The sequence below is a fragment of the Gymnodraco acuticeps genome, unplaced genomic scaffold (genome assembly GCF_902827175.1).
Source record: "Gymnodraco acuticeps unplaced genomic scaffold, fGymAcu1.1, whole genome shotgun sequence".
Classification (NCBI taxonomy): Eukaryota; Metazoa; Chordata; class Actinopteri; order Perciformes; family Bathydraconidae; genus Gymnodraco; species Gymnodraco acuticeps.
In genome coordinates, this window is record NW_022989854.1 from 307,319 (window position 1) to 379,407 (window position 72,089).

At 41.4% G+C, this 72,089-nt stretch overlaps 2 protein-coding genes across 5 annotated transcripts; one reads left to right on the top strand and one right to left on the bottom strand.

Annotated features, from left to right (window-relative positions):
* Window positions 1–5,546: 5,546 nt before the first annotated feature.
* LOC117561815 (cullin-5-like) lies at window positions 5,547–42,276 on the bottom strand. 4 transcript variants are annotated; one of them, XM_034239423.1, is made up of 19 exons: window positions 42,131–42,276; window positions 38,608–38,717; window positions 37,561–37,660; window positions 32,960–33,136; window positions 31,932–32,073; window positions 31,641–31,786; window positions 31,229–31,309; window positions 30,648–30,741; window positions 29,899–30,029; window positions 28,598–28,705; window positions 27,238–27,302; window positions 26,786–26,918; window positions 26,525–26,656; window positions 25,893–26,016; window positions 25,126–25,301; window positions 8,727–8,888; window positions 8,188–8,306; window positions 7,504–7,627; window positions 5,547–7,345 (listed from the first exon to the last, which is right to left on the bottom strand). In XM_034239423.1, exons 1-19 carry the CDS (start codon window positions 42,152–42,154, stop codon window positions 7,151–7,153), a joined length of 2,343 nt encoding a protein of 780 aa, XP_034095314.1. In that variant the 5' UTR covers window positions 42,155–42,276; the 3' UTR covers window positions 5,547–7,150. The 4 variants fall into 4 exon arrangements, 3 of the variants coding, with proteins under 3 accessions (XP_034095314.1, XP_034095306.1, XP_034095324.1); XM_034239415.1 differs by having other exon boundaries at window positions 38,608–38,854; window positions 42,131–42,170; XR_004571455.1 differs by lacking the exon at window positions 8,188–8,306 and having other exon boundaries at window positions 38,608–38,854; window positions 42,131–42,172.
* A 1,043-nt stretch (window positions 42,277–43,319) lies between these two features.
* Window positions 43,320–49,520, top strand: LOC117561836 (solute carrier family 35 member F2-like). Its single transcript, XM_034239443.1, has 8 exons — window positions 43,320–43,693; window positions 44,731–44,906; window positions 46,207–46,334; window positions 47,032–47,191; window positions 47,374–47,530; window positions 47,721–47,773; window positions 48,048–48,202; window positions 49,005–49,520. Exons 1-8 carry the CDS (start codon window positions 43,584–43,586, stop codon window positions 49,293–49,295), a joined length of 1,230 nt encoding a protein of 409 aa, XP_034095334.1. The 5' UTR covers window positions 43,320–43,583; the 3' UTR covers window positions 49,296–49,520.
* Window positions 49,521–72,089: the final 22,569 nt, after the last annotated feature.

Here is a 72,089-nt window from a genome sequence, read left to right on the forward strand (position 1 = left end):
ATGTCAGATAGTAACTAAAACAAAAAAATCGCAGGCTCCGTCAAATAAATTCATGTGTCTGTTATGATTTGTGATTCGTCCACATTTAGACCAATCACAGCATCACACTCTGCCGCCTATTCTGGATTTGTTTATTGTGCATTCTGTAGACTCCCATTTATGTTTGAATTACACAATGGACATCAGAAATTGGCTCAAAAGGTCTAAGGATTTATTAAAACGAAATAGTGATGAAAGAACTGCAGCCGATGCAGCTGCTTGCGACCCTGCACCTGCCGTTGCAGCAGCACGCCTCGGCAAACCCCGGGGCTGAGTTAGCGAGCCCAAGCCTTGACTCATCAAGGCGGCCGCCACCAACGCTGTCCTCCGAGGCACAGCTCCTTGTGCCACTGCCCCTACCATCACCACCTGCGTTGCCACACCCTGTACCACACCCGCCAGCATCCTCCTCCTGCTCCGTGCCGGTGCCTCCACTACAGATGCTACCTTGCAGCACACCGCTCAAAGACCAACAGCCCCAGATGATCTTGGGGTTAATAAACCCAACCAGGTGAAACTGGATCGTTATCCAGGGAGATTGTTTTCAGGAAAGAAGCGCACTTTTGCCGCTGCATGGTACACAACAGACCATGGCTTGAATATTCGTAAAAAGCAGACGCAGCCTTTTGTTTCCCCTGTAGACAGTTTAAAGTCAATACGTCTTCATCTGATAGAGCTTTTATTGTCAAAGGTTTTTGCGACTGGAAACACGCATTACAGACTGATAAAGGACTGCTAAGACATGCCGCATCAAAAGAACACATTTCATGGCTGTGAGAGTTTGCGGAGAGAGAGACAGATACGCGAGGAAACAAATAAGGAAATTACTACTTTGGTGCAGATCAGCTGGCACGGAACCGTTATTACGTTTATTTCTATGTTGCCCTTTATTTGTGTATGTATTTGCGATAAGTGTGCGTCTTTGTGCAATGCTGTTGGCCTTGCTGTTTGATATATATATTGTGCCACAGGCCCGCAGCACGTGACGATGTTGTGTGCCCTCCCATGAAAATCATATGCCCTCCCTTTAGATTTTTTATGGCGCCGGGACTGCATGTAGGTATGGCCCTACAATATATTATTCAAATATAGCATGATAGGTCCACTTTAAAATAAGTGGTTCAACATAGTTAACATTGCAGGAAAGTTGATTGTCAAGTCCCAAAACAAACCATGCAATATATTAAACGTTAAGTACTTTGTCAGGCTTAATATTGATCAGATACCCCCAAAGCTTTTTGCTTACATGTATTTAAAAGAAGACCTTAACTTAAAGTATTATTTATGTTTAAATAAAGCCTAATTAGTTTGTCTGTTTTGCACATCCTCCTATTAATATCTTTGTACATCCGGCACTAAACTGTTTTATTCTAGATATCATTTACAGTATCTTCTTGATATTTTCTATTCTATATTTATATCATTGACCTTCTACTTTCATCCTATTTTGTATGTAGTCTGTATCTACCTGCATTGCAATGAATCTAAACGTGTAATAACGTGCTTTAACCAGTAGGTGGTTTGGGTTAAAAAGCTGTCAAGTTTACAGTGTTAACAAAATAAAATATACTGCTGTTTCCGGTTTAGTTTACGACGGATATATTTAGTTATTGTTTTGATATTTATAACACAAAAGTGATGGAAAAAACCCACAGCAACACATAAAAGATGGTCTTAACATGACCCAGCGGTCTAGTAGTTAATAAAAAACAATAATATCAAAACAAAATATTACTACCAACTTTATTGTGAAATTAAAACAGAACGGTAAAAGAATAGTTTCCGGTCTATTCTGAGGCCCGATCTCTGTAGATAAATAAAGAACTACGACAGATGTGTAATATTTAATGCAGCCGAACCATTTATTACAATGCATTCATGTGATGACTTTCAAAGAGTAAAGCCAGCACTGCTGAATAAAGTATGATTTTATCTTTTACGAAACGTTTTTTTTTTCATATGGAATGCAGTTGGAGGTCAACCAATCACAGAGTTTGAGGACTAATCAAGGGGTTTGTGAAGCAAAGCACATGGTGTAGTCCCAAAGGATAGCTGAGGATTCTGGGTAGTGTGTCTTCTGCCATCCTAAACTCCGAAAAAATATTTGTTTCTCCGAATCGAAGGGGAAGAATACAAAAGCATTGTTCACAATTTAAACCAATCAATGTTGTGTAATTAACAAGGATAATCTGGTATTTTTGAGTTGATGAGTAGTGCGTGCAGATATCACTGTAAAATCAATCGACAGTAAAGAGAATACTTACTTCCGGGTGTAAAATCCTCCGTTATCCAATGGGAATGGACGCTCACATTGCCTTTAAATGCCGCCGACATGGACCGATGCGGTGCTTCCCTGAGCGTCAAATACCGCCGCCGATGGGAATACATTGCAATCAGTTGAAAGCTCTTTGCGTCCGTTTATGAAGCTGAAGGAGACTCGGCGCGTCACAACTGGACGCCAAAGGACCCTGACCAAGCGTCGCTCCTGGACGTTCAAGGAGTGAGACTGTGTTGCATATGAATGAGATGTATCCATAGATCTCTTCATTTTGCTCTCAAAGTGCACCAGATTGATGCTTTTAACTTCAATATTAAAAAAATAATAATCTTCCCGGGGGAGCATGCCCCTGGACGTTAGGTCCACCCCCCACTTAAATCATGTTCAAATGGATAGGATACTAAATACAGTTGCACACATCTTGTGTCCATACCTTTCTGTATTGGTGGTCATGCCACAACCGTGGGGAGGGCGGGCGCCAGCTAAAATCTTGCCTAGGGCAGCAAATTGGTCAGGGCCGGCCCTGAGATGGGTCATGTTATTACCTTTATATACACAGTCTATGGATGTAACCGGATGTCTTCTCCCTCTGTGCCGCTGCTTGGCACCGTGCCAGCGCACCAATTGTGCGCACCTGCTATTTAAGTGGAGGTGACAAATCTGGTCCCTCCCCTCTCCGCTTCTCCAAGGGAAAACCTAGAGAAATGGTTAATAAAGTTAATAGAAGATCAAGCTGCTTGCAGTTTGGGTTAAAGTAAGAAGGGACCTGCTATTATCATGTAACGTTTGTGACATAAAACGTGAGGTAGTTATTTACTTACGCAGTAACGTTGTAACTTAAAGTCATGTCCTTAAATTAAAATAAGATTTCACAACAGACTGGAAGTCCACTCAAAGCCCTGCCACAGAGGAATCCATTAACAACGCAAGTCAATACAGTTTATAACAAACTACTGCTGTTACAGCCTCAAGCTAAAAAGGCCAACCCTCAATATCACCTATATTATGTGCATGTTTTTGCAGAACCACATTTAGTGCAAATATTTTTTTGGGGCCACCCCCCAAACATAAGCGCACGCTGATGCGCTCACACACGCACGGACATACACAACCACTCAGAAGCGCCACATGTAGGCTATCAACAACAGCCTGCCCTGACCTCAGACCACCACAGCCTGACAACAACACGGCAAACTAAGAAGAGGATTAAACCTGTTTCCTTGATGTTTGTCTCTGGGGGATGGGCCGGTAGGCCTACATAGACCGGTCACTATAATATAGCTTTTGATCTTGGCGTCAGGCGGTCTCAATAGCGCAATAGAGACCCCCTATCGGTTGGGGCCCTTGGGGGAACTGTTGGACCACCGCCGGGCACAGCCAAATCCAGCCTCTCCTCCTGGCTAGCTGGAGAAGAAGGTTGCACAGCCACGGCCACGGATACAGCTTCACTTGTGGAGCTACACTGAACAAAAATAAATGCAACACTTTTGTTTTTGCTCCCATTTTTCATGAGATGAACTCAAAGATCTAAAACATTTTCTATAAACACAAAATAACCATTTCTCTCAAATATTGTTCACAAATCTGAAAAAATCTGTGATAGTGAGCACTTCTCCTTTGCCGAGATAATCCATCCCACCTCACAGGTGTGGCATATCAAGATGCTGATTAGACAGCATGATTATTGCACAGGTGTGCCTTAGGCTGGCCACAATAAAAGGCCACTCTAAAATGCACCGTCGATAGTTACGCCACTGCCTTTGAGGCAGTGTGAGCCAGCAGCTTCTGTGCTCTGCAATGTCAAATGAGTGTTTTTGTCAATGGAGTCTGGTTGTTTTGCTCCACTGAAAGACATTGTATGGATACTTTCTCGTCTGAAAACATTTTATAACTTAATGAAGTGACATATTAACAGCTTTTAGCCTGGCTCAAAAGATGGCAGGTTTTTCAATATTGGGGTTTAGCCTTCATGTGAAACGAAGGTACAGAACTGCAAACCCCACCCTGATGTTCCTTCACTTTCAGGAAGTACCATCACCCAGCCAGGTACTTTGGGGGGGTCAAATGCAATGAGTTCCACTAAACCTTTGTTGTTATTGCGGTACAAAAAACCTATAAAACCCCTCTTCAAAACTATCCCTTCCACCTGGTCTGAGGTGAAACAAGATGTGTGATGATGATGAATTAGAATTCTGGCTTATTTTTTACTGCTATAGAATGTATAGGGCCTGTTTAATGTGTCTATAATATTATTCCTCATGTGCTCTCTACTGTGAGTTGGGTGTGTACATAAATATGTTTCCATATATTGACTGATGGGAAACCAAACTGAGTCGTGTTTTCTTTCATTGTTCTGTTCTTTTTTGTTTTAGGAATCATTAACTCAGGAAACACATACCTTACTTTTTTACATCTTTGGATATGGGCATTGACATTGGTAAACTAAACTGCTACTCGGTATAGGCTATGCCCTAATCATTTCAATAAACAAATCTACCAGAAGAAATAGGCTAAAGGTCTACCTAAAGAAGGCCACAGAGTTGAATACTTTTGTCTCGTCACAGATTGAGTCAGGCTGAAATGGAGTCAGAGCTTGGTTGTGTGCGCAGAGAAGATCCAGAGTGTCAGTCTGCATCAGGCTAGACTAGGCTGCTGAGCTGCAGCAGGTTCAGTGTTTACAGCAGCACGCTCTCATGAAAGATCACGGGATCAACGTTGTTATAATTCATCTGAAGATAAATACCAGAACCATAAATGTAATACTTTCCAATAGTTGTTGAGATACCTCTGCTCTCTTTAAAGATTCCAGACTTCTTTGACAAAAACAGTTTTTTTTGCAGTTGCTGATAAACTGATTGGCTCGTTGGTGTTATTGTGTTTGGTGAGCTGTAACTGCAGCAAGTGGCAAACTGGTATTTGAAGGTTGAGACTTTCCTGTGGCTGTTTTAAATACGTTGGGTCATAAACGTGTGAGTAATACACTGACGGATAATTACCTCCCACAACCCGGCCTCTTCCAAACATCACAACTAACCCTTTGAAGCGCTTATGGGGTCGATCACATCAATGAATGATTGCAATTCCAAAAAGTCCTTATTTCCTGGGACTCATCTCACTGTGCTCCATGATGATAACACTTTCAAACAGAACTTATGACCAACTTCCTGGTTCTAGTTACAGGAAGTGAGAAGCTATTTCAGCATTTGAATAACCTGAGTCAAATCATTCATGGTGGGAAATTATTTAAATTAGGCTGAAATATTTGTGTCTTTTTTGAAGTGAAGTTTGCACACAGGAGTTCATACTGTATCAGCCCGTACACCTTTCCAAAAACAAAACATGGAAAAGAAAACTTTTCAAATACAAGAAAGTAACATTCTTTATAAATATAGAATAAATATAAAACAAATTGAATCCCACACATTCACTGTTGTCTTTCTTCTTCTTCACTGCTCTCGTGTTCAGAAATACAGTCAGAGCACATCACTCACTAATCATGTCACATGACATTGTAGCATTACTTTGGAGAACAATGTGTGCTTTAAATCATTTTAAAATGCAGTGTTTATGTAATGCAAAGTATTTCATCCCAAGTGATATTGTTGCTTTGACTCAGCAGCTGATTCTCCCCCTGAACAGACCCTGTATTCACCTGATGGAGGAGTCACCCTTTAAATCCATATATTCATGTCTGAGCAGCGACAACGCAGGGACATTTCTGTCAAGTGTGAAGATACACACTTTGTCCATTTTGGGGTGACAGTGTTGGCTTTAGCCCAAAAAAGAGTTTTTGAAAGTGCACAACCCTGTGAACAAAACAAAGACATGTATTATGTAACATGTTCCCTTTTGAAATGCCTAAAAATGAACAATGTTAAATATTGCGTATACTTACATTATCCCAAATGTTTACATTGTTTATTCGTCAAAACTAGTGACATTTGTGATTTTAATCAAGGTTGCATTTGCTCGCCTGCAGGGGCGACGTTTCCCCTCTAAGCATGCGGGACCTATGAATATTGTTCTCGTCGTGTTTTTGTACATTTGACCTCCTTAACCTCAGCTCATTTCCAATGTTTTCTCTTATACTTGTGTTTTTCTTTGTAATTTATTATTCTATACAGCCCTAAAGAAAAACCAGCATTTCATTAGTGTCTGCTTTTCATTTCCCCACCATCTCAGACACAACCACAAGCTGTGACAGATCCTTCAATTAACAAATCACAGAGCAGCATGCTGTTGAAAGTGCACACACACACACACACACACACACACACACACACACACACACACACACACACACACACACACACACACACACACACACACACAGTTTGGCAAAATACTCCTTGGTAGTTTTAACTAATCTCTGTCTCCGTGTCCTCTCCTCCTCAATGCTCTCAGCGTTCACTCCCAGTTTTTTTGCATTGTTATTCCAAAAAACAAGACAAATGTAGAATAGGAGGGGTGCAGAAGGGCTGCCACTGAGAGGTGCAGCTGTGGCATTAGGTGAAAGCAAAGATTGATCAGCTCGTCCTCCTCTGCAGTCCATGGCCGACAAAGTAAGGCAGGAAGTATTTCTGTCTGTCTGTCTGTTTGATGGCAGCTGCTGGCTGACTGCGGCCCTCTCACTAACACTAGAGGGCAGCAGGACAGACTCTCACCTCCATAACACACTGGCGTCTCACAAACACAGAAATCTCCCCACCTTTGTTGAAAATGCTCTTCCTCGTCCTTCAACACACATCCTCTTTTCCTTCTCCTCTAATAGCGTTTCAAAGCGCCGCTCACAGGCCAGGGGTAAATAAGAACAGAGCGCATGGTTCCTGGCTCCTAGGCCATGTAGAGGAAGGTGTTGATGTCCGTCTCGTCCCTCTTTATGTACTTGTGTTCGATGAGCCACTCAATCTGCTCCTTGATCATCTTCTTCTGAGGCAGGAACATGTTCTTCAGGATCTCCACCAGCTCCGTCTGCAGCTGGGCGTTACTGATTCTCTTCCTCATCTTCATGATTTGGATGATGGCCTCCTGGATGAGAAACAAAATAAACAAAGCCTTTACAATGCTTCCGGACTGTAACTGAACACAAAATCATGTCCAGCTTGGTATTTGAAATAAACTCCCTGTTAACCTTTTTGAGGATAGCTTGAATGTTTCCATGTGTATTATAACATGTATTTTCGTACCTGAGTCCTGAGTATTCTGAGCTGAACGATTCCCTCGTTCTCCTCTTCTCTCATTCGCTCAGTGGTCAGCTGCAGCCGGCCAATCAGATTGATCTTTCCACGCTTCTGGACTTTGGAGTTTTTGCTGAGAAAATAAGACAGACACAGATATCAGACATTGCATCGTCTGCTGACGTGCTGGTTAAAGAGTTTAAGTGTAGAGCACATTGCTGTTTTATCTATGGGAATAAGAACTTACATATTTTGTGATAATTATCATTTCACAATTATTTACATAATTCAAAGAGCAGCCTTTGGAAACAATGAAACCCTTTGTCTGTCTCTGGACTGAATGGAAACATGGATCAATGGGGACGTGCAGGTTCTCAGGTTTTACCAATGAAAGACTTTACTCAGGGTTCAAGAAACGTGTTGTTTTTGAAAACTGCAAAGATAACTTCATCAGTCGTCAAATGTTGAATTAAACGCAAACTATTTCTCCTCTTTGACAGAAATGTGAATGTCTGTAAGTTGTGGACAAAAGAAAACATTAGAGGAGGTCATACGACTGATCTGCATTCTTTTTACATTTATTTATACCAACATCTATAACTAATCAATCGATAAAGAAAATAATTGACTGTTAGTTGCATCCCATTTGAAAAGAAAAATATTGTCCTTATTTCTAAAGATACCATATCATACATGATCGAGAACTCCTGGTTGACGTAGAAGATGGTGCTGTCTGTGAAGTCTTTGGGGGTGCTGACAGAGGGGTCATAGGTCAGCACCTGTCTCTTCAGCTTAGGAAACGCCACCAGAGACTGCACACAGAGCAGAAAGGAGCTCAGCTTTAAACACCATCAGTGCCAAAAGTTTGATCAGATACACAATGACTAATATGACTTAGTAAATAGACTGTATACTGTGCTTTCTAGTCTCTGCGACCCCTGAACATGCTTTTACATATGGTAAGCATTCACACACTTATATATGGCTGTCAGAAAACACAGAACAATATTCAATTAACAGTAAGCCTTGTAAATGGTAAGTAGACTGCAAGGCTGTCCTGTTAAACTTGAGTTTGATCTCAGTTGCAGCAGATGGCGTGGTGGCTCTGTGGTGCAGGACCGACGAGTGGCAAAGACTACATTAAGCATGCTAAATAGTAGTAAATATCTTATAATGTCTTCTTCTAATATAATTGGTTTGAAATGGAGCATTTCAATGATCCCTAGTCTCACCCAGAGTGTGCGCCGTAGTTCTGCATCGGGCAGCTCTGTGGCCAGTTTCAGGTTGTCGAAGCTGATCCTCTCTCGGGGCCTCTGGTTCCAGGCGAACAGCACGGCCAGCTGGAAGGTGGTCACCTCCAGGTCGTACTGCCCCACCTCGTTCTTAAAGGTGATCTGAGCACAAGGGAGCAGACACAAAAGAAAAGGTGAGAAGAGAAGTATGTGGCTACACAGTAGATCCACTCCACTTTACATCCACTACCGTTATGCTACTGCTACCAGCTAGTTCATTAAGATAAGCAGTCTGCGCAGAGGTGGAAGAAGAATTCAGATGCTTCCCTTGAGTAAAAGTACCAAAACATGTCAAAATACTTCATTACAAGTAAAAGTAAAACAGTATCATTATTAGTTAAATATACTTAAAGTATAAAATGTAATAATTGTGCAGAGAAATGGCCTTTATGCATGTTCAGTGGCGTCGCCTGGCCCCTCGATAATATAATACATTAACCGTGCTTTACGTGAACCTCATCATGACACAAGAGAGGACGGCAGGACTGTAATTTCCCGTGTTCAGTGAATGCAACAGAGGCAAGACACCAGACCAACCAGAGAGTTGCATGGAAATAAACGTGTGCTTGTGTCATTCAAGCTCGGCTCTGTCTGTGTGTGTGGCGATAGTACGAGGGGCCGTACAGGCCGTAATTCATACTGGTCCTCTCACACACACGTACATTCTCCTTTTACATACGTACATTTTCCTTTTACATACGTACATTTTCACTCTCACACACGTATATATTTATACTCACACATTCATACATTCTGCTCTCATATTAGCATATTTCAATGCACACATTCATACATTGTCACTCACACATTTATAAGTTTTTCACTCACACATTTGGAGGCCCGCCTACATGAGACGTTGAAATCTCGCGGGACAACGACGCCCGCAGCCTTGAGAGCGAGGCGCGGCGAGGCGGCGCAGTTCCTCTCCACGGGCTGCGGAAGCGAAATGCTTGATGGGAAACGACTTGCTGGTATCTCGAGCTGAGCGCTCATTGGTGGTTTTTACCACGTGCTGGTGATGAAACTCTCCAATTGGCTCGGCAAAAGTTTATTGTTGATTTGTGTCAGTTTTACGTCGCCACTTCCATTAACATTTCTCATCATTGTTCCACAATATTTATCATCATTAAATTAATATCCATATATTTTATACTATACTTGCACTGCTTACCGTTTTCATACTTTATATATCTTAGCATATTCATACACACTGTTCATACTGCTCTCAGGCTGCTGTGTATCTAGTGTATTCATACCCCTCACTGTTTATTCATCATTCAATTCATTCTATATTTTATTCTGTAGATTGTGTACATTACTTTTCACTTTACTGCATACTGAATAAATATTGATTGTGAATGTATGCACAAATGTATGGCATATGGCTGTCTAACAGAAGTTAAATTCATTTCTCACTTATTCTGACAATGTACTTAACCCCAAATAAAAGAACCCAATAAAAAGAGTTGTAAAAATAATAGTGAAGTCACGTTGTAATAACAATAACTCATCTCTCTCTCGTTTTATTGTTGAGCTTTGCTAAAAGCCACTGTGTCAAGTGTCCATCTTGGGTTGCCGTCCGGAGTTGTCCAATATGGCGGACCATCTCGCACATGCGCAGTACCGATCGGGCAGGGGGACGGATCGGGTAGTGACAATGGATGTATAATAAGAACGGTAGTGACAGAGACAAGCGAGACCTGCGCAGACCTGCGCAGTTGCGATCAACGTCTTACTCGTGCGTTGCATGATGGTTAGTCATTTTGTCCGACTTGCTCTGGAGGCTCGCCTACATGAGATGTTGAAATCTCGCGGGACAAAGACGCCCGCAGCCTTGAGAGCGAGGCGCGGCGATGCGGCGCAGTTCCTCTCCACGGGCTGCGGAAGCGAAATGCTTGATGGGAAACGACTTGCTGGTATCTCAAGCTGAGCGCTCATTGGTGGGTTTTACCACGTGCTGGTGATGAAACTCTCCATTGGCTCGGCAAAAGTTTGTTGTTCTTTTGTGTCAGTTTTACGTCACCACATCCATTCCCATTTTTCATCATTGTTCCACAATATTTATCATCATTAAATTAATATCCATATATTCTATACTATACTTGCACTGCTTACCGTTTTCATACTTTATATATCTTAGCATATTCATACACACTGTTCATACTGCTCACAGGCTGCTGTGTATATCTAGTGTATTCATACCCCTCACTGTTTATTCATCATTCAATTAATTCTATATTTTATTCTGTATATTGTGTACATTACTTTTCACTTTACTGCTTGTTGCACCTGGTTAGAAGCTAAACTGTGTATATGTGCAATAACAATAAAGTTGAATCTAATCATTACATTACATTACATTGCATTTAGCTGACGCTTTTATCCAAAGCGACTTACAATAAGTGCATTCGACCAGGAAGACACAACCTTGAAGAAAACAGAATCATATAAGTACATCAGGTTTCATAGAGCCACACATTTCAAGTGCTACTCAACTGGCTTTAGGTAAGCCAGTCCTTTATTAGTATAAAAGTGCTTTGTTAATAGTTCTAACGCTCGAAGTGGAGTCGAAAGAGATGAGTTTTCAGTTTGCGCCGGAAGATGTGCAAGCTATCTGCCGTCCTGATGTCAATGGGGAGCTCATTCCACCATCTTGGAGCCAGGACAGCAAACCCACGTGTTTTCGCCGATGGGAACTTGGGTCCCCCTCGCAGCGAGGGCGCAACGAGTCGTTTGGCTGATGCAGAGCGTAGTGCACGCGCTGGGGTGTACGGTTTAACCATGTCCTGGATGTAGGAAGGGCCAGATCCATTCGCAGCATGGTAAGCAAGTACCAGTGTCTTGAAGTGGATTCTAGCAGTTACCGGAAGCCAGTGAAGGGAGCGGAGGAGCGGAGTGGTGTGGGAGAATTTAGGAAGGTTGAAAACCAGACGAGCCGCTGCATTTTGGATGAGCTGCAGAGGTCGGATGGCACATGCAGGTAGACCAGCCAGGAGGGAGTTGCAGTAGTCTAGGCGTGAGATGACGAGAGCCTGGACCAGAACCTGAGTCGCTTTCTGAGTCAGCTGGGGACGTATCTTCCTGATGTTGTAAAGCGTGTATCTGCAGCAACGGGTTGTAGCAGCGATGTTTGCAGTGAAGGACAGGTTGTTATCTAGGGTCACACCCAGATTCCTTGCAGTCTGAGTCGGGGAAACAACTGAGGTGCCGATGTTGATTGTCAGGTCAAGAGTTGGACAATCTTTTCCCGGGAGGAAGAGCAGCTCAGTCTTGTCAAGGTTGAGCTTGAGGTGGTGAGCAGACATCCACTGAGAGATGTCAGCTAGACAAGCAGAGATACGTGCGACGACCTGGGTCTCTGAGCGGGGAAAGGACAGAATTAATTGGGTGTCGTCAGCGTAGCAGTGGTAAGAAAAACCATGCGGGCTAATGACTGATCCGAGCGAGTTTGTGTACAGGGAGAAGAGGAGGGGACCAAGAACAGAGCCCTGAGGGACCCCCGTAGTTAATTGACAAGGGTCGGACTCAGACCCTCTCCAAGTCACCCTGTAGGTACGGTCTTTCAGGTATGAGGTGAGGAGGGAAAGTGCAGAGCCTGAAACTCCAAGTTTTTGGAGAGTGCGAAGGAGGATCTGATGATTCTGATAATCTTGAGCAGGAACAAATGTATTTACTTAGTACATATCTGACATTAACGATTAAACACATGTGTGCATTCTTTATAAATGCAAACCGAGTCAAGCCGACTCCGGAGGTGGCGGTATGCACCTTAAAGTTGTTTGCAATCCGCCAAAAAACCGAGAGAAGAAGAAGAAGAAGACGAAGCCGACTCCGAGATGTCCGACTTCAGGCGAGCTTTTTGAGACCTCCCCCGGCTGCGATCGGCTATTCTCGTCTACTTTCGAGGCGAGCCGCAACGCGTCTCAAACAAGCCTAGCAGCTCTGTCCCCGTTATTTCCACACACACCCCCGCCACATATTTACTGACACAAACATTTGTATCATCTGTTGTAGACCCCAATAAATAAAATCAAATAAGAACTCATTCTCAAAAAAGATAAACGCCATTCTTAAAATGTATAAACGAACAATAGTTGGATTAATATTGATTAGAGTGCACAATAGAAATAAAATAATTGAGAGAAGAAAAAGAGATATGTTATCTATCAAAACCCAGTTAGATTAACATTCATTGGATTGCACACTTTGTTTATTTGTTTGGATATGTAGCACATTAACATTTTAATAGCACTTAATGACTGACTGAATGGAAATGACAATAAATGAAAATGTAAAACGAAAAAAGCGATCATGAAAATGTTTCCAATAAATGAATAAAATGATTTGTGACCACTTTGTTGTTCAGATATATCACATATTTGTAACTAAATGATACATGAATTGAAACAAAACACGGTATAAACTGAGGAGTGACTCCCGTGAGGTTCATGTATTTTCTTCACTCCGCTGGGAAACTGCTCTCATGTCAAGAAGCATCAGATCAGTGCATGCGCTGCATCGTCCAATCAGTGAGCGATACAAAGTAAGGGGGCGGGGCGAGTGTCTGAGGATTTCATCGAAGGATGGTCTGGTGGTTCCTCCATTATCGCTCCTCCATTATCGCTCCTCGCTCCTCCGGCAGAAATAAGAGCCATGGGACGCTACTCAAGATGGCGCAGACAAATCAACTTCCGGTGAGACCGAGACCGAGGAGCGAGGAAATGAAAATAGTCGACGCTCGATCCTCGATGTGCATTTAGAGAAATGAGGGCCCAATCCCAAACCACTTCCTCGACCCTACCCCTCCATGACGGAGTGAACTCCGTCTGTAGCCACACTCGCAGCTCAACGAGGCTCCCTCCTGTCAGATGGAGGGAGTAAATACAGCAGCAAGCTTTGGGACGGCCTCCCCTCTCTCCGGCAGAAACAGGAAATGCCGTAACTGTGTGTAACAACGGTTTCAAATCAGCATGTCTTAGACAAAAAGTTTAAATGAATAACTCAAATAAAACTCCAAAAATCTTTCATTGTGTTTCAAAGCTCTTTTAGTTTTAAACCTGATGTTTATAAGCTTCTTAGTTTTTGCAAAGTCTGTAAATATACACAACTTTATAATAAAATGCACACATTTACCTTTTTCTAGAATAAACACAGGTTTGATCATAAGTTAAAACAATATGAGGTCATCATGAGGTTGTTAACATCGCAGTTTATCAGTGGATGTTTGCTGGAACTACTTTTTAGCAGCGTGTTTCCTGACGGACACACACAGCGTGACTCCGGTCAGGTAGAGACCGGTCTCAAGTCAGCATCGCTGCAGACTCGCTGTTTGAGGGCTTGATAGCCCACTCCCCCTCCACACCGCTCCACACTCGTTGCTTTGGAACAGCCCTTAATGTGGCGGACCCTCCGTAAACGGAGGGGGAGTGTGTAGGGGTAGGGTGTAGGGGGCGGTTTGGGAATGGGCCTAGGGCTGAAGTCGAATAGTCCATTTAGCTTAGGAACCTTCCTAACGGAGTGAAATGACCCGGAAGTCCCTCAGTGGCAGCCATGTTAAGTGCCGTTCCAATTCTCCAAATGATAGGAAAGGAGGTTTCAAACTTCCTTTATAACCTCCTTTAGCTTAGGAACCACTGGACCTCCCTCACCGAAAGGAGAGGAGAAAATGCTGCCCAACAATGCATTGCAGCCGCAGCATTTGCCGTCACTCAACAGTCGGCCGTTCACGGAAACAACCGATTATGACCGAGAAATTATATCATGAAAGTTACGGTGCTTATTAAGCATTTTAAAACGTATGTGGTAAGTTGCCAAAGTGCTTTGTTTTGAACGTTCATCAGTATTATAATCAAAAAGAGAAATATGAACGTTAGTTTTTACTGAAATGATCAAATAAAGTCAACATTTCAGTCTTTACTGAGCTGTGTGGGGTTTGTTCAACTTTTAAAAGATGTTTGAATGGTGATATACACAGTGATAGATGTTAAGGACTAACGTTTATAATAAATACATCTGTATTGATTTTAAGATCTTTTCATACAATCATACGTATTGGGATCATTTGTATTAATGTGGACCGGAGCGAGAGGGTGACGAGCATAAGTTTCACTTTCCTTTTTTATTTCAATTCCAACTTTGGTCCTGAAGAATATGTTTCTCTGTTGTCCACGTTCATAAAGCATAAAGCAACAGCATCAGAGCACGGTGCAGAGTCTCTAGATGAGTTTACAGTAGTCCCTCGTTCTTATTAAACATCCATGTTGTAGTCCGCTGTATAGAAAACTGTAGTTTCTATAGTTTCCCCACAGCAGCAGACGCACATTCATGACGTCCGCTGGCGCATCATAAACACGTCGGATAGTGAAAGTGCAGTCGATTCTCTAAAGCACCGCAGTCTCTTCTCCTAAGTCCTTTTGAATTCTCCTATCCACTATCCCTTAACCCCGTGACGTTTCACTCAGAGGTCAAGGAATAGACGATAGGGTTAGAACTTAGGAGCTGATTTTTAAACTATCCGACCGCAACCTACATGTCCTTCAACATGGCGCGCTGAAATTCATTTCCGGGTCACTACCGGAGGACCGAGGAGTCGAGGAGGGGGATTTGATGAAATGAGAAAGGGCCCGTGTATCTACGGACCATTTGTTTTTCTTTATTAAACAAGTAATCGGAAGAGTGTCTGCGAGGCGTTTTTGCTTTTTGTTTGTTACCTTACTAAATGGTCTAATGATAATTGTAGCGAGGGGGGCCGCGAAACTCGCGGAAGTGATTTCAAAACAAAAGCACTCGTTTGCTTGGAACGGTGATAATATTATAAACAAGGGGAAACAAGTGGAATTTAGCGATCACAACGAAAACGGCCAGAAAATGAATGTTATTAAGGGCTGTAAATATAATAAATCTATGTCTAAAATGGACAACATTGTTAGGAGATTTAAACTATACAGCGATTCTGCACTGCGGTCACTCAGCCGTCTCTCCACTTTGTCTTTTCAAATCAGCTGCTCTTCATTTTTGTTTTACAAATATTTGTTCCCGCAAGTTCTTAATAAAACTGACACTGTTGGACTCGGTATTATTTTGACTGCTACCAACAATACAATGAATTACTTTTACTGTGTACTTTTTTAGTAATCCTCTGTCAAAGTCCCATCCTGAGTACACTGCATGTTTTTCTGCCATCTTTGATGAGTGATAAAAAGACAATTTTACCATTAGTTCCTAATGATATTGATACTGCTGGACTCAGTAGTGTTGTTGTTGAAATCCTCTGTCAAAGTCCCCTCCTGAGAATAAAATCAAGCCACTTCTGTTAAGTTTGATGAGAGAAAAAATGTTTGTTTTGCCATTAGTTCTACGTGAGATTGATCCTGTTGGACTCAGTACTGGTGAAACTACTCCCACAAATACTATGAAGTACTTTTACTGTGTACTTTTTGAGTAATCCTCTGTCAATGTCCACTCCTGAGAACAAGAATGCATGTTTCTCTACTATTTTGAATAAGCGTTAAAACACCTTTCTTCATGAGACTTATATTGTTGGACAAAGTATTTTAAGAGGATGGTAGACTTGATATCAGCAATACTTCCAGTCAGTACTCCGGCAGCAGCATTTTACACCATGGAAAGTCTTTAGAGTCTGGTCTAGAGAGCTGGTCTATCCTTCAGCACACTGACACACTCTGTCACTCTTGTTGGCCTCTTATGAAGCTGCTGTCTTTTAAAATATGATTATTTCTCTGCTTCTGGTTCATTCCTCTCAGATTCTTCCATCAGTCCCAGTCATTGCATGTCAGTCAATAGAGCTTATAAAAATGTGTCCAATTCAACTAAATGTTTTTTTGTGAGTAAAGGCCAGAGCTAAATTATAGATTGTTTGATTGTGTAATTACAAGGTGAGAGAAAATAATTCCACATCCTCCTATGAAACGTATTATACTTACTTTTCCATTATACTTATACTTACTTGTATTAGACAGGGTTCTTACGGTCATTAAAAACCTGGAAAAGTCATGGAAATTCAAAATGCTAATTCCAGGAAAACAATATTTTTCCCAAAGTTTTGGAAATGTGACTAAAATTGCATCAAATATAATTTATATTTGATCTAATCGCCAAAATAGTAATACTATAATGATAATAAATATCGTATAGTAATGAAACGTAAAATGGCATTTAACTGACGAGGTATTTTGCTGGTGAGAGATTTTAGTTGCTTTAGCATGAAGCTAGTAAACCTACTATTGGATTTGTTTTAGATAGGCACAACATGTTTCATATGCAGACCTTATTTTCCTGTTCCATGTTAAAATAAACCATTTTCAGTGGTACCGCTGAGAAAGAGTAATGTTTTTGGTCATGGAAAATTAGGTAAAGGTCATGGAGAAGTCATGGAGAAGCATTGGTGAAAAAGTGTATGAACCCTGTTTAGAACATTTGCATGTTGAACTACATGCTGGATATCTTCCCCAGCCTCAAGGAACTACAATAAAAATAAATGGATTCATAATTTTAAACAATTGATAAAAATGTATAAATTAATAATGTTTGGTGCAAACATTTCAAATTGAAATACAAAAAGGAAAAAAAAGTTTATTTTTGAAATTATTTCTCACAAAAACCTTTCTAAATAGTAAATTATTAAAAAGCGTTTAAACTTTAGTCAATAGACGTTTTTCTGCCCACATCCATGGCAATTAACCAATGTTTGCCCGCTATTTAAATTGACTTTGGTTGAAGTTAATACAAATAATAAAAAAAAGTTTTACTCCATCTGATTCAGCCAGCTCTACCATTTGGTTGACATGTTATGCACAAAACAACCTCTAGCTGTCACTGTGGTGCAAATAGAAAGCCCTTCTGCTAGCTTCAACTGAGGAAGTTGGCATGCTAAAAATCACTGCTGCAGAAATCACTCTTTTTGGTCAACTTTTGTAAGGTAACAATGTCATTTTTGACATATTTTAGTGTCAGAGCACTGAATGAACATAATTAGATAACTAGATGCACAAAAAAAGTTTTAACCCTCTGAGACCCACATTTCGGTTTTTGTATATTTTTGTGTTTTTCCTAATAAATTGTAATTTTTTTGCAGTAAAATCAAGTTTTACACATCCCAGAAATCAGCACAACCTCAGCTAATGATATGTGTCACTCATTCGAGACTTATATACACTATAATAGGGGATATTTGCCCATAAATAAAAAATAAATAAAAAACGGAGCTTGAATGTTTTACTTATTTCATTAAAAAGAACTGCTAACCATAATATTGAAAGAAACATTCAACACAGAAAATTGCACACATTTATTATCATTGTATCATAACTGATTAGAAGATTCTAACTTATTCTGTTCATTAGTTATGCCCATTCTTTTGGGCAGTGTCCATGGGCGTTTTTTTGTGAGGAATTGTCATTGTTTGTCCTGCCAATTTTGTGATATATCATGTCCACAAACACACATGGCATGCTGAGCAGATTCGTCTGCATTTTCATCAACATTGTCCCCTTGAAAAATCTGCTCCAAAGCCTCAGCCGTAGTAAACGTCCTTGTCATACCTCAGTTTACTTTCAAAACACTAAAAGAACGTATTCCAACTTTTATTTTGTTTTCGCGCGTGGAATTATACCGGCTCTCGTTTCAGTAAACATAACATCAGAACAGACAGGCAACCCTCTGAATCCGATTGGCTGTGACTGCATCCACTCAGAGTGTCCGATTCAGAAACGTGACTCTTTCACTCTTTACGTCACAAACAAAGATGGTGGATGAGAATAGATCTATAAAAGAGAAAACGATAAGCAATGCGCCAGAATCAAGGTGAGACTATCTGCATCTTTTAAAACTCTACTCTCATTCGCTTCACCAAAATAAGTAAACACCTCTCAATGAAACTGAACAATCTGGTGCCACTAAATGTTTTTAAAGCTCGGTTGGATGCTACTCAATAGGAAGCTATAGGTACCTGTTTATGTGGATAATTATGTAAATGATGCTGTATGATGTCCTTTTGTTGTTCTATTTATGTTTTTATGTTTCATGTGGAACTACTTGAGCAGGTCTCCCTTGAAAAAGAGATCAATGATCTCAATGGGATTTATCCGTCTAAATAAAGGTTTGAAATGAAATGAATGAAAAACTTAATGGAGTTGTTTATTGCCGTTTCTGTAGTTTAAGAGGAATAACACAGCATGTCTCTGGCTGAAACAGCTGAGAAGTTATGACGCTTTGAACACAATGTGATCTTTGGGATCGTATACGGCCCCGTGGGTCTCAGAGGGTTAAAGGGTGTAATTATTTTTTGGAAAATATGCTCAACCAATCGGTCGATTTGGCCTTTTATGGTAAGCTAGCAATACGACCTTTTCAGAGTTTCAGAGATGTTTTCCAATAAAATATGCTAAATAAATGGCTAGATTCGTGGTAATATTACTAAATCTAGTACTGCCTTATGAGTCTCAGAGTGAAAGAGTGATAATAATTCATAAAGCAGCTTTAATGCATGGCATTCAGCCCGAAGTTGCACACAGATGAGCAAGTTAGGCCAACACAGGATATAGATATTTGCTGTTAGGCCAGTGGTTTCTTGTTAGGCCAATTCAGCATATACAGTAAGATGAGCAAGTATTTTTTTTATTATGAAAAAATCTTAACATTACTTTTTTCCTTTTTTTACAATTATAATTTATTATCTTTTATGAATATATCTATATATTACGACGGAGTATTAGGGCCACACTTAGAGAAAAAAAACAGAGAGATTTCGAGAATAAAGTCGTAATATTACGAGAATAAAGTCATAGTTACGAGAATAAAGTCGTAATATTACGAGAATAAAGTCATAGTTACGAGAATAAAGTCGTAATATTACGAGAATAAAGTCGTAATGTTACGAGAATAAAGTCATAATTACGAGATTAAAGTCGTAGATTCATAAGTGACTTGAGAAGGAGACAACAGCAGCGTCCTGCAATAACATGAGGAATGTGGAGCATCTTGTGAAGCAGTACTTTAGTTTAGGTTTCTTTTGGCACATCAGCATCAGATTATCATAAGTATTAGAACTTTGAAAAGGTTGTGCAAGACACTATGTCTATTATATCGAAGAAAGAACCAAACGGACTTGGAGGAGATTGTCTCCTTTCTGCAGGAGGAAATGGCTGGTTCTGGCCGACTACAAGGCTATCGTTGGTTACATCTACGAGCTGTTCAAAGGGGATTTGTTGTTTCACAAGAAACGATGAGACTTGTAATCAAGGCTTTGGATCCAGAAGGAGTCGAACGATAGCCTTGTAGTGGAATCGGAATGAGCTCCTCATTGAAATCAGGACAGCAGAAAGCTTACACATCTTCCGGCGCAGACTGAAAACTCATCTCTTTCGACTCCACTTCGAGCGATAGAATTATTAACAAAGAATTGCTAACAGAGCCCTTATATACTAATAAAGGACTGGCTTATCTAAAGCCAGTTGAGTAGCACTTGAAATGTTTTTGCTCTATGAAACCTGATGTACTTATATGATTCTGTTTTCTTCAAGTTTGTATCTTGTTGGTCGAACGCACTTATTGTAAGTCGCTTTGGATAAAAGCGTCAGCTAAATGCAATGTAATGTAGTCGACCAGAACCAGCCATTTCCTCCTGCAGAAAGTAGACAATCTCCTCCAAGTCCGCTTCTCAAGTCACTTATGAAACTACGACTTTAATCTCGTAATTATTACTTTATTCTCGTAATTATGACTTTATTCTCGTAATTATGACTTTATTCTCGTAATTATGACTTTATTCTCGTAATGTTACGACTTTATTCTCGTAACTATGACTTTATTCTCGTATTATTACAACTTTATTCTCGAAATCTCTCTGTTTTTTTTTTTCTTCTAAGGTGTGGCCCTAATACTCCGTTGTAATATATTGCTCATTTTCCATAAAATAATTTTTTTATTTTAAACTAATACCGAGTCCAACAGTGTCCGTTTTATTAAAAACTTGTGGTAAAATATATTTGTAAAAAAAAAATGAAGAGCAGCTGAGTGACCGCAGTGCAGAATCGCTGTATAGTTTAAATCTCCTAACAATGTTGTCCATTTTAGACATAGATTTATTATATTTACAGCCCTTAATAACATTCATTTTCTGGCCGTTTTCGTTGTGATCGCTAAATTCCACTTGTTTCCCCTTGTTTATAATATTATCACCGTTCCAAGCAAACGAGTGCTTTTGTTTTGAAATCACTTCCGCGAGTTTCGCGGCCCCCCTCGCTACAATTATCATTAGACCATTTAGTAAGGTAACAAACAAAAAGCAAAAACGCCTCTCAGACGCTCTTCCGTTTACTTGTTTAATAAAGAAAAACAAATGGTCCGTAGATACACGGATTCATCTCCCTCAATCATGTTGATTTGAATCAGAAGTTCTGAACATGAGTCCGCCCCGCTCGACCTTCTGAGCCAATCACAGCGCGATAATGACCTGCCTTCCGTTTCAACCATACTCCTTCCGTTTCCACTATACTTTCTCTCACACATACGCATTCTTCTCTTGCATACATATATTGTCTTCAGACATGCATATATGTGACCTGCTCTATCGAAATCAGTCGCATTGACCCGAAGACACATTTTGAGTTGTATACACTGTTGGAAAGAGGATATTCCTCGCTTTCTAATGATATCAGGATTGTTTTTGTACTCCAAATATTAAGCGAAATATGTCACATTATATAATGACTGTCACCGAGTCATCATTTTGAGAAAAAGGCCTTCAAAGTTTTCTCTTCTCTGGAATCCATCGATCCGATTGATTATTAGCAAATGATCAAAATACTATGGAGGGAAGATATTTTCGTTTGGATTACTGGTCTGAGGGAAGCTCGCGAGTGTGTGTGTATACATGTGTGTGTGTTTGTGTAATTTTGCGTTTGTGTGTATTGTGTTTGTTTCCCGGGGAAAACCCTCACGAGAAACACCGGCTGTTGTTATGCCTGCTGTGACGTCAAGTTACTCCGTTCTCCGCTTGTAATTATGCCGAAGCTTCAACGTTGTATTTATCTTCTGAATTTGCCGAAACAAGTTTAATATTCTGAAAGCCAAGACTTTGTTTAATTGAAATCAGATGAAAACAAACTGTAACGGACCCTGCCGTGTTATCAATGATTACTATACGCTTACATTGATAATTTCAGCCGGAGGGAGGGGGGGGCGGTGCTGCAGAAGAGCAGATTGCGAGTGAGAGGTGCCTGTCTTCTTCAAACATGTATTTATCGTGTGATTTTGGAAATAAAAGTTTCATATTCTGAAAGCCAAGACTTTGTTTGTTTAAAATCAATCAAAACAGCCGAACCCCGAAAAAATAGTTTTTTACGCAAATCCACGTTTATTTTGAAATGAGCCGTTGCGACTTCCGACTGATTTTGATAGAGCGGGTCACATATTATTTATAATATTAAATGTAAACATTGAATGAATGTGCATGAGAGCAAAATGTATAAATATGAGCATTAAAATATATGAATATGAGAGCAAAATGTAAAAATGTGTGAGTGAAAAACTTATAAATATGTGAGTGACAATGTATGAATGTGTGCATTGAAATATGCTAATATGAGAGCAGAATGTATGAATGTGTGAGTATAAATATATACGTGTGTCAGAGTGAAAATGTACGTATGTAAAAGGAGAATGTACGTGTGTAAGAGTGAATATATATGTATGTAAAAGGAGAATATATGTGCGTGAGAGGACCAGTATGAATTACGGCCTGTACGGCCCCTCATACAATAGCGCATTTAGTGTGATAGAGAGAGAGGGAGAGGGAGAGGGGAGAGAGAGGGACCGGTGCCAGCAGGGACCGTGTTGTTAGCATCTGGTTAGCTAGGTAGCTGCACTAACTGACATACTGTAAGGAGCTGTTCAGGGGCGGGCCAGGGGGGGGCAGTGCCCCCCTAACACTGACTTTGGACACCCCTGTGGCCCCCCTGTAAATTAAAATAAAAAAAAGAATAATTTTTGATTCAATGATTTCTTGGCTGACGGAATAGGCGTAACTAACGCTATTTGTCATTCTAGTCGGACCCATTAGACCCTACACGTCGATCGTGAGCTACCGGTAGCTCGCAAGCCCTCAATAAATAGCTCGCCAAGCAAATCCAAAATGTAAAAAATACACACACAAAAAAAGGAAATGTAATTAAAAGAATCTACCCTATGCATAAACGAAACCTCAATCATAGCGAACTCTATCTACTTGCTACAACTCTATATCTATCTAACACCCCTCCTCCCCCACAATGAATATCGACCAATCACGTTCTTGCAACAGTTTAAAAGGGGAGTGATTAGTCAAATATGCATAAATAGAAAGAAAGAATGCTAACTATAGGTAACATAAGATAAGAATAAACAAGTTTAAATGATTTGTTATTGGTTGTGATCATATTCTAAAGATGTATAGATCTAAAGAGGTGTAGTGTAGATTCTGCCAGAGGGAAAATCACGGTCAAACTCTTTATGAAGTGGTGAGCTGCCGTGATTTGTCGATATTCATTGTGGGGTGGGGGGAGGAGGGGTGTTAGATAGATGTTTGGATAATTGAAAAGTATACAGCTCCCTTTCATCTGAGTGTGGAGAGCTGTATCCATAAATTAATGTTGTGCTCAAAGTGCACCAGATTGATGCATTTAACTTCCCATTTAAAAAAAATCTTCCCGAGAGGAGGTGAGGACCCCCCTAGAGGAGGTGAGGTCCACCCCCAAATAAAGCAGGTTAAAATTATTAAATTGAATACATGTTCTTTTAGTAAACACTGAAAACGGGTCCCACAGACCCAAACAGCACTCAAAGGTTAAAGGTAAGCGTATAATAATGTTAAAATGTGCTAAATATATACACTGCAAAAAACTAAAAAAGAGGAGTAAAAGTAGCTCACGACTTGTTGTTATTTTTTGAAAGTAGCTCTCATCCTAAAAAAGGTTGGAGACCCCTGCATTAGAGCGTAAACACTGTAACTATAAGTATCTGAAATAAATATGTGTAATGAAACAAATACCAATAACTGTATTGCATTGTTTTCTTATGCGCAATTACTTCATACTGTCTTTGTCTTTTTTGTCCTGCATTTATTGTGCCCCCCTCAGAAAATAACTGGCCCCAGCCTGGCCCCCCCAGTCAAATTGATCTAGAACCGCCACTGGAGCTGTTTGTTCCACAACAAGCTGGAGGAGAGTCATCTCCTGTCAGACTGAGGGGCTTAGATGTTTAGATAGTTCACTTTAGTCTAAGTTATCTCAGTGGGTCTCAAACGGTTTGGTCACAAATTATTCAAAAGATTATTTCCGCGGCACACCTTCATATGATCATTATAGTTATAAAACAAATAAGAGAATAAAGGAAAAACAGGTATGAAATACTATATGGCAGTAAAACAAGAATACAGTTTAAAAGGGGAGGGATTTGTAAAATATCCATAAAGAAAAAGAACATCTGCTTACAGTTGTGTTTCATATCTGTTGAAAGATGTATCCATATCTCTTAATGTTGCTCTCAAAGTGCACCAGATTGATGCTTATAACTTCAATATTTTAAAAAAAATCTTACGGGGGGAACATCCCCCCCGGACCCCCCTAGAGGAGGTGAGGTCCGCCCCCCACTCATAAAAAATAGCACTTCACCCCTGCCTATATGCCGTGAGCTGATTATCAAGCCTTCATTGTAACGGCCCGTCCACATAGCGGCTTTGGAAAAAGCTAGCCGGCGGGCGTGTCTGAAGCTCGACCAACAACCAATCACATGAATCTCCCGCCCCTGACACACAAGCAGCGGTTTGATTGGCTAGAGCTTGTACTGGCATATGATTTGATTGGCTGACGCTTCCACCGAAAGCTTCAGAAGCTTCAAAAGTTGAACATTGCTCAACTTTTGCAGCCTGAAACGCCAGGAAAGCTCCGCTCTGCTTCCCACAATGCAGTTGGGCGAAAAGTGACGTCACCCCATTCAAAGTGAATGGGCAGAAGCTTCCAACGCCGCTGTGTGGACGGGCCGTAACAGTCGCGGGTGTACTGTGTGTTTGCGTGTGGGGAGTGTTGCATTAGAACATTCCACTGTAGCGCCGCGGCCGCCGCCACTGTGGGCTAAGCCACGAATGTTTCCAGGTCCAGGCGACGCCCCTGTACGTGTATATAATTATATATGTGACATTTCTAGATAATATTGTCGCATCAAGTGGCATTTTACTGTTGTAGACACACACAGTCTGATAGACTTCAGAGGGTTCAGAGGGTGAGCTCTGTGACACTCTGTGTGTCTGCATGTATTCTGTGTGTCTGTAGAAATGCTCACTCACTATGCCATTGGACATGAGGTGGTGCCAGTGCAGCTTCCTGCCGCTGTGGTTCCTCTTGTAGAAGTCCTCCACCTCAGGGATCAGGTCCTCCAGCTCCGTGGGCAGAGAGACGAACACCTTCTCACTGCTGCGGGACCACGCTCCAGCGTTCAGGATCTTAATGTTCACACTGTCCGCTGCAGGGAAATATAACGGAAGAACTCTGATAAGTCTGTGTTACATGGACGCATCAACATTTAACTGTGAAGGTTAGATTCAAACTGAATGTTAGCTTGAAGTAAATGTTGTCTTTTTGCATTATTTTCTTGTTAGAAAGTACCAGAATGCGTAGTTTACATGTTAAAAGAGGATGCCCCCAGACCCCTTAAAAAAGACGGAGATCCTTGGCTTCCTCAATAATTGTCCCCACCCCCCCCAACACATATATAATGGTTCCTACAAAAACAGTCTCTAGCCTGACAGTGAGTCTGTAAATCCTGTCTATACAGGTGTTTCTAGCAAATAGTATGGAGATTAGTGTGTACAAAAACATGGGTGGCGCGCAATACAGTTTTATTTGTATCTGAAAAAAGTGTCCCCACCACTTTGGAAAACAAAGTGACGCCCATGCTTGCAGGTGCATGTCTCGTCAAGAGTTTCACCTTAATGAGGAGAAAATAAATGAAAGATTTTTGCCATAATGTGTTTGGAAAGCATTGAGCATACGACTGGATAAATGAGACTAGGACATTCATGCATTTTAGAATATGTGTGTGTGTGTGTGTTACCTGGTAGTGCGAGCTTGTTGTGTTTGTGCATCTCCTTGAAGACCTGGTTGAGGTCCTCTGAGACCTTGATGTCCTGAAACATCCTGGCCAACTTGTTCACATAGTCAGCAGGCATTCCTACCTCCTACAAACACACACAGGACACAATGAGGAGAGCAAAGGGGAAATGAATTCACCAAACCTGGTACAAAGGCACAAAACTCTTGGTCAGATTATTTCATTTGAATAATACAAAACAAATTGGATGAAGGAAACGGTTGTTTTCATTTGGTTGCGTTGTACCCCCATTGGTGCATGCGTCAGCATTGTCTGTCAGATGCTGTCAGAAATGGACTTTTTCTCCAGTTAAAGGCACATCTTTATGATGCATATTAGATCTTGATTGTTTTACCTGAATATGTTTTAATGGTTTTGATTGAAACCCCTCTGAGTAGTAAATTACATATTGTAAATAATGATCAGTATTCAGAAACATTTTACTTAAAGTCTTGTTCAAATTAGTAAAATGACCCAAGAACATCCATGGATAACAGATGGGACTCCTGCCTGTTGTCCTTGCTCCTTAGTACAGCTCCTAAACTGTGGACTCACAGTCTGCGTGTGACAAAGAAGGGTAATGAAAGGGAACTCACTCTCAGCCACTCCACCATGTTCTCCTCAATCTCGCTGTCTGCTGAAATGTCCAGAATCAGGCGCCGGGTCAGATGTGCTTTGTGGTAACGCATGAACACGTCTTTATTCTGAACGTACTTCAACACCAGCAGCTACAAGGAGGAAAGAGAACAACAGGGTTTGAATTTCCGAGGATTATAATCCAAGCACTTTGAAGGAAAGGTAAGTGTAAGAGTGTCATCAAGTGCCTTTACCCCGAGGCTGTAAGGACAGAGACTCACCACTTCTTTGAGCTTGAGCTCAATCTCCTCTGAGGTGAGTTTCTTGCTGAGCGTGGTTTTCCTTAGCAGCATGTCACAGTAGTTAGCCAGCAGCTCCGGACACTTGGACTCCGGCTGAGTCTTCATACCAACACTATAGATGGATGGACACACAATTACACAGAGCTGGAAGATGAAAAAGTACAGCATTCCATTTGTCACATGATGCTCTGTTCTGACCTTGAGTTTTCATCCCTTTTCTTAACTGCAGTGCTCCCACGCCACGGTTAGATTTTCTTACTCATCTTGGTCTCAATATGGACTAAAATAATCAAGATTATGATTTTTGGCATAAAGGAGTAGCCAAAAGAACTACGCCGTTGTGACTCAATCAAACAGAATACACTATCTTGCAGTGACACTTTGAACACTGGATCATTTCCTATCTTAGTGACACCGAGAGGTTTCCTCACCCCTTCTGTTTGGTTGGCAGTTCCAGTTTGAAGATGGTGGCGTCATTTACCACGGCCTTGTAAGCCTGCAGGGGGAAAAGGGAGGATCAGACAACAGTTTGTTTTAGTGACGAAAATGTGTTAACTTTGTAAAATAATGTGTTAGTTATACTTTAGATTTATCAAAAGTCAAAAGACACTGAAAATGTTTAATGTTTAGTAATGCTATTTAGGGTAGGTTACTAGTAGGTTACTAGTAGGTTACTTATAAATCCCCTTATAAGTCCTGATAAGATTTGTATTAACAAAACAGTAAACGCCTCAACAGCAGTGCCAACTGTTGTTGGACTGCCCCCCCCCCTCCCTTGGGGGAATTCCTCCACAGAAAACACACTGGACGCTGCACTAGGTCAGAAACCAGAGGAGACTGTGAAGTCCACCGCAGACGGACCACTTTTGGACAGAATGTCCTCTCCGTTAAAGGCAGCTCTTTGTGGAACAGCCTCCCAACTGAGATACGGGATTTTCCCACTCTCAATAGCTTTTAAAGGTCAACTCAAAGAATGGTTGAGAAACAAACATCCGTGCAATCACCGCTAAATGCACTTTAACACAGGGGTATCTCTTCTTGCACTTTATGTAGCTCTTTTATCTTCTCTGGCACTTTATACGTCGTAGCTGCACATTGTACTGCCATGTGGTAAATGCTTGTATGCTGCTCATGCTATTTCTGAATATCATGTATTTTGTTTTTTGCTATGTTTATAAATGTCATGTTCTTATATGTTGTATGTCAGGGACTACAGATGGAAATGAGCTCAAAGCTAAAATCTGACATATCTACACTTGAAGCATTATTTGTCTTAAGGGTTCATTAATGTGCATTGTCCCTATTCAAATAAACGATGAAATGAAATGAAATAAATCCACTTGTAACTGTTATCCATTTCTGCTTTAAAAGAACACAGACACAAACAAGTTTGGTATCCTGGTGTATTCAAACCAATACAGTGTATGAAAAGGTTAGGAATAAGAAAATAAAATGCTTTAAAAAGTAAAACAAGGGAGGCTCTACATTAAAACATTAAGGAAGGGACTTAAGGTAGATCAGTCTGTATCTCTGCTCTGCTTTTATTCCAGCTGTGAATGAGGTTAAGCAAGGCTGCGTTGTTTCTGAGGTCCTAACGTTAGGGGTGTATTCCTGTTCTGTGCAGATCATTGGTGTAGGACTCAGACAGCTGTAGGCTTTGACTATCCAACAATGACCTTTGCTCACTTAAAATGCAAATACAGTGTGAGCAGGAATGAACTGTATGACTTTAGCACTGAACATTATATGTCATGTGTTTCTTGTTGTCTCTGGAGGTCACATTGCACAGACCTTGTCTCTTGCAGTGAGGAAGCGAGGGTCGTCCTGGAAGGCTTCCTTCACCAGCTTACTGAAGCGGTTAAACAAAGTCAGCAACTGCTCAACGTACTTCTCCGAGTCCTGGACGAACAAACATACAAACATTTGGAAATAATGCACATGTTGTGAAGATACCCTCTTTCATTAATGTTAATGTTGTTCACTACACACTGTGAGAACTCAATAGCGTTGAAGTTAATTTCCTTAAGGAAACAAATCAACTACAATATGGGTTTTAGATCTGGGATATCTTAAATGAATACGTTATTTTGTTAATGTCTTTCTCCACACTTGTCTGACACCACTAAATACTTAACAATTGGGTTGTATTGACTTTCCTTTTAACAATTGTTACGTAATAATAATAATAATAATAATGGTGTGATGGGAAATGTTGGCTGGACTAAGCAAACCCTGTGAAGTGTCACTAAGGGCTTTCTGTGTTCTCATTATTTTCACAACATTTACTAACCAAATAATGAATCTATTATTGGAGCCACTAACCAGCCGATTAATCCATAATGAAATCATCTTTGGTAAATGAGGTCCACCTGAACTAACTACGACTTTTAAGTCCTACGTTAATAGTATAGCAGTCACATGGGACATTTGTCTACGTTTTCTTCTTTAAATACATTGTCCTGAACATACTTCACATTTTCTTGCTGGACCTTACATGTAACGGGGCTTTCTAATAGAGTGGTATGAGACTTCGCGAGGCGAGGCGAGCCTCACCCCCCCCCCCCCCAGTCGACGCTAGCGAAACGGAGGGCCTCATCATATAACTTTGTGTGGGGCCTCATGTTGGCCAGGGACAGCCCTGTGTGTGTGTGTATGTGTGTGTGTGTGTGTGTGTGTGTATGTGTATGTGTGTATGTGTGTATGTGTGCGTGCATGTTTGTGTGTGTGTGTGTGTGTGTGTATGTGTGTGTGTGTGTGTGTGTGTGTGTGTGTGCGTGTGTGTGTGTGTGCATGTGGGTGTATGTGTGCGTGTGTGTATGTGTGCGTGTATGTGTGTGCGTGTGTGTATGTGTGCGTGTTTGTGTATGTGTGTGTGTGCGTGTGTATGTGTGCGTGTGTGCGTATGTGTGTGTGCGTGTTTGTGTGTGTGTGTGTATGTGTGCGTGTGTGTGTGCATGTGTGTGTATGTGTGCGTGTGTATGTGTGCATGTATGTGTGTGTGTGTGTGTATGTGTGCGTGTGTGTGTATGTGTGCGTGTTTGTGTGTGTGTGTGTATGTGTTTGTGTATGTGTGTGCGTGTGTGTGTACGTACAGTAGTGATGGTCTCTGCAGCAGCCACCATGTCAGCGAGGCCAGCGTTACAGATGTGGTCCTCCAGGTCCTTCAGCATGGGCTCAATGCCGCTGGGGACCTTGTCCATCAGAGAGAACATCAGGTGCAGCCCTGCTCCGGGGGGGGGGGGGACAACATCATTAATATTAGCTTATATTCAGGCCTACTATTTGAACAATTAGGTATGGCCCTACCAGCAGACTGTTCTCAATAAGTCTTTCTTTGAAGCTGTGAACATCTGCATCATGACTGTGTCGATGAAACTCTCTGATTATTGCACAACCACTCCGAGCAATGACTGAAGTTTGTTTATCACAAATGTAAAATCAACATTTCCTGTTCCACTCAATTCATTACTTTTCAGTATGATTTTAAGGCAAAGGCAACATTATACAATATTTAATTGTTTATTAACTTAATGTCTAGTAAACTCACATCTCTTACTTCATTTGAGGTAATCTATGATACATCCGGGCGTTTCAGGTGAAAACTAAATCCACATTAAGCCATTTTACAGCACTACAAACTCAATTTGAGTCCTTCTTAGGATGAATCCTCAGTGGTAGGGAGAATGTTGAAGCTATTGAACTTCATATTTACAATGACTCAAATATGAACAGTATGTTGACATGCATTTAAACAGAACCTGCGTCTTTTACATTTAGCAAGTCTTACTTTTACATTCTAGATAGAGAAAACAAAGATGTCAGTGAGTGCAGCCGTACTCACTGTCTGTTTCGTTTCGTTTGATCATCCCAGGACTTTCCACTAGGATGGTCTCTTTGAACGATGTCACCAGAGCATTCACACAACACTCCATTAGCTGAGGACACACAGCAAGCACATGGGGTTTAGGGAAACTGACATGAACGCCATCATGTCAAAAAGTGAAAATACAGGCAGGTCGGCAGAGTGTCAATAGATAGACAGCAGCAGCACACCCATTTAGTGGGTCATCATTTATAAGTGAGGATTGAGAAGGATTATCTTTGTGCCAGTGGAGGGCAGTGCAACAGCTGTAACCACAACAATGACATATTATAATGAAGATGGCAAACATGATGGTAAACACTTTCCTGTTTACACTCAATTTACATTCAATTCATGTCTAACATTCATTCCAACAAATCCTGACTTTCTAGCTGCTAAAGGTTGTACTTTCTCTAACTTCCTTTGCAGTTTGATGTTTTTTCCAGAGCTTTGTTTGCTGTTCTAGGCCAACAACAAATTGTACGTAATCTGATAAGAGGACCAGAAAACATGTGAACATTAAGTTAGAATTGATCATTCAGATCCTGTTAGACACTTACTGCTTGAACAGAGTTACATTCGCGACGTGTCTCGAGATATCTGAGTGCTCTCTTCTCCTCTTCTCTTAGTTTTGCATCTGCCTGCAGGGAAACACACACCAAAGAAATCAAAGTTATTAACAACAATTACATCTCCCTCACGTCAAATCCTACGTGACTCCATGTGTCTGTTATTACCACAGCTCACATGAAACTACTGGAGCGTAAATTCATTTGTCGGCACATGTCGGGACCCCCTTGAAAAGGAGATGGTGCATCTCAAGGGGTTTATCCTAATAGATACATTTCATATAACATTAACAGCAATCATCCCTTCATCAGAGCATTCATTAGTGACATTATTTTCCACTTTTCAACCACATCCCTCAAACTAACACTTTTACTTGTAATAATAAGTGTTATTACAGCTTACATATTTCATGTAGTTCTGTACGCCATTCTGTTGCAGGTAAGACGGTGCTTGTGTTCTGTAAAACCTCTCTGTGGAGTCCAGGTAGGCTTTCTCAAAGTTATCCCTGTAGATCTGCAGCTTGTCCTCTGGGTTGGAGCACAGGTTCACTGGGGGGACAAGAGCATATTGAACATGAATAGTTACAGTAGATCTACAGAAGAAGTGGTTTATTGATAAATGATTGTACTTATTTGTTTTTCTGCACCTATTAGCAATAATAATGCCTTCCATGTGTTGTCATGGTTATCTTACCATAGGACTCCCGTACTCCTATGACGAGCTGCGAGTCGAAGGCCTCCCCCTGCCTCTCAGCGTGCACCAGCTTCATGGCGCTGTCCTGCAGGCGACTCTTAATGTTGGAGAAGATCGACTCGTTCCACGTGTCCAACATGAGCTGAAAAGTAGGTGAGGGCGGTCTAAGTTAGAGCAGTATCTAAATGTGTATCAAGAGGAACATCCATCCATATTCTTCCGCTTATCCGTGGTCGGGTCGCGGGGGTAGCAGTTCCAGCAGAGAGCCCCAAACTTTCTTTTCCCTGGCCACATCAACCAGCTCTGACTGGGGGATCCCAAGGCGCTCGCAGGCCAGCGAAGAGATATAATCCCTCCACCTGGTCCTAGGTCTACCCCTTGGTCTCTTCCCAGCTGGACGTGCCTGGAACACCTCCCTAGGGAGGCGCCCAGGTGGCATCCTAACTAGGTGCCCGAACCACCTCAACTGGCTCCTTTCGACGCGAAGGAGGAGCGGCTCAACTCCGAGTCCCTCCCTGATGACTGAAGTTCTCACCTTATCCCTAAGGGAGACGCCAGCCACCCTGCGGAGTGTTAAATTGCTTTGGTTTTTTATGATTTAAGGTTCCTTTACTACGGAAACCCATCCATGCCAGTGGAAATTAAAGATTAAAAATGAGCCTCGTGATGAAAAAAAGATGACTCAGTATCTAAACATTGTGAGGAACTTCCTAAAGATAATGGTTTAGTTGGTCAAAATAATGAAACTTTTTAAACATTATAACTCAAGGACATTTTTCAAAAGATATTCACTTTTTTATTTGGAAACATTAAGATGGTTTTATTTTCCATCACATTGGAGGAAATGGGTTTCCATACTTTCTTGTAACGCCATCTCTTACTTTATTTGATCATTTTACCATCAATTGTCCAAGAGTGGTTCGGCCTACCTGCTGCTCCCCTCTTCAGCTATTTACTTCCTCATTACATTGTTGAGCTTATAGTTGCTCAGCTTCGCTCTCCCCATCCTGAGCCCCTCCTCGTCTCACCTTCCGTACAATGCTGTCCTCCATGTTGGTTTTCTTGTTGCTGCCCTGTTTTCCCATGAGCGTGATCTCCAGCTGACAGAAGGGTTTGGGCAAGATGTCGCACTGGGTGAAGAACTTCCTCCACTCCACGATGTAAGCCTTCAGCAGTGCAGTGTCATCCTGGTGGCTCAGAACCCGCTGCCATGACAACAAATACCAGCAACAGTTAGAGGATATAGAACAAATGAATACTGAGAATGTTATTTCCCTGCAATTATTGTTCTGCATGTTATTGTCTATAACGTTTTCTGAAGCAAATGTGTTAATGAGAGGCAGCATCGAGACCACACATGTCAAACTCAAGGCCCGGGGGCCAAATCAGGCCCTTGGTGGATTTAATTTCAGCCCGCAGGATCATTTCTAATTCCTATTAGATCTGGCCCTCCGGTATATTGCACACACACCTTCACTCCATCCTGAGGGTCTCCTCCGCTCAGAGCCTGAGCCCAAACATTGATGACCTTGCACCCGAGATGAGATGCCAAGTATCTGAGCTAGCATCACAGAGCAGCACACTGAGCTCAATGGATGCTTCCTTCTGCACTTTCTCTCACGACAACAGGGCATGTTTGGTTTTCTCTTTGAGGGGAATAGTTTTGTTGAAGCTGTTGTTGGCCTGTGGAAAAATGTACTCATAAGAAATGACTCTGAAAGCTGCATATAGAGCCATAAGAAATGAATGCAGCTGATTATTTAATGTTTAATGTTGTTTTTATAGGCAATCATTTAAGCTTTGTTAGTTCCAGGTTTAATATGTGCAATAAGTTCATTTCAATAAGTCCTGCATTGAACATTGAACCAGTCCGGCCCTTCACTAGTACCCATTTTTTTATTTTGGCCCACTGTGTATTTGAGTTTGACCCCCCTGGTCTAGACAATGGACCAGTGCATTCACTTTATTATAGAGTATGGATGCTCTGTGGAACAATGCTGGAGTGTGTAGAGCTTTGGAAGGCCCAATCTATCCATCCTCCTCTTCTACTTGAGCAACTGCAAACTGGGCCGCAGTCCTTCATGCACCTTGTGATGTGCTTAACAGGGACCATTTCTATTTTCCAAACAACTAATGTGTTTTCTTTTGTAGTATAGTGAAGTCCACACCAAATCGAAGCTCTTTTGTTCTGAAGTGGATAGGTATATGTTATAGATTTGTATAGGTTCATTTGACAAAAGTAAAGGTAAAAACAAGACTGCATTTACAGCATTGCAGTCATACAATTCAGTTGTGGAGAATACAGACACAGTACAGTAAAAGCTAACTTCCATTGTGGACCTTTTTGACTTAAGACTTTGTGCATCATCTGCAACAAATCACAGCATGACACATCCCAGACTGAGAAGAGACAAACGCATTGAGTATACAGCAAACAATACCAGGTTGGAGTTGTTTTCTCAACAACAACAACAACAACAACAGCAGCAGTGCCATTTCATAAACACTGGCATCATTTGTTAAAATTCCAAATGAACTGATATTTGTTAGTTATGATCATAAATATCAGAACAGGAAGCCAGTGTTGATTTGTGATTTGTGTTAAGGTAATAGTGTCAGTCTAATTCACGTTGGGATGTCCCAGAGCGAGGGGAATGGTCCTCTCCTTTCTCACAGATTCTGCTGATTCATTTTTGACATCCCTTTCAATATTTAACTTTTGTAAAGAGCATTTTCTGCCGTCTATATGTTCTATAATATCAAAAAGTAAACTAGTCAAAGTCAAAGTCAGCTTTATTGTCAAAATTACTACATGTGTTATACATCCAGAAATCTCGAGATACCGTTTCCCGCAGTCCCCAAACTATTGTTTGATGTTGGATGCTCACATTGTGCATGTATAGCAATAGCGTGAAAGGAACGTATTAAACAGCTAGCATGAATACACATTGAGACCATAGAGAGGGGGTGCTGCTCAGATCATTATGGTGCTTGTTTGCTTGTGTTTTGATTTTTTTAAAACCTTTTTCCCCTGTTAGTAATGCAAAAGAAAAAAACGTTTTCAAGACCTGTCTGATTTAAGAGAAATCACCTTAACTTTAAAAAGTGGCTTTTCTTTGTGCTTCCAATTTAATAAAGATATTTGATTTGTTTCTTTGTGGATAAGAAAGGAACATTCTCTCTGCATGTTTGACCCTGCACTACTGCATCCTTCAAGTCAATCTGCCTGCTTTCAATTCTGACTGGTGTGGTGTTGAAAGTGATACAGAAATGTTTCCATTGTGACCTTTAACGTTAAAGGGGTCAGGGTGCTTAGTAGGACACGATAGCAACATGTTGGATTGCCACCAGAGGCCTGTAAGACGAAGCTGGTTCAACCTAACCTGGATATGTTTGAGTTATCCGGTTGGCCTAATCCAAAACATCCGCGCTCTCGCTGGTTATCAAGTGGATCGCTCAAGCCAGCCGTGTCCTATCTAGTTATGTGCGCGTTCACATGAAAGGGGTGGTATTTGGAGCATTCGACCAATCACAAACATGGATACTGACAGCGCAGCGTCATACTTCCTGGATGAAAAGTCAACTATAATATTAGACATATGAAGAAGTTAAACTTTAAACATCCATGACTTAAACACTTGATCCAGGATCAAAGCCACAGAGCTGCACCTGCAAGGTGAATACAGCTGGTAAAAGAACAAGTGTTTGAATGCGTACATTAACAGGTTTATGATATCACTGCCCCGTCTAAGACACCATCTGACTTTCATTACATTTGACTCGAGTGTTTCGTCAACTTAATGTGTTGCTTAAAATAATACTTCTGCATACAGTATGTGACACTGTGAGTGTTGCACGGCCAGATACGGCTCAGCTGACCTTGGAGATATATGATACATTATGATGTGATATGATCCGCACACTGAGCTCTGATTGGTCAGCAGGCAGTGCTTTCACTGAGTTGATCTCTTATCCTGCAACCTAACCTGCTCCGGAGCAGGTTAGCCGCTCAGCATCAGTTTATGGGCTCAGAACAGTCTCATAATACACACATGCACACAGAAGGAGTCACACTTGTATTTCCGGATCCACACTTGTGTTTTTCAATGCACACACAAATGTGTTCCGTTTCATATACATGTAAATAAAATCCAAATACAGAAAAAAGTTTTACATATGTATTTTTGATCCTCACATATTTGTTTTCCGTTTAAATCCTCTGCACCTGCTAACACAAACCGCTCTCTGTGCACGGATCGCTGTGCATTCGTGTGTGGGTTTTTTGAGACTCCCCTGACGGTCAGCCGATTCGTACTTGTAATTTTTTATATCTATAGCCAATCAGATGTCTCCTTCATTCTAAGCCAATCACATGAGCGCGCCCCCACGAGGGTAGATTTATTGCGTTCATGACGTAGCTCTTCATGTACGCATTTTGCACAGTCCAGAGCTGACAGGTCCATGGAGCCTGCCTGCAGGCGCTAATCTCAGGACACCCTCCACTCTCAGTACAGCGCCACTTTCCGAACAGGAAATGCACGCAAATACAAGCCTTTATATTATTAAGGTACAGCGCCACTTTCCGAACCATTGATGAATGCTTGTGTACACAAAAACGGCAGGCAAAACCGTTTTAAATGTGTGTTTCCTGTATGGCGATACAGCTGCTTTATTTATGTCTGTATGAAGTTGTTGTGAGTGTGGAGGGAGCAGCTACAGGTTAGCTTAGCCTAATCCATCAGTGCACTACGAAGCCAGTGCTAGACAGTGACCTGTTAACGGGGGGAGCCCCGCCGGTCATTATCGGCTGATATTCACTCTTAATAGTTTGATCGGTGCTCTCTATAAAGGCCGATCAGGAGAGCTGCATCTGATCGATATGGACATAAACGCGAGTGAAGTATAACCGGACGCGAGAGAGAGATCAGATCAGCTGCTGAGTCTGACTGAGACACGCAGCTCTGCATGATCACCTGATGCTCCGCCCTCTGTTTAGCGAGCTGACCGGACTGCGCAAAATGCGTATATGAAGTAATCTTACCCTCGTGGGGGCGCGCTCATGTGATTGGCTTAGAATGAAGGAGACATCTGATTGGCTCTAGATAGAAAGAATTACAAGTACGAATCGGGTGACCGTCAGGGGAGTCTCAAAAAACCCACACACGAATGCACAGCGATCCGTGCACAGAGAGCGGGTTGTGTTAGCAGGTTCAGAGGATTTAAACGGAAAACAAATATGTGAGGATCAAAAATACATATGTAAAACTTTTTTCTGTATTTGGATTGTATTTACATGTATATGAAACGGAACACATTTGTGTGTGCATTGAAAAACACAAGTGTGGATCCGGAAATACAAGTGTGAATCCTTCTGTGTGCATGTGTGTATTATGAGACTGTTCTGAGCCCATATCAGTTACCATGGAGATCTAGCCTGCTAAAAGAGAACCAGCGTCGTAGGAACGGAAACCCAGAGTTTTCCCTGAAGTTAGCTCGCTAAGCGAAAATTCGTCGTACAGGCCTCAGGTTGACATAAAGGATTGCATGTCTTGAAGGAACTTCCCGATAACACGTGCACACACACACACACACACGCGCGCGCACACAAACACACACACACACAACTTACAGCCTGTGCTTGTTTTATGAAGTCTAGGATGTCCTCTTTAAGAGCTTGATGGATTTTAGCTGGTCCTTTATCATCCCATAGACACACCGCATGGACGTCTCTGGGGAACAAGAAGGAAATGGGACATCAATAAAGTTTATTTGAAGTGGGTTAGTCAAACTGTGAACCTTAATCTCTGGGACACTTTTGTTAGCCTTTACTCAACATGTTACAAACACAATTCATATATATTTTCAGAAATATCTCCTGACATATGTCATATTAAACTCTACTTGTTCCTGTCCCCTCTCCTCCAGAGAAATCATCCACTTCCTCTTTTTTTCTGTAGGTTGTTGTCAAGGTTGAATATTAACAACAATCATTTCATCTTCCTCTCACCTGCAACATACTGAAATCATTTGTTTTACATCAAGTAATAGCAGTTGAAGGGATTTGATGGAAATCTTGAAAAAATGTGTACATCATATTGCTATTATCTACAGTATATGGCATCTAGGTATTTGCTACATTTAGATATGTTCTCTGCTTTCTCTTGAGTCATTTATATCTAGATATTCATATTTTTTTAAATCATAAAATAAATGTGTGAATCTATGTTTGTACATGTATTAACATTGAGACTAATCTGACTACAGAGATAATGGCCTCAGTTCAGCGTCAGAGACACAAGGCGGTAAAGCAGTAGGTATTTTGTAAATATAGCACAGAGGGAAAGTGATATTCATTTGGTTTTAGGAGGCTTCTTCAAGCCTTTACATTATACAACCCCCCTACCAAAACCCCAACTATCCCTTTCAGCTTTGTAAGAAGACTCTGTGCCATCCCAGGTTATAATTGGGAAACAATCCAACAAGGCTAACCTACAACTGTGTGTCATTGTGTGGAGATTACTTAAGAACAGCAACTAAAGCTATCTATCTGCTTAATGCACTCAAATAGTTGGCTGTGATTTGTGAGCGGTCTTCAGGATGTGAGATGCTGATCCTGCAGTGGAACCCAGAGGTAAAACAGAGGAGAGTAAGGAACAGCTCCGAGTGCTTCACTTACGAGAACAGGTCGAACCACTGTTGCTTGGTGACGGCTTCCTGTCTGAGCAGCTTGAGAACGATGGGCCGCATCAGATCCCACTTGTCCTCAAACTGCAGGGACCCCTTGTTCTGGAGGTGAGATATGGGATGGGTGGAGAGGGAGGAAGAAGAGGAAGGATGAAAACCAGCAAACACAAAGGAGGTGTTGGGTGAGAGAAGGAAAGAGAAGACAGAGATGCAGAGATACACAAAGACATGCATAAAGACTGAAGACACATCAAGGGTTGGGATCAAGTATAGGCCGGTTAGATTTTCAAATAGAACGGCTCAAATCCACTTCACATCCACTAAGCCAACTTGTTCTCTCAATATCTATTATTAAGCTGTAGACCAGTGCTTCTCAAAGTGTGGTCCGCGGACCACTGGTGGTCCGTGAGTATATTGGTAACATTTGAAATAAATTAATTGATTTAAGTTTTCCGCACTCTCGCGGGAATATCTCCGCAATGGAGCGAGCTTAAGTTTCAGTTCGTCACACATGTTGCCACTTGTTTGTACCATTTTCAGGCGATTTGTAATCTGTTCTAGAAAAACGATGTGTTTTTTGATATTGTGGAGTTAGGTGGTCCGCGAGTGTTTTTGTATTGGTTAAGTGGTCCTTGGTATGAAAAAGTTTGAGAAACACTGCTGTCGACTATAAGTCCATAGTAAGTCTTGGTCACAGGCCAAGTTGAAGACTGCCCAAGTGGGAGCATCACTGACCGGAGGGGTTTAACCAGGAAAACATATTCATATGTCAATTCAAAATAGTAGTTAGAAAAACCTATATTTCAAATTCTCATTTAAGCCATCCTGAAAAGTATTTTCACATAAAAATATCAAGATCCGAGTTGTCCAACAAAAACATTCCGAAACTCTAAAAAAAGGAAATATTCAGTTTTTGAATGACATAAAATAAGATAAGATAAGATGGACTTTTATTAATCCTCGTGGGGAAATTGTTTCTCTGCATTTGACCCATCAGTGTGCTGCCATTTTGAACGGCGCCCGGGGGGGCAGTGTAGGGAGCGGTGCCTTGCTCAGGGACACCTCGGTAGCACTTGGTCTTGCCGGGACTTGAACTGGTGACCTTCCAGTTACCAAGCCAAGTCCCTATGGACTTCGCCACCAGCGCCCCTTCACCGAGGAGCAGCAAATCCTCACAGCCAACAACATTTGCATTTTCATAAAAACCTGCTTCATTTATTATTACTGCCAATGCCTATGTATTTTTGGTAATACTAATCGCTTATATTTATTTTATCTTTGGAAAACCCTATCATTTATCATAACAAAAAGCTCAAAATGTTAAACATTTGTTAGCATAATAGCATACCAAGATTAGCTTATATTTATGTTGATTTAGGCTGCTGCTGATGCTCTAACTAGGTTACAAAAAACGTTTGGTTTGTTTCATAATGATGTTTATGAAAATTGTCTCAAGTTAGGGACAAAAAAACACACAATTTCTGCAGTTCTGTAGCAAATAAGAGAAGGTGTGCAAATATGCGTTCATTATTAGGTCTGAGAGTCGGGTTTGAGCGGTGCCAATGATTCTGGGTCCATTTGCTGATTCTTGTGTTTTCTCTGGGGAAAGTGTGCAAACATGTTGAATGTGAAGAGTGGTTTGATGAGTGGGTATGCTGCAGTTTAAATGCTTTGTGAAGGACAGGTGCTGGTGGATCTCTACTGAAAGATCTCCACCTGTTCCACCAGCCGTCCCTCCAGCTGAGCGAGCCAGAGAGAGGGTGGGGGGGGGGGGGGGGTGTCAACTAATCAGGCATATGGCATTATTTAAAGGTCTCATGTCATGGCCATTTCTACTGATCATAGTTCCATTGTTGAGGTCTACTAGAATAGATTTACATTGTTCAATGTTCCAAACTCACATTGGTTTCTCACAGCATCTGTGTATAGTCTGTGTATTCACTCTCTGTCCTACACGGCTTGGTGGAGCTCCTGCCCCCCCCCCCCCCTATGAGCCCACTGTGCTCTCTGATTGGTCAGCTCGCCCACTCTGTTCTGATGAGTCCACCACCGTTACAGCGGAACATCAGTGTTTATGTGTTTCAATGGCGTTTGTTAGCAACCAGAAAATGAGACCAGTGATGACAAACAGATGAGAATGCTGCGTGGGGTCTGGGGGCCGTGTTGGCGGGACGTTACGGGGCTCGCTGGTCTGCCCTTTGAGGCTCGAGGAGCGGACAGTGTGAGCTGGGTTACTGGTGTCGCTTCCTGGTTGCTGCGTGGGGTCTGCGAGACAGCGAGACACCGCGGAACTCAGCCTGAGCACACACACACACACACACACTCACAGCCTGAGCTCCGTGTGTGTGTGTGTGTGTGTGTGTGTGTGTGTGTGTGTGTGTGTGTGTGTGTGTGTGTGTGTGTGTGTGTGTGTGTGTGTGTGTGTGTGTGTGTGTGTGTGTGTGTGTGTGAGGAGCTCCACAGGTTGGTCCATTTGGACCTGGGTATTGTTACGTCACTATACTCAGGAAGAAAAAAAAATGGAAAAAGAAAATGTCCAACGAGGCGTTCTGGGGCAGCATAGACAGGTCTTCTCTGTGTTAGAGTTTTACTCGCTACAGGGTGTACTTTGAGAGTTTGTGACTGCAGACCGTTTACATGCAGGAAAACCTTCATCACACACAAGGGGAAGGTGAAAACCGGAAAAGCATGACATGGGACCTTTAAAAGAGCAACACATTTAAGAAATGCATTCAGACGTGTTGGTTTTTTCCACTGGAACTCATTTGTTGTTACAAAGAGGGCACCGATGGAAACCAGTACCGACCACCAGGTACCAGTTCAAAAGTGACGGAAGCCGGGGCTCCTGGAACGCTCCCTGGGGGCTCTTCAACAGGTCTATCTGCCGAAGGACACCCGGGAGGCCAGCTAGCCGCCCATGGTGTGAACACACAGCGCAGGGAACAGCAGAGAGGCTGCTGGGAGCTGCTGTGTCTCTGGGCCTGGTGGACACTATGGAGAATTATTCTGTCTTGAGACAAGCTTGATTCATTAGCTAGTCGAAATAAAAGCGCTATCCTGTTAGCAACATTTCACGCAAGTGAAGCTGCTTGGTATCTTGTGTCCAAGTCTATGTCCCCTTCGAGCCCCCTGCTCCCCGGTGTTGGGTTCAGGTCTTCTTACGGTTCTTGTGAGGATACGGTTGTTTGTCGCCGGGATGCATGATTAGAGAACCCGTAGCCTACGGTTCGGGTTTGGTTAAAGACGGAGACATATTGGGGGGTTTTCGAAGCATGTGGGTGCAATTTGTGTCTCCGACACAACACAGGACTTTAAAAACGACAACGGTAACAAATGTGACTTCAGTCGCGCCTATTTGTGCGCGTATTTAATATATTTACACTATTAGTGCATACACGTTTATGCCACAATAGGGACTACACAATGATATACACTAATAGTTCAAACATACAAAAACGAATAGTTCAAATCTGTTCGCAAATATGGGAAATAACATATATTGAAGTGCTTCTTACCTTTAACAAATTAGACGACGCCATGTTTCTTCAACTTATCGCCTCGCGGAATCTCGCGAGACAGGTGCTACAGCTGGCTCAGGATGAGGTCATGGGAACCCTCACAGCGCACACTCACACTGACAGGGGGATACACACTCTGATCCTTTACTGCAGTAACAGTTCTGTTATCACACTGTGGAAATAGTATATATACTGTGTATGGGAAACACTACACTTCTCTTTATCCAAGTCTAGTATTTGACTGGTTCACTATTGTTTTCCCTGGACAGGAAGGGTATGAAGAATTGTATACCTGTAAAGTAACTAAAGCTGTCAGACAAATGTGGACACGTATATATATATACCATTGATATGTCATGGAGTAAAAGTAAATCTACACATAAAGGAAATATGCAATAACATAAATGTACATAAAATAAAAACAGCCTTATGTACTCGTTTAAACATTGAAAATCCTGCAGGTAACATTCCACAATAAATTAATCAACACTTTATTCGGCAAATATTACCTATATTGAGACACCATTTTACAAATCTTGTGGATTCTATATTGTTCACAGATCTACTCTCTCTGACAATGTACTGCACTACTTCATCAAGGATTTGTACCACTGGACTTATTTTCACATTTATTTACACATTTCTTAAAATGTGTTCAGTTTTTTTATTTCATGGAGATAGTTTCCCATCTGATTCCCATCTTGTGTGAAGAGTTTGGATCTCCACTACTCTTTCTGAGGTACAGTTACATATCTTTGACAATGCTGCCTCCTCCTGGTTTCATTGTACACCACATTGCATCAAAGTAACCTCCCTGTAAATTACATGATTTATATTATCAACAACTTAGTTGGCTTTCACTTGAGAAAAAGTCAAACTAAAAAGTGACAGCATTAAATATACTCAAAGAACAGAGCAGAAAAGTACTCTGAATTGCCCTTTTCAGAAAACATGATATTTTTGGATTATAAATATTGATGCAGTCATGTGTTCATCACGTTGATATTGCAACCAGTAGAGCTTTTGGTTCATTTGAGTTACTTTATAGCCCTATAATAATTTCATATATAATAATAAATCATAATTGTTTAGTTGGTTAATATTTTGTATTAATAATGTAAAAGCAATACATATATTGGAGTCAAAGCACATTTGTGCCACTAAATGTAGTCTAGTTTAAAGCATATAATGTCAATCCAACACCAGTCATAATCTCATCAGCAGATAGTAGGTGAGAGTAAATTACCAGAAGAAGCTAAATGATTTGTGTCTCTCATCTTCAGTGCTTATCTTCAAGTGCTGCAGGCTGCCTTTAACACATTAGAGATACATGAACGAGAGAAAGTAATCTTTGCCCTCTGCAGCCGTTAATCATTCAGTGACAGTCAAGGAGTTAAAAGCTAGTAACAGTTAAACTCAGAGACAATTCCTCCATCTCCGGTGTGGCAACATGGCTACTGATCAGTCTGAGGATGTCGACAAGGACCTAAGCAGCGGCAGCCAAAGCAGTGGCCTCATGGAGAGGATCAGGACGTTCAGCCCCAAGGAGGTCTTCACCTGGTGAGTGAGAGCAGGAGGAGCATGTTAGCAGCACATCGTGTTCACTTTGAGCAGTAAAGACAAGCTGTTTCTATGTTTTCAGTCAGACTGTCAAACTTTTCCATTGATTACAATCACCAATGGTCCAGGAAGTATTTAGATTCTTTACTTAAGTAAAAGTACTAATACCACAATGTATAATACTACACTACGAGTTAAAGTCCTGATTTCAGAGCCTTGGTAAAAGTATTTCATCAGCAAAATGAAGGATTCAAAAAGTAAAAGTATTCATTGTACAGCAAAGGTTCCCTGTCACTGTTTCACTATTATAATGATGATTAACATTACCGCTGCATTCATTTATATGTTGCATATAACTGCTCTAATTGTTTAAGGTTGTGCTTTTTGTAACTCCTTTGTTGGGTGGTTTAATCTACAGCAGGTTGTTGAACTTCTACTTGGGTTACAAAAGTCCTGCATTCAAAATGTTCCTCAAGTAAAAGTAGAAAAGTATTCTCATCAAAACATAGTTTAAAGTAGCGACAGTAAAAGTAGTCATTGTGCAGATTGGTCCATTTCAGAATAATATATATGATATGTTTTATAATGATTGATCATGAAAGTGTTCTCAAAGCTGGTAAAGGTGCAGCTAGTTTGAATGACTTTGTATACTGCAGGGTAGCTGGTGGATTTACTCCAGGTGGAACTAGAGTCTGATTCAACACTTGATTATATTTCACATCATTAATCCACATCTCTGAAGTAACTAAAGGTATTAGATACATGTAGTGGAGGAAAAGTACATGATTTAACTCTGATTAGCAGTGGAGAATAAGTACAAAGTAGCAAACAAATAAAATACTCAAGTAAAGTACTAGTATCTAAAAATGGTACTTAAGTAGAGTACTTGAGTAAATCTACTTATTTACTTTACACCACTAAAGATGCCAAATTAATGAAGCGGAGTCCAATTAAAATATTAGCTTCCAGAATGTAGCAGTAAGTAGCATATAATAAGTACATGTATAAATGCTGACATGGAGCCCTCTGTCTCTCAGGCAGTTGGCCAGGACGCTGGCCATGGGTCAGGGCCTGGCGGGGCTCATCTGTGGGACGGCCATCTCCTCCCAGTACCTGGCCTCCAGCTTCCATGTGAACACTCCCATGATGCAGAGCTTCCTGCACTACACCCTGCTGTGTCTCACCTACACCACCATGCTGCTCTGTAGAACAGGTAACACAACCACAGGGACTAAACACACAAGATAATGTGTGTAATTCAAATGACAGTATATGCTATAACTCTGGCCAAAAACTGAAGAAACAGTGTAACAAAAACAGGCGTCAGGGGTGAAATGCAACAAAGTAAATTCACTCATTGTAAATGTGGGGGAAACTTCTGAAGCAATTGGAGTCAGGACTCAGAGACACGAGGAGAGCTGGAGCTTTGATGGCAAACACCGACGGTTTATTTGGAGCTTCGGCCGGAGAATTCACAAGACTTGTCACGGGCCACGGTCTGACCACACGGTTGAGATGCCACTATCAATTCTGAAGAACTCTACCCCAGACCCATGTGTTTAGCTAGTTCACAGAGCATCATCAACATGCTGCATAACAAGATAGAATCATAACACCGCTATCAGCTGACGCCAACAGGCAGGAACAGGGAGACAGAACACTGAGAGCACAGCAGCCAAGGTTACAGGTGCGTGTGCTCAGTCAGGACAGTTTGAACTGATGGGTCAAAGTTATGGGCCTTGGGAAATATTTCCCCAACAGTAAATGTATTTCATTCTACTCCACTGTAAGTCAGCAGTGGTGAAAGAAGAGCTCTGATGCTTTACTCAAGTAAAAAGGGGAAATACCATAGTCCATAAATACTCTATCAGAAGTACAAGTTCTGAGTTCAAAATAGTACTTTAGTAAAAGTACAGACTTATTATTATCAAAATGTAAATGTTATTTTCATGCAGAATGGCTCCTTTCAGGTTGTCATATTCATAAAGATATGATATTATACTGTTTATCACCGACAAATAGATCTAAGACAATTATACAGTAAAGGTAGAAAGTAGAATATAAAGAAGTAAACTCAATGGTTAGATTTTTGTCTTAGTACTTGAGTAAATGTACTTAAATACATCCCACAACTGCACTCAGAGGGGAAATGTTGTTCTACTTATTACTCCACTAACTTTTCTAAAAAGACTTTAAAAGAATATAATGGATTCTTATAAATAATAAATAAATACATTCCTAACAGTTATAGTTGCACCTTCACCAACTACAACAGCAACATACACATCAATGCATCAGCAATAATATTCACATGTATTCATTTCATGTATGACATTACACTTCAGTTTGTTGGTTAAATGGGAAAATGATTGTGCAAATGTTGTAATAATGAAAGAAGTAAAGATGGCCTGCAACAGGGAGCAGCAATGATTCAGTGTCTAACCGTTCTGAGGCTTGGTGATGAAACATAAATGTCGATACTGAAGTTCAGGTTGCTCCCCTTTAAAACGTAGGGGATGGCAATATTTTACAGATCCTGAGGAAGCGCTGGTGGAAGTACCTCCTGCTGGGGCTGGTGGACGTGGAGGCCAACTACGCTGTGGTCAAAGCGTACCAGTACACCACCCTCACCAGTGTACAGGTGGGTGCAGGCTGTGTTTTGTGTGGTTGAAACTTTTGTTGTGAAAAGGGATCATATTTATTTAAAAATGTTACCCTTGTGATTCCCTTAAAAAAAAAAAGTGATAACACATCTCTTTTGAATCTAAATCTTCAGTTCTGATAAATTACCAAATATGAATTCATTTGAAAACGTTTCTTACTGTTTTTATGAAAACCACAACATTTTGAGTAAATATGTCAAGTATTAATATTATCATAGATTTCGATGCATTGCATCAAACACTATAGCAGCAAGGCCCCTTGTAGGAACCAGGGAAATAGCATCTGCCCCATACAGTATAGCAAACGTGAGAAAAGGGATCAATCTTTTCTAAATTAATGTATGTTCAATTCTGTGAACAGGGATCTAGATGGAAAGTCTAATTAAACAAAATGTGTGATTATATGGTGCAAAAGCCGTGGGATCAGACATCGTAGTAAGCTAATAAAACCAATATATTTACAATAACTCAATGCAAGAAGTTTCAATTACATTGCTTTGGGACGTTTTACATGCAGGCTCCGTATTTTTGTTTGTGTCAGTAAAGCACAGATGTTTATCAATCCATTTGAAATGCTTGAGATTCCTCTTTCCAAAGAGTTAGAACTGTTATTGGAACTTGTGTATGTAATTGATCTGTATTTATTGATATTTGTGTTTCTATTTAAATCTCTAGCTGCTGGACTGCTTCGTGATCCCTGTCCTGATACTCCTGTCCTGGTGGGTTTTAAAGGCTCGCTACAGGCCGGTCCACTACGTCGCCGTCTGCATCTGTCTCATGGGGGTGGGGGCCATGGTGGGGGCCGACCTGCTGGCTGGAAGAGACCAGGGCTCCAGTAAGAATTTCCCTCAAGGACTGGCTCACTCTCTCACAGAGGAAATCAACGCCCGATGAACTTAGCCAATAACTCTTTGATCAGGGCCTGCTTTTATTAATCTGTGACCTTTAATATTTAAACTGAAACTGTCTAACACATGACAGAAACACTCTAAGATGTTTCCCTTGTGGTGTCCTCAGCCTCCAACATCCTGTTAGGGGACGGTCTGGTCCTGATCAGTGCCTCGCTGTACGCCGTGTCTAACGTGTGTCAGGAGTACACGGTGAAGAACCTCAGCAGGGTGGAGTTCCTGGGCATGGTCGGCCTGTTTGGCACCATCATCAGCACCATACAGATGTAAGTGTTTGTGGGTGTGACCAGGAGTCTCATCCAACATGTGGTTCATCTCTATGAACAGATATCCAGCCTATGAGGGGACCACCCACTGGCCCTTGTCCCCAGAGGCTTATCGGCGTCAGACCCACAGCAGATGGGTTCTGAGATTGACATTCTGTTGAATCTGTTGTTACTTCTTCTCTTTACCCAGGGTGATCCTGGAACGTAAAGAAATTGCTGCAATCCAGTGGAGCTGGCAAATTGGTCAGTACTCCTCTGAACAGAAACACTTTGAAAACCAAACATCAACAATAATGCCAATGACCAGCTATTTCCCTAGTGGTAAAAAAGTTGAACATGAAGAAGCTTAATGTAATCTATGGCTCCATATTGACTATCTGTTGATGACCTGCACAAGCAAAACAAACATTGGTTGGTTCAATGTGGGACCTTTATATCACAGCATCAGTTTAACCAAAGCATTTATTTTTTATAAAATCAATGCCTCCGTCTCTTAACAGCTGTGCTCCCCCCTCAGGGCTCCTGTTCGCTGCCTATGCACTGTGTATGTACACTCTGTACAGCTGTATGCCCATAGTGGTGAAGCTGAGCAGCGCCACCGCCGTCAACCTCTCCCTGCTCACTGCAGACCTTTTCAGCCTCTTCTGTGGGGTCTTCCTCTTCCAGTACAGTGTGAGCACACACACACACACACACACACACACACACACACACACACACACACACACACACACACACACACACACACACACACACACACACACACACACACACACACACACACACACACACACACACACACACACACACACACACACACACACACACACACACACACACACACACACACACACACACACACACACACACACACACACACACACACACACACACACACACACACACACACACACACACACACACACACACACACACACACACACACACACACACACACACACACACACACACACACACACACACACACACACACACACACACACACACACACACACACACACACACCCACACACACACACACACACACACAATGTGGATTATTCTGCTGCTGAAAGAAGTCCTAAACAAATCCACTATTTCGTCCTGTTTGAGCAACATTCTCCCCCCCCCCCATCTGGGTCACGGTGACCATCTGAATGTTATAGCAATACAGCAGCATCAATGAATAACAATAATTGTTAAAGTACAATCTTGTGTCAAGTGTTTTTGCACAGCTGGATGCATATGTATGAGTCCAAAGTGCTTACAATACATGCACAAGTTCTCTTCTACTTTACTCACTTTTTAGTCAATTCTCATGTGCTACAGGTTTCAAGTTTCTACATCACATTTTTGTAAGTGGCATGCTGGACAATGATTGGCTCCAGACTAGTTGTGATGTCATAATCCCAAACAGAACTTACTTTGCTCCTGTCATTACATCTCTATATAACCTCCCTCCTCTCCCCCTCAGTTCTCCGGGCTCTATCTGGTCTCGCTGGTGATCATCCTCATTGGCTTCATCACCTTCAACGCTGTGCCAACACCCACTGACCACACAGACCCCGCCACGGCTTCTTTCCCCGTCTGTGAGGACGGTTACTATAGTTACCCTGTGGCCTATCAGAATGACATCATCAAGCAGGAGGTGGCTGTGAGGATCAGCACTGAAGGGGAGGGGGAGGCAGAGGAGTGGAGGAACGACAAGGAGAAGAGGAGATCAGGGAGATGTAAGGAGGATGTTGGACTCAGCACTAAAATGTGACATTGTCTTTTTTTTTTTATTAAACATTCATTTATTTATAAAATGTTGCTTAAAGGAACGCACAATACAGACATAATGAGAAGATAAAAGAGCACATACAACAGTGGTACCGTACACTTAATTGTTCTTGCTTCTGATGTTTTTGTGGTCATCCAAGTTGAGTTATAAATCTATTTTACATGTTCATTGTTCGCAATAAAAAGTCAGCTGCCTGACTGTCCTTTACCCACCGACTCCATGAAACGGCACACAACCTGTTTGCTCAAAAGACGGGAACAAGATTTACACAAATACAACTACCCTCACTCTACACGCTACAGACACAGAGGATTTGCCTCATTGGGTGTTCCTGACGCTATGTCTTTTTGATCACTAAACAGTGGTGTAATATTACTATACACAGCTTTATTGACCTTAAGTACAATTTTGATGTACTCGTACTTTAGTTGAGCGTTTCCCTTTTATGTATACACCTCAGAGCTATGTATTGTATATATCTTTATCTGACAGCTTTAATTACTTTACAGATTCAGATTATTAATAAAAAATATAAATCATCTAATACATTCTGATTTGATTTGTTATTATAGCTACAAAAGTATATTCAGTTATTTAAAGTACCTCCATCTTTAGTAGCTGCAGAAATAAAGTGATAAATACATGAACGCTTTAATAATATATATAATATAATATAAAAGGATGATATCTTCATTTTTGAATTCTGCATAATAATTACTTACTTTTTTCAGTTTTGATAATAGGTTTTAAATGCATTACAAATATGTGTAACTAAATATTTTTTAAACTGTCAAATTGCTAGTCTTACTGATGTAAAACATCTGAATAAAGTATTACTATATCTGATTACTTATGTAACTGAAGAAAATATACAAAATCCTCTTGATAAGAAAAATACATCATTAACAGTGATGTAGTAGTAGTAGTAGTAGTAGTAGTAGTGGTAGTGGTAGTAGTAGTAGTAGTAGTAGTAGTAGTAGTAGTAGTAGTAGTAGTAGTAGTAGTAGTAGTAGTGGTAGTGGTAGTAGTAGTAGTAGTAGTAGTAGTAGTAGTAGTAGTAGTAGTAGTAGTAGTAGTAGTAGTACACAGGGTTGGCACCAAGTCCTTGACCCCCGTCCCTCAACGACGGCCACCACAATCACCGAAGCAGAGACGTTCACCATCTCCCCCATCTTCATCACCATGCCTACCACAATCATCCGAACCAAAACGTCCACCACCTCCCCCCCCCTTCAAGACAGCATCTGCTGTCTCCGAAGCCTGATAAGGATGTGTGTGTACAAAACGCAACAAACTCTTACTGATATGTGCTGGGTCCAGGCTCAAGGGCGTATGGCACTCTCAACTCTTTCCAGGACATGTCGGGGCCCTGCCTGCCAGTAGCTTTGCCGATATCTGTGTTGATGGGTAATAGATTAAGAGCGGTGAATCATCTTAGATACAGGAAGCACTCAAACGTTTGTGTGAGTTTATCTAATTTAGCAGTGATTCCATGTCAGCCACAGCTTGTCACAAAACATCTTACTGATAGTGTGTTTAACAAACTTAAACTAGCTTTATTAAATGTCAGGTCTTTGGCAGGAAAAACATTTGTAATCAATAATTTTATCACTGAGCACAATCTCGATTTTATGTTTTTAACAGAAACTTGGATTGAACAAAATAACAGTGCAGCTGTTCTTATCGAATCAACCCCTCCCAACTTTAGTTTTATGAGTCAGGAAAGAATGCATAAGAAAGGGGGTGGAGTTGCTATTTTGTTCAATGATTCCCTTCAATGCAGGAAGACAGCGTATGGAAACTTTGATTCTTTTGAATATGTGGCCCTTCAGCTGAAATGCTCCTCTCGAGCTCTTTTCCTAAATATCTATAGACCACCCAAATACTGTGCAAGCTTTTGTGATGACTTTACTGAACTGCTGTCTATAGTGTGTATTGACTTTGACCGTCTAGTCATTGTTGGTGATTTTAACATCCATGTTGACAACCCCCAGGACAGAGGGGCTAAAGAACTGTTTTGTGTTCTTGATAGCTATGGACTGACTCAGCATGTGACGGAGCCCACACACAATAAGGGGCACACTCTGGACTTAATGATCTCAAAGGGTCTGAATATCTCTAAGGTTGTGGTGACTGATGTTGCACTCTCTGACCATTCCTGTGTTTTCTTTGAGAGCTCTATTTCTGTTCACAAAAATGTTCAAAAAGAGGTAACCACAAAGCGATATTTAACTGAAAATACTAGGGAAATGTTTACTCAAATTTTTCTTCCACACTTACCCCTGCTAACATCTCAGTAAATGAGCTAGTAGATCATTTTAATTCAAAAATTAAAAATGTTATAGATGCCAATGCTCCAACTAAGGTAAAGGAAGTGTCTGGCAAGAAAATATCTCCATGGAGAAAGGCCATGAGCGTGAGAGCAGAAAAAAGAGAGTGTTGAAAAGCTGAACGCAGGTGGCGAAAAACAAATCTCCAGGTTCACTTTTAAATCTATAAAGAGAGACTTGGCCTTTATAATTTGGAATTGAAAAACACACGACAATCATTCTTCTCTGACATCATTACCAAAAACAAAAACAACGCACGTGCCTTGTTTGCTACCGTCGACAGACTAACTAACCCCCCAGTGTCACAACAGCGTTGCAGTCGGGAAGAAAAGCTATGTGGAGCGGCACCTCACCACTTCATAAGGAGTCTAACCGTGACACTTTTCGAAATCCCATTTGTGTCCCCCCACTTTACAAATATGTTTATTATTCTTTTTTAACGCAAGCTGTCATCGCCACGGAGGAGCACACAGCCTCTGTGAGCGAGCGAGACAGAGAGAGAGAGAGCGAGAGAGAGAGCACACCTTTATCTATTTAATATAGCCTAGTTGTAAAAAATAAAGTAAGAAATCATTCCAATGTGTACTATAGGACAGTAAAAAAAAAGAAGTTTAAAAGGGGAGTAATTAGTAAAATATGCGTAAATAAAAAGAAAGAATGCTAACTAGGTAACATAAGATCAGAATAAACAAGGTTAAATGACTTGTTATTGGTTGTGATCATATTCTAAAGATGTTTGGATTATTGAAAAGTATACAGCTCCCTTTCATCTGAGAGTTGAGAGCTGTATCCATAAATTCATTTTGTGCTCAAAGTGCACCAGATTGATGCATTTCACTTCAACATTTAAAAAACATCTTCCTGGGGGAGCATGCCCCCGGACCCCCCTAGAGGAGGTGAGGACCCCCCTAGAGGATGTGAGGTCCATCCCCAAATAAAGCAGGTTCAAATAATTAGATTGAATACATGTTATTTGAGTAAACACTGAAAACGGGTCCCACAGACCCAAACAAAGGTTAAAAGTAAGCATATCATAATGTTAAAATGTGCTAAATATATACATTGCAAAAAAATAAAAAAGAGGAGTAAAAGTAGCTCACGACTTGTTTTATTTTTTGAGAGTAGCTCTCATCCTAAAAAAGGTTGGAGACCCCTGTTATAGAACGATACATTTGACAATTTTAAGCTTGGCCTACCATTTTATTGGAGCGATGAGGAACAGGCGGGGCTTGAAAAGGCCCACCTGTTCAAAGTGGGGAATGAGAGGACAAGTTTGAGAACCACTTAATGATAAAGACCTAGAGGACATTATACAACATCTGAAATCCTCCTCCTGCTGCCTTGATATTATACCAACAGGATTTAAAAAAAAGAAATTCATTGTATGGCCTCAGATCTACTTCATATAGTAAACAAGTCTCTTCACACAGGTATTTTTCCACAGGCCCTGAAAACTGCAGTCATTAAACCGCTCTTAAAAAAGAATAATCTAGATGCTTCAGTAATGAACAATTACAGGCCCATATCAAACCTCCCATTTCTAGGTAAAATCATTGAAAAAGTAGTTTTTCAACAGTTGAGTAACTTCTTGCATTTAAATAACTGTTTCGATGTGTTCCAGTCAGGCTTTCGTCCAAACCACAGCACTGAGACTGCTCTTGTAAAGGTCTTTAATGACATCCACTTAAACACAGACAGTGGCAGAACTTCAGTGTTAGTATTATTAGATCTCAGTGCTGCGTTTGACACTGTTGACCACAGCATATTACTAGACCGACTGGAAAACTGGGTGGGACTTTCGGAAACAGTTCTAAACAGTTCTAGGTTTGAATCCTACTTAAAGGACAGAAAAAACTTTGTTCTATAGGTTCCAAGGCTCCATCTTGTGGCCTCTTCTCTTTAACGTCTACATGCTACCACTGGCTCAGATAATGAAGAACAACAAAATAAGTTACCATAGCTATGCAGATGACACACAAATTTACGTAACAATTTCACCAGGAGACTATGCTCCAATTCAAACACTGAGTAAGTACATTGAACAAATCAATGACTGGATGTGTCAGAACTTTCTCCAATTAAACAAAGATAAAACTGAGGTAATGGTTTTTGGAGCCAAGGCAGAATGTATAAAAGTTGTCCATGCTTTTATCTTCAGTAGACTGGACTACTGTAATGGTGTCTTTACAGGTCTCACTAAAAAATCTATTAGGAAGCTGCAGCTGATTCAGAACGCCGCTGCTCGAGTCCTCACTAACACTAAGACAGTGGATCACATCACTCCTGTTCTGAAGTCTTTACACTGGCTTCCTGTGTGTCAAAGAATAGATTTCTAAATACTGCTGCTGGTTTATAAAGCACTGAATGGTTTAGGCCCAAAATACATTTCTGACCTCCTGCTAAATGATGAACCATCCAGATCTCTCAGGTCTTCAGGGACTGGTCAGCTGTCTGTCCCCAGAGTCAGAACTAAACACGGTAAAGCAGCGTTCAGTTATTATGCTCCAAATATCTGGAACAAACTCCCAGAAACCTGCAGGTCCGCTGCAACTCTGACTACTTTTAAATCCAGGCTGAAGACTTTTCTTTTTGTCGCTGCTTTTAATTGAACTATTCACATCTTAAACTGCACTGTAACTTTTATCCATGTATTTTTTCTTTTAATGTTTATTTTATTATCTTTTCTTTTTAATGACTGTTTTTAAATGCCATTTTCTTAAAGATCCCATCATATACTTTTCTGGTTATTACCCGTCCCCTTGTGTGTTATGTAGCTTTTTCTGCATGTAAACGGTCTGCAAAGTCACAAACCCTCAAAGTACACTCTGTAACACAGAAAATATGTGCCTATACTCCCCCAGAATGCCTCGTTGTAGATTTTTCTTTTTCCATTTTCTGCGGAGCGCGGTTTAGTTTGAAAAACCTTTTAAAATGCGTGTTTTATTAATGGAGATTGGCTAAGCTAACGCAGTATATGCTCCGACCGTCCACAATCACAACGGCCTACAGACATAAATAAACCAGCGACTGTATTCGCCATGACACAGACAGTCTGTGGTTTGTACTTGTTTAACTTTTGTCTTAGCATCTGCGCTGCAGTGGAAATGCGCCATGACGGGCCAGCGAACTTTTGGAGTGACGTCAACAAGAAGCAGTTCCCTAACGTTCAGAAAGTAGCGATCTGTGTGCTCAGTATGTTTGGATCAACATACACATGTGAATCAAGCTTTTCACACATGAACTCAAAAAAAAGTAGCACTCCCTGCTCCCTGACTGACAGCACTCTTTACCAATGTCTTAGGATTGCATTGACAGTGGTGACTGGTAATTAGGGGCACAGCCCCACCTAGTGTCAGCAGAAAGTAATTCAAATAATAATTCCAAAAAAATGCTAATAAATGCAAAAAAAACCATCTTAAAATATATTTTAAGATCATGTTTAATCATCTGATTCGTCTGTACATTGCTGTTTTAGTCTGTGTTCTTCTAATTAGTGTCTACAGTGTGCCTATTGAGCCGTTTTGAGCGACGTGGGTCAAGCCCCGATCTAGCCCCTCTCTCTCACTGTCTAATGGCGCATTTGGAGCGCGGTTTAAGCGTGCCGTGCCCGGCCCGTTTTTGGTTGCGTTTCCACTAGGCGTAGTTCCGGCTAGCGGGTACTTTTTCACAGTTGTCTGGCTCTCCAAAATTGAGGTTCTTTCCGGGCCAACAACTGGGCTGAGTATGCTAAACTAGTGAGAGAATCTACAACAAAATGAACATATTTTACCGTGATTTAATTGTAACACGTGTAGTGATCACTAATTAACTAGTTAACATAATTCACTCATGGAACTACAGGTTGGGGGTATTGTGTCCGCACGGACATATATGTTGTTGACTGTACTTATTGGGTGCCCTCCTTGCATCTTCCTCTTGGCTTCCCGGGCTTCAAGCCGGCAACATGTGGTTTTCTGCTGCTTAATAAAGCCAACTTTGCACCTTCGATGCACCGCCTCTGACTCCTTTCTCTCGGCACTACACTGGTGACCCCAACGTGATGAAGGAACGGGCCGTCGTAAGGGGGCCGCGGCAGGCGTTGTGGCGAACGAAGAAAACATCCGCCAGCCGCAGAAAGCTGGTCGCTGAGCTGCGACGTGGGGACGGGCGTGAATATCCCAGTGGTCCCCAGCAGGGAGGAGCGCTGCCCGGCCGCACTATAGTAACACTATAGTATTACTATTGAGAATTACTATAGAAATACCACAAAAAACTGCTATAGTATTTCTATGGTGTTTTGGGACACACTATAAGGAATTACTTTAGTAATACTATAGAGTTGGCTATGGTGATCTTATAGTGAAGTTACAGTTATACTATAGTGTTTCCTGTAGTATTTCTATGGTTTTTCAGCCACTATAGGAAATTACTATAGCTATACTATTGAGTTTTATGTAGTATCACTATAGTGCTTTATATATTATTTCTATGGTTTTTTGGAACACACTACAGAAAATTACCATAGTAATACTATAGAGTTGGCTATGGTGATCTTATAGTGAATCTATAGTTAATTAGCTTTAATAATGATGTATTCATCCCTATAGTCAGTGTGGTATCAACAAATACAAGTTAGCAAGCAGAGCAGTTTCAATTTGAAAGATAGGGACTTTATTAACAAAATAAAATACATTGTTCACAGAATATGAGTACGAATAACTTAAATGTAAAAAATGTACAAGAACAATTTCAGGCCCGAAACAGAAATGGTTGGGCAATGAAATTAAGGGAAAAGTGTCCCAACCCCTATATATAAACACATTTCACATTCATATACTTACAACCCATGCCTCTCCACCAAGTCAGAGATGCAAACTTTGACAAGTTTGAGGCTGGTCTTCTCGGTAAGAATGGCATTAGTTTGCAGTTCATCAAATACTTCTGGAATGTTCTTCTTAAGTAGATCAGTTAGGCCATTCAAAGAACTGGTTCTTGGCTGAACAAAACAATAAGAGCAAGCACAGCACAAAGTAAAGTTCTGGCCTGTGTGATTTTTTGAAACACAATTTAACAAGCATGGTACATGTATACCTGAGTTTGACAGACTTCTCTTAGGACAGGCTGAAGATCCGGTGCTTCAGAAAAGTGCACTTGGAATCTGTCAAAGTTACTGATGTTCTCACTTCTTTCAACATCTATAAGCTCTTTGAAGTCTGTGTTGTATTTTAAAATCCTATCCAGGACAAATCCAAATTCACCTGTTACTTCCAGGAGATGGTTTGTGCTTTGGACACTGTAGATTTTTCTTTTAATTTCCTTTTTGCTAGGACTTTAACAGATTCCTGCAGCTCATTCCCGCTTCCTGTAATTATAAGAAAAAGACAAATTCATCCTGATGTTAACTAATCATATTATGCCAGATAAAATTAAGTGCCATCATCTATCATCTTCTAGTTAAACCCATTAATACACACCTTCAGTGACGGCTAATGGAAAATATATTTGGTGGGACTGTTGATACATTTTTGTTGGGAGAAATGACCCCTTAAATTAGGACTTCTGGTGATGTAATGGCGCGTTTCCAGTGCAGCGCGGAGCTCGCTTTAATGCTGCGTTCAGACCGGACGCGATGCGAATATTCGCTTCGCTCTAAACGCTCCTATCGCATCGCTCTAGTGTTTACTCGCATCATTCAAACAAGACGCGCTCGGGAGCTACAACTACAACAAAATGAACATATTTTACCGTGATTAAATTGTAATACACGTTTCTAAATGATGCCGACGTAACAACATACTGATACTGGTTAGTAAAAACCATGAATTATTGCTTTGACAAGTCTGCAGACAGACGGCAGGCGAAAAATCTTTTAGAATGCTTGTTTTCTGAATGGAGCTTGGCTAAGCTAACGTTATATATGCTCTGACCGTCCACACTCACAACAACGGCCTATACAGACATAAATAAACCAGCGACTGTATTCTCCATGACACAGACAGTCTGTGGTTTGTACTTGTTTAACTTTTGTCTAGTTTCTGAACAGATCGTATCTGTCCCCGGCTGTTTGAAGAGCAAGCATGGGAAACAAAAGACATAATTTACCTGTTTGCATCCAGCTAGCCATGCCTTTCTGGTGTACCAGCTACGTGAGAAGCCTCGTTGATACGTTTTGTCTTTTTCACGAGCTTGCTGCGATATATACAAATCGGGTTGGTCCGGTCCAAGGTCTTTAAGCAACAGTTTATCTCCCAAACTTCTCCTTTCGAAAGGATTGGAGATTAGCTCTTGAACGGAATTGGGCGGGGACCGAGGTCCGGCGACTCCACCTGCACACGAAGCCATTCTCATCCAACTACTGCGTCACCTTGGTCACTCACGAGTCTAAAAAACAACTCACGTCAACGCACGTAAGCAACGTGGGCGCCAACGTGAGCGCCCTCGTGACCAAAATATTTGACGGCGCTGATTGGCTGAAATTATGTTTCGCCGGCACAGTTTACTATTGAGACTTTTGCAACGTGCTGGTTGCTGCTGTTTGGCTCGGGGGCTCCTTGCACGGCGCCCGGTAATGATAAACTAATGCCACCGGCAAGGCCAGGCAGGAAACATGTGACTTATCAGTAACTTTAGACATCGTAACACAATTTTAAACGAGATTTTATTGTAGATTATACATTTTACTGATACCAATTGTATGATATTTACCTTCATTAAAAATAAAAATATCAAATATATATATTTATGTGGGAAGAGGTGGGGCGGCGCCCCTATGGGCCGGCCGCCACTGCACACCTTATATAAATTATAAGCAGTATGGTCATTTTAAGTTAATTAACTTCACCCATAAAGACAACTTCTAGAGAAGCACAGGGGATATTCTGCTCAGCCTCCAGCGGCGTTTTCTCCTGGAGGCTGGGTATTTCTTCATATTTTTTATTTGTATTAAAAAAAACATCTCTCCGATGTTGTCAGTGAGTATTTTACAAAGACTGAAACAGCGCCCCTCTAAATTAATGTGTGGTGAAACACAGTATTGCACGCTACACTCACTCTATACCAGTGGTTCCCAAACTTTTTGTGCCCAAGGCACACCAAAGGACAAGTAAAAATCTCAAGGCACACCTATTGTGCAAAATAGCCCTTATAACACGTGTTATCACTCATATCATGTAAAATATCTGTAAATGTGCATAATTATTTACTAATGCCAAATAAAATGTGACAAAGACAACTATATTACGAAATATTTCAGATATTAATTTGAAACTTTATCAAATTAGGCTTCATCAAAGCAGCAACACACTCATTTAAACCAGACAGGTCACAAAATAAAAAATGAGGCAAAGGAAACTCAGCAGAAATTCAGCACAAAGAACTGTCAATGCAAGGAAGCTGCATTGTCCATGGTCCTGAACTACAAATTATAAATGTATTACTTTAAAAAAAGTAATATATTACACTACTTCGTTATTATCTACATAAAGTAACTCGTTACTCTACTCGTTACTTTACTCGCCGAGCACGTACGAACTGCGCATGCGTGAGTGGCAATAACTTTCCTTACCAGCAGGCAGCGGTAGGGCTGGGCGATTTTTTCGGTTTTAACGATTAATTTGAATTTTTACTTTCCTACGGTTTGTGAAATGGCTGAACCGAAAAATCGCGATTTAAAAACATTTCTAGACTCCGCAGATTTGTTTTGCTTTAAGGGACTCCGTAGTAGCTTACTCTCTCACTTTCCAGAACGCGCACAAAACTCAGCCACATTGCCTGTGACTACCCGATCTGCAGCTCTGTGTACACATATATCACTTAAATTATTCAATACATCCTTTGTACTGAAGTATTCAAGAGTAAATAAAGTAAATAAAGTTTAATATAAATGATTTGCTGTGGCCAATTGTTTTCATTGCATTTACAGACCCGTGTAAATCTCTGATACCACCCAATGAATGCATTGACTTGCTTGTAGAACCACGCTACACAAAACAGATAGCAACACCTATACAAACTATTTTTTTTAAAAAGGGGCTACTGTATCGACCTATATAAAGTATATAAACATTTTTTTTTTTCTTCAAAATACCAAAAATATCTTGCATTTTAGCCATACCTCATTTCGCTCCATTTGCTTTTTCCAGCGCTGTTTTTGCAGGGGGCTGATTCTGTGAGCTGCAGCTGACCACGCCCCCCTGCAGGAGAGGGGAGCGTGCTCTGAGATCAGCTGCTGGGCGGTCTGTAGAGGGGGAGGAAAAGAGATCTCGGTCCTCCGTGTTTTATTCTTATAGAAGTAAGAAGAGAAGTAATGGGGCAGAAACCCTCCTTTTTACGCAGCGGTCCAGACATAGACATCAAACGGCAACACATATTCAGTTGGCAGTTACTTTGGCATTAGGGCAGGGATATCTAGATACTTCCCAAGGTCTGACATCATGAAGTGTGCTACTTTTAAAGCAAGCAACGATGTTTTCAAATCTGTAATCAAAAAGCTCCTCAAAAACACTATCGAAGCAGTTCTTGCCGTTGCTACGTTAGTTCAAACAGTAACAACGGACTACTTTTCTTAGCGGATGCTTGTCAATTTAAATCAATACATAAAACTATTTTTTAAGTCAATAAAATTATTTTCTAAATCCATAAAAGCATTTCAATTAATATTGGGAGTCATGTCGTTACTTTGTTGAGAATGTGGCCATGTGTAATAAGCGGGATGATGTAGCACATTGCATAATGTGCCTTCATGCCGATCTAGATCCCTCCGCAAAAAAAAAAAAAAAAACGGCTCGTTCGCGGGCGAGAGCCGGCTCCCGTCGTTCACTTAAAAGAGCCTTGGTCTGGTTTGTTTAGAAAAAAACTGAAAAAAACAGAAAAAAATCGAGGTTTAAATCGAAAATTGTCCATTAGTTACAAAAAAATCGCACTTTTATTTTTAGGCCAAATCGCCCAGCCCTAGGCAGCGGTAGTGTGTATTTGTCATTCAAAACAGGCAACAACCGGAAGACAGAGAAGAAGAACATACTACGTGATATAAACAAACAACAAATAGCGTGTGCGGTAGCTTCACCTTAGCATGTGTTCTTTGCAGGTGCTTGTTGAGGTTTGACCACGTGGTGTTTACAGCAGTGGATAACAGCTTCTGGCCTGGACACAGTTTGCACCTCACCGTCACATTCCTGTCTATTCTTCGGACAAACTCAAAGTAATTGGCATACCTCCACCCCTCGAAAGTTATCGCTGACTCAGCCATGTTTATGCAGCACTGCACGTGGAGATGTGGACGCGCAAGTCGCGCAGATTACGTACATATAAACCTATAAAGTACTGATATAGTAAATTAAAAAATAATTATTTTTGTGTAGTTGTATATTGCAATAATAACGGATGGTTGTCACAAAATCCCACGGCACACCCGGACTTGCCTCACGGCACACCGTTTGGGAACCACTGCTCTATACTACACCCGCAGTCCGCTGTGTCAGGGACATGTCAAGGAAAGCCCGCCGGCCTTCCCTCCCAACGATTTGATTGGTCGGAAGGAAAGCCCACCGGCCCTTCCCTTCCGACCAATCAAATAATGGGAAGGGAAGGCCTAACGTGCCGTGCGTGACGCTGCATCTCACATACACAAGTTGCCTTAGCGACAAGAGGCAGATATGAAATCTATGGCGTTATATTTGTGCCTCTATCCTGAGCACGCAATGAAACATGTTGAGCATAGAAAATGCTATTGAGCGCGCACTTGAACATTTTTGAGCACAGAGAAATATATTTTCTCTCATAAAACTCCTGCTCCGTGCGCAAGCAGACCGCTGCACGCGCTCTCTCTCCCCCGCTCGCTCGACCTCTCCAGCCTGTGCGCGCTCAGCTTTGCCTGCGCTCGCTCAAGTTGTCACAGCGTTACAAATGTGCCACAAAACCAACCAATCGGAGAACTCGAGAAGGTAAATTCTGATTGGCTGGTCATCTCCAATCATATCTTCTATCTGAGATGAGAGAGGGATTTTCGGTTGCCATCAGGCTGTTGACGTTCTTATTACACATCTATCGTTGACATTTACAGGACATGACAGACTCGAATGAAGAGAATAGCACGCCACAGTGTCAGGTGAGTTATACATTTCTAGTTTTCTGATATCACGTTATTGTTTGCAATGCCTGAGTTTGCTAGCCGGCAACATAGCTATAGGGGTAGTTTAAGCAAACCGCTAACAAACCGTAGCCTACATGAACCCTTCTGAGGTATTGATTACTTGCTGTAAGCATTAGAGGTGGCAGAATGACAAAACATGTTCTCTCTCTATCACAATTCTGGGTTGACCAGAACCTGGACCAACTTCTGTTTCCTGTTCTACAATGGGCATAGAGCTTGCGTTCATTTTCAACCGGACAGATGAGGCTAGGATACCGGAGAACGTTAGCAACACACGTTAACCATGAACAGCCTATTAATCCGTTCTCTTAATGTTATTTCTTCCAACGTTGTGGAATTAGAGAAAAAGAGCTTCTTAACGTGCTTTTATCCGGGGTGGAGGGAGTTACATATTAGTTAAATATAACATTGGGGCGTGTGATTGTAGTGGGTGGAGGTGGTGAAGTGAGGATATCAATTTTGGAGTTCAAGCTAGTATAAAACTAACGTTACACAATAATAAGGAAGAGAGCTATTTGTGTGATACATCGCTATTGATATGGATTTAGAGTGCATATTTGAGACTTCCAAACAGTAAACAAAAACGTAACTTATGGGTGAGTGTTTTTAGCAGAGCCATATCATGTCCTTGTGATTCTGTTGATTATTACCTGTCTGTATTATGTTGCAGCTCAGCTGATTTTGGATTGATGGCAAAGGGAGAGGGACTTAAGTGAGAGTGTAAACACAAGGTAAGTTTAAAATAGGTCAGCAATTTCCCATCCTATAGGTTGCTAGATGTATCTAACCCTTTCTCCTGTCTCCCTCTCTCAGCACAAGAACCCCAGGGGGATTCAATGGAGCCTGAAGACCTGCACTGAGACCCTCACCCTGCACCTGAGTCTCAACTCCCAGAGCTTTGCAAGCCTCTCCCTGTTCTTTATTTTGATTAAACAGACGTTAAGCTTCCCAATGGTGTGGTCTTCGTTTTGTGAAAAATATGATTACCTCACATATGTTGTTGCTGTCTTTTGTGATAGTTAAATTGCTCCTGCTGACTTGAGCCAGCCATTCTTTCCTCCTCTCTGTGTCAGTGGGGAAACTTTGCATGTGTACTCCTTTCTCTGAGTGATTGGAGCATCCCCCGGCAGCACAGCAAACCATGGGGGAGACGATATGCCAGGACAACACGGAGGAAAAGGCACAAACTGCATGATATGCTATTCAATGTTTATTGAATTCCATTTATGTACATGGATGTTCCTAAAACAACACATTTAACATCATCATCATGCTGCTGCTGCTAGTGCTTTGACTCATTGTGCTGTCAGTTGACAATCATTGATAGGCACCTGTGGGTCTCCTGTCCTTTCTGAAAGTCATAAAGATTACATTAGTACTTTAGATGACTTGTGTCCTCAATTACCAGGGGATTACTGAAACCACCATGAATTAAAGAAATGGTAGAAATGTATCTAATCAGAATTTTGAAACCTTCCTTCCCTCTAGCAGGTTTCTTACACCTTTTCCAAAGTCAAATTCAAGCACTTTTCAAGCACTTTTCAAGGTGCATTTTCAAGCATCTTACAGTTGTTGTAAATGACATATTTATATACACATACTCAAATGATTATTTCCCTACCTCACATTAAATCAGATGTTCTTTATGCTATAAACAACCAAATGTGTGTTTCGTGATAGCATTCTACACGAGGATGAAAAATTAAAGAAAAGGAAACTAAGTTTAATATTTTAAAATGAGTGATCTGTACGTAGACTAGGCCTCCCATATAACCTGGCTGAGCCAATATAAAACAATCAGCCAAATAACTTTAATACATTATTGATTACTATTGTTGAGGTACTTTTAGGTTGGCAGTGAACATAAGTCAGAGGTACATGGTGTACTTTTACTCCACCACATGTATTTAATACCTTTAGTTATTACTTCACAGATCAGGATGAATGGTGTGAAATATAATCAAGTGTTAAATCAGACTTTAGTTCAACCTGGAGTAAATTCACAAGCTACCCTGCAGTATACAAAGTCATTCAAACTAGCTATACCTTTACCAGCTTTGAGAACACTTTCATGATCAATCATTATAAAACATATCATATATATTATTCTGAAATAAACCAATCTGCACAATCACTACTTTTACTGTCGCTACTTTCACTATATTTTGATGAGAATACTTTTCTACTTTTACTTGAGGAACATTTTGAATGCAGGACTTTTACTGTAACAGAGTATTCCTACACTCTGGTACTTCTACTTTTACTCAAGTACTAGATCTGAGTACTTCTACTTTTACTCAAGTACCAGATCTGAGTACTTCTACTTTTACTCAAGTACAACATCTGAGTACTTATAATTTCACTACAAGATCTGAGTACTTGTACTTTTACTCAAGTACAATACCTGAGTACTTATTCCACCTCTGGTAGCATATTAGCCTGAATTGTAGCCACAAAATCACGCAGAGCTGCATAAAAATAGACTCACAATGGTAACAAGTGGAAAATAATATTTACAAATGTGTACAATGATTTGTAGGTAATTTTGACTACTCAAGACACCTGACTTATACATCTTCAAAGGAAGACTGCGTTCATTCTACAATTACATGGGATTAAAGCAAAATGTAGTTTTACTTGTATAATACTTCAATTTAATATAAAAGTATTGGCTTTCAGAATATTAAACATGTTTCGGCAAATTCAGATGATAAATACAACTTTGAAGCTTGTAACAGCATAATTACAAGCAGAGAACGGACTAATGTAACATCACAGCAAGCATAACAACAGCCGGTGTTTCTTGTGAGTGTTTCCCCGGTACACAAACGCAAAAATACACAAACACACTCGCGAGCTTCCCCCAGACCAGTAATACAAACGAAAATGTGTCTTCGGGTCAATGTGACTGATTTCGAGAGAGCAAGTCACATTTGGTTTAGGCACGAAACATACTACCAGTAGAAATACATTGCTTTCAAAATCGCTCTGTGTCGAATCAATAGATTATATTTCGTGACAATAACACAAAATGCCGTGAGTGCTTCATCCTCTGAACACCACACGATGGCGACTGTAACGCACATATGAACATAGGTACTCTGAAATGATTGTCCCCTGCAATTATTATTATCCCTCAATCGAGTTAGCTATTCAGCTCGCTAACGTTAGCTTAAACAAACGTAACATGCAACGTTAGCCTAATCTAAAATGCTCTACTACGGTGTACCTTTCATGTGGCTCGTCAGCGCAGACTCTCGCATCATTATTTTTGCAAACTTTGCAGGAAGCTACTCGTGGGCTTGACCCTCGTCTTAGCCATGGCTTGTATTTGTCTTCTGCTAGCCAACGCTCATTGAAACGGCAACCTCCTGGCACACTGTCATCTATCACTCTCATCAGAATGCCCTGGTCACACGTAACACAAACTCTTGCAGGTCGCGCGCATAGCGCGGGAAGGCCGCAGCGGAGCTGTTTTATGTAGAAGCGAAGCAATTATTTTCTTTTAATCTAAAAAGCGAACTATTCAGTCAGACAGCAATTTATTGTAAAAGTAAAGCATTTACATTTTCAAGCACTTTATCTCAATTTCAAGCACCATTCCCAAAATTCAAGCACTTTCCCAACCTTGAAAACACCACGTCAAATTTCAAGCATTTTCAAGGATTTCAAACACCCGTACGAACCCTGCTCTAGGGATGTCCCGATCACCTTTTTTTGCTCCCGATCCGATTCCGATCATTTGATTTTGACAATCTGCCGATACCGATTTTTCCCGATCCGATCTTTATGCAATTCATTAAGAGAAAAAAAAGGTAACATCCAACGCGATGAATTCAGTTATCTTGGCTGTTATTTGTTTGGCCTTTTCACCGTTCTGGGGCAGTTTCTCTTTCCTTTTAAAAGTCTCTGAAAGTGTCGGTTGTTTCAGTGCCGTTACCTGAGTGGCCGCTGTGTACTCGTCGTGTTGCTGTTGGTGTTTGTTTCTCAGGTGACGTATTAGATTGGTCGTGTTGAACGTAGCTCTGTTCTTTCCACCACGCGGAACCTCCGCCTTGGAAATATTGCATCTGGCTGTTACACTGCCTTCGCTTTCAATTTTATAATACTTCCAAACTCCTGACATTTTCTCTGTCCCGACTCCCGAGTCACCAGCTGAACGTAGCCTCTCGTTAGCTTACTGCTACTATTAGACACTGCGCCCACTCTGTTGCCAGATTTGAGAGAAATAAGCAACCAGGTCTGAAAATGATGTTGTGTAATTTTAAACCAAAACTAAGTCCTCAGGATGACTTTAAGACGTGAACATGGTCATTTTTGTTTTGTGACATTAAGTAAAATAATAAAGATATTTTATATAAAAAACTTTTTTTTTTTTTTAAACATTCCCGATCCCCGATTTTTTTCTCCCGATTCCGATATTTTGAAAATCACGTGATCGGCTCCGATCCCCGATCACGTGATCGGGACATCTCTACTTCCCTCCCTCTAAATATATCAATAAACATTAGGATGTGATGTTCTTGACCATACAGGTTTAAGAAGATAATATTTGTTTTAAAGAATTCAAAGCAATAAACAACAGCAACAGGCTCTGTAACCAAGGCAACGTTAGCCTAACATGTATATGTTACCAGGTAAGATAGCTGTTCACACTATGTATATTTTCTACTTTCTACGTTGTAATGCTATGTTATTTCTATTTAAGATGTTTACATTTTCGATTGTTTAATTCTAGTCTTTTAACTGTCTAATGTACAATGCCTCCTTGTCTTTTGCTGCTGCAGCGTAAACATTTCCCCAATTGGTATCAATAAAGTACTTCTTATTTTATCTTAATCCTCAAATATTAGCACATTTTACTTAAAAAAAAACAAACACATTGATGTAACTACATACACATATCGATATGTTGTATACATATTGCAAATCAAAACCTTTATTGACCACTAATTACCAAAAATTGCATTTCTATCCTGTTATTAATGCATTCAAATCGTGATTCAAATGGCCCGCCATGAACTTCCGGGAACTTTCTGAGTCTCTCTGAATCACGTGATGATCAAGCATTTTGAACTTCCGCTGTCGCAACTCTTCTCTCTACATGGCGCTGGACCAGCCAATCAGAATTGACTTTCTCGAGTTCTCCGATTGGTTGGTTTTGTGGCACATTTGTAACGCTGTGACAACTGAGCGAGCACAGGCAAAGCTGAGCGCGCACAGGCTGGAGAGGTCGAGCGAGCGGGGGAGAGAGAGCGCGTGCAGCGGTCTGCTTGCGCACGGAGCAGGAGTTTTATGAGAGGAAATATATTTGTCTGTGCTAAAAAAAATTCAAGTGCGCTATGGAGTCAGATTTGGGTCAATATTCTCGCACGTAAAACAAGCTACTCACGAGCGGAAAATGTGCTTTTACACACGCATAAAATGACCCTCGCGCGCAGATTAAACCCCCGCGAGACAGCCCTCTTGCTTGCTCGCGGGAGTGTCAGCCTCGCGGAGTCTGTCTACGCGCGTGTGAAAAGTTTCTGGCACTTTGGGGCGGAGCCACTGGACTTTGATTGACAGCTGCCAGGAAACCCGGGGTTGCCAGGTTTGATAAATGCCTGAACTACCAAGAGCCGAGCAGTGACGGCAGCAAAATCTAGGTGCGTACAGCAGACAGTAGCTAGCAGTTTTCGACGGACACAGCCCACTGAAAAATATATTGTTTTATATCAAATTAATGTATATTACATTACATTACATTGCATTTAGCTGACGCTTGTATCCAAAGCGACTTACAATAAGTACATTCGACCAGGAAGACACAACCTTGAAGAAAACAGAATCATATATATATATATATATATATATATATATATTAGCTGTACACTTTACGAATATAACGGCCCGTCTACACTACAGGCGTCGAAAAAGCTTGAAGCTGGGCGTGTCTGAGGCTTGGCGCTTTCTCGCGCCCAAGGCGACCAACAACCAATCAGGAATCTCCCGCCCGCCCCCAGCATACAAAGCAAAAAAAAGCGGTAGCATTGGTTTATGCAATGTCTCGCAGGAGGCCACGTATAGTGCGTCACTGTTGGGTACATACAATACTCAGAAAACGTCTGCAACGGGGGGAATACCACGTTCTTGTCCAAGAGCTCCGCCTGGATGGTGTACTGTTTCAGCAGTACTTCAGGATGAGCAAAGACGCGTTCGACGAGTTACTCGGAAAAGTCGATCCACTGATTGCAAAGGCAGACACCCGTATGCGTTTGTCAATCGGACCCGCCGAGCGACTCGCCATCTGCCTACGGTACGTTTTGTGTATTTCTACTTCTTTAATATGACTCTGTATATAAAGAGAGAGAATGCATGCAATGGATGAATGAAGTCTGTGATGTAGTTCAGATGAATGACATTAATTAAGATAGCTAGGTAAACGCAGTATTGCTCCCGCCTGTGTGTGTGTGTGTGTGTGTGTGTGTGTGTGTGTGTGTTTGTGTGTTTGTGGTCTGTGTGTGTCTGTGGTGTGTGTGTCTGCCTGTGGTGTCTGTGGTGTGTGTGTCTGTGGTGTGTGTCTGTGTGATGTGTGTGTCTGTGGTATGTTGGTGTGTCTGTGGTGTGTGTGTCTGTGATGTGTGTGTCTGTGGTATGTTGGTGTGTCTGTGGTGTGTGTGTCTGTGATGTGTCTGTGGTGTTTGTGTCTGCCTGTGGTGTATGTGTGTCTGTAATGTGTGTGCCTGTGGTGTGTCTGTGATGTGTGTGGTGTGTGTGTCTGTGGTATGTTGGTGTGTCTGTGGTGTGTGTGTCTGTGATGTGTGTGTCTGTGGTATGTTGGTGTGTTTGTGGTGTGATGTGTGTGTCTGTGGTGTTTGTGTCTGCCTGTGGTGTATGTGTGTGTCTGTGATGTGTGTGTGTGTGTGTGTGTCTGCCTGTGGTGTATGTGTGTGTCTGTGATGTGTGTGTGTGTGTGTCTGTGATGTGTGTGCCTGTGGTGTGTCTGTGGTGTGTCTGTGATGTGTGTGTCTGTGGTGTGTGTGTCTGCGTGGCGTATAACTTTTTTTTTTTAAATCTTGTATATTACTTTTTTCTCAGGTACCTGGCAACCGGTGACTCGTACAGGACCATAGCATTCAGCTATCGGGTCGGGCATGCAACAGTGGCTGTCATCGTCAAGGAGGTTGCGGGTGCCATCTGGACCACGCTGGTCGAGGAGACCATGCCGGTACCACAGACGGAGGACTGGAGAGCCATCGCTACTGGGTTCCAGGAGCGCTGGAACTTTCCAAATTGCGTTGGTGCCATTGTTGGGAAGCACGTGGTGATCCAGGCTCCGGCAAATTCTGGGTCCCTCTACTTCAACTACAAGTCCAGCCACTCCTTGGTACTGCTGGCTGTCGTGGATGCTGAGTACCTCTTCAGGGTAGTGGATGTCGGAGGTTTTGGAAGGAGCAGCGACGGTGGGAGCCTGCGGAATTCCGCTTTTGGAGAGGGCCTCAGAGATGGCAGTCTGCAGCTACCACCTGACACCGTCATCCCAAGAGCAGAGCGGCTGGGCCTTCTTCCCCATGTGTTTGTTGGAGATGAGGCTTTTCCGCTGCTAGACAACCTGCAGCGTCCGTTCCCTGGACGTCAGCTCACGCGTGAAAGGAGGCTGTTCAACTACCGCCTCAGCCGGGCCAGGTTGGTGGTTGAATGTGCGTTTGGCATCCTCTCATCTCAGTGGAGAATGTTCCGGCGTGTCATCACCACCAGCCCGGAGGTAACAGAGTTGTGTGTGAAGGCCACCTGTGTGTTGCACAACTTCCTCCGCAGGAAGACAATAGGAAGGTCATCACGCACACCTGTCGTCCCTGTCGTCGCAGAGTCGAGTGATGAAGCTCCAACCCTGCGCGATGCACCTATGATGGGCTCAAACAACGCCACACGCCGATCCATCCAACTGCGGGAGACCTTCTGCTCCTATTTGAATGAGGAGGGTGTAGTGTCATGGCAGCATAAAGTGGTGTAGGGTCACCATGGCTCCTCCAAACCAAAAGCTCTTTTAAGAGCTACCCATTTTCTTTAAAGAGCAAATATTCCAAATGAGCCATTTTAAAATCAAACATTCCTAATAAACATGTTTCTTGAATTGATATTATTATATTATGATATGACTAACAACCTTTTTCTTTCAGCCCTGTTTTCACTGATAAACCACTCATAATTTCAATAGGTTTTCACATGACCAATTACAGAAGAAAGCACATATATATACCGACATACATGAAGCTTCTGGTATGTTGCAACTGACAAACCACATGAACAAGTGAAGACACAGTATAGCCATAACATACTTGAAATAATGTTTTATTTGGTGAATTTGAGTGAAGTGTGTGTGATGAGTGATGAGTGTAAAAAAATGTAATGTGGATCAGTATGTGTGAAAAAATTATTAAATTATAAATTGTCCTGCTGGTCCACGTCAAAAATTAGCTGGTGTACCCCGAGGCGGACTCTTGCCCTCTGTGCCCTTGTCATCTGCCTCATGGTGGGCAAGAGGCTCTTGAAAAATTGCAAGTCCTCGTCCTCCTCCACCACTGGTGGGGTTGGCTGGGCAATTGCTGGGTAATTGCTGACAGCAGACAGCAGACTTCGTTCAAACGGGGACATCTCCCTCCCCCTCCCCCGTGTTTTGCCCCGGATCTCAGCATTCTCCTCCTGGCTGACTGCTGCTGGCTGACTGGCGGGCTGACTGGCTGGCGGACTGGCTGGTGGACTGGCTGGCTGACTCACTGTCTACCTGGCTCTCTTCCTCTGCCACCAGGGTGGATGGAGGCAGGGTCTGCCGGGGGACATTGCTGGACGTCTCACGGTCTATGATGAATGGGGTTAAAAACCCCATCACTGCCATGAAACGCCAGGGCTTGCAGACCCTGCCCCGCTTCTTTTGGCCTCCTTCTCCATATTCTTTTCCTTGCGGAACCTGTCCCTCAGACTCTTCCATCTCTTCTTGCAGACATTATCTAATAAAATGAAATGAAATAATAAAGTTAATAAATAATAAAGTGAATTTCTTGAATTTACTAAATTATTCCTCCATTAATGAATGCTATTTTTATGCTACATTCCATGCTGGCTAAATATACTGTCTATGCTTGATAGCTGTGAATCAAATCAAGTTTGATTTATATAGCACATTTATAAACGATTTTTGGTCGAGCTGTACATATAATAAAATTAGCCTACAGTAGAGACACTTTACAGCAAATACAACAGCACAGATTGTTCAGAATATCAGTATGAGACACCCTCTGCATGTATTATATGTTATATATTATGCTTATACTTATTATATTATGTATAATATTTTTTTATTAATATTATATGTTATGCTACATTACTAGCTGGCTAAATATACTTGATAGCTGTGCATGTATTATATGTTATGTTATATATTATGCTTATTATAATGTTTTTTTATTATTATATTAATATGTATTATGTTATTATGCTACATTACTAGCTGTCCATTCAATGCTAAAACGAAGTAAACTGGATATAAACTCCCCAAACAGTTGAAAACCTACCAGTTTCACCAACTGTCTCTGCCACCTCCCGCCATGCCTGGTTCCTCCGGTTTAGGTCCCGGTAGGTGAACAGAGTACAGTCATACAGGACTGGGACATTTTCCACAGCAATGATTAATTTGTCCTCCATTTTATGACATATGGAAAATAGTCAAGACCTGCGGGATCAGCATACACGCGGTTTGATTGGCTAGCGCTTGTACTGGCGGGAATTGCAAAAACGGGATTTGATTGGCTGACGCCAGCTTCGAGAAAGCATGGAGCCTCAAAAGTTGAACATTGTTCAACTTTTGACGCTCGCGACGCTTGCAACGCCTTGCCAAGCTACCCACAATGCAGTTCGGTGAAGTTTGAAAATATCCTACGTCACCCCATTCAAAAGAATGGGCGAAGCGTTGAAAGCATTTTTTGACGCCTGTAGTGTAGACGGGCCGTAATAGTTTTTTATGGACAACTTTACCATTCAATCTCGTCCAACTGATTTTGCTGCCGTCACTGCTCGGCTCTTGGCAGTTCAGGCATTTATCAAACCTGGCAACCCCGGGTTTCCTGGCAGCTGTCAATCAAAGTCCAGTGGCTCCGCCCCAAAGTGCCAGAAACTTTTCACGCGCACGTAGACAGACTCCGCGAGGCTGACACTCCCGCGAGCAAGCAAGAGGGCTGTCTCTCTCGCGAGCGAGCGCAGAGCCACTCGCGGGCAGAGCCGCTGGGCGCAGAGCCGCTCGCGGGGGTTTAATCTGCGCGCGAGGGTCATTTTATGCGCGTG

Bases quoted from the DNA above. Each gene is read 5' to 3' on its own strand.
- LOC117561836 (XM_034239443.1), top strand. From the start codon at position 43,584: ATGGCTACTGATCAGTCTGAGGATGTCGACAAGGACCTAAGCAGCGGC. The intron at 46,335-47,031 runs GTGGGTGCAGGC...TTAAATCTCTAG, and splicing joins CCACCCTCACCAGTGTACAG to CTGCTGGACTGCTTCGTGAT. The intron at 47,192-47,373 runs GTAAGAATTTCC...TGGTGTCCTCAG, and splicing joins TGGAAGAGACCAGGGCTCCA to CCTCCAACATCCTGTTAGGG.
- LOC117561815 (XM_034239415.1), bottom strand. From the start codon at position 38,849: ATGCATGTCTTTGTGTATCTCTGCATCTCTGTCTTCTCTTTCCTTCTC. The intron at 30,030-30,647 runs GTGAGTACGGCT...CCCCCGGAGCAG, and splicing joins CAAACGAAACGAAACAGACA to GGCTGCACCTGATGTTCTCT. The intron at 8,889-25,125 runs GTGAGTGAGCAT...CCTTGTGCTCAG, and splicing joins ACCTCATGTCCAATGGCATA to ATCACCTTTAAGAACGAGGT.